Source organism: Nicotiana tabacum, chromosome 1 (assembly GCF_000715075.1).
Source record: "Nicotiana tabacum cultivar K326 chromosome 1, ASM71507v2, whole genome shotgun sequence".
Taxonomy (NCBI): Eukaryota; Viridiplantae; Streptophyta; class Magnoliopsida; order Solanales; family Solanaceae; genus Nicotiana; species Nicotiana tabacum.
In genome coordinates, this window is record NC_134080.1 from 127,977,265 (window position 1) to 128,049,353 (window position 72,089).

The following is a 72,089-nucleotide window of genomic DNA, read 5'->3' on the forward strand; positions in this document are numbered from 1 at the left end:
CTGGTAATAATACCAAGGCTATAAAACGAAATATAGTAATAGTCGTACATTCAGCAAAGTACCAAGCGAAGAGCTTAAGTATACATATATATGCCCAGAGCAACATCTTGTCATAGTTCTATATATGTATTCACAAAGTGAAGCCAAGAGATTGGCAAAAATCTAGAGGAAAAAGGAGAGAAGAGTCGTGCATAAAAGGACATAGTCATATAGGATACATCATAGAAGGTAGTCGAAGTAACGATATTGGAAGAACTCCGACCATAATTCGCGAGGTGAGAATAGGACCAAAGGGGGGAATGCCCTGGTTTTTAAATTTATTCACAGAACAATTGCCTAGATAACAAAGGACAATATTAAAGTATTCATAAGAGCCATATGGCATAAGAATGAGAAGCGCATCAGCCAACATTCGAGGACGAATGTTCCAAAGGAGGGAATAATGTTACAACCCATGTTTTTGTATGTAAAAGTACGTCGTAAGTCCGTTGATGTAAGCTCAGAAATGAGATTTTCTTGGAAAGTATATAAAGTAATTTTATGTCCCATATTTTTTTGCAAGCCTTTGAGAGTTAATATTCAAGGATAAATGTTTATAAGGGTACATGTTGTTATACCCCGTACTTCAGACGTTACTATCATTATAGTATTATCTAATGTAAATTCAAAAAGGATGAAATCCTTCTACAAGGATAAGAAAGGTTTGCCGAAGTGTTAAGTAAGTTAAGATGAATATGAGACTTGTTAACCATGATTTAAATGCATTTAAAGCCATTATATGACTATATATGATGTTTGTATATGAAGTATAAAGTTTGAGAAAAATCGGATCTATGTTGCGGAAAAACCGACTAAGGATTTGCCTTGTAACTGAGTTTTTTGACAAATATATTTCGTGTGCTATATGATATTTTTTGGGACATATTATATACCAAATTAAGTCTTTGAATGTAGTTTCCAAATCTCTTAAAAGTTAATTCATATGACATCCGGATAAAAAGATATACGCATTTGAAAAAAAGCCAATGAGAGAGTGGCACGTGGCACATTTTGGACTTTTAGAAAATGGGATGTTTATCTCTCTGTCTCGTCTCTTACTTTAGTTTTCCATATAGCAAGACCATATAACACCCCTAAACTCACCCTCAAGTCCTCCATAAGTATTTTCAACGATACTATCATCCGGGGCACGAAATCAAGTAGCGATAACATCAAAATGATCCCAGCGACGTAAGTATCGCTATATCACTTTTTTTTCTTTATAGTTTGAGTTTTAGAAGGTATTTTGAAGTTAATAAAAATGCCTAATTTCTGGTTTTAAGATCTTAAATATCAAGGAAGTTTGATTAATTCATTTTATAATAGTTAGAACTCACGGGACGGTGATCGGAAGCCGCAAATTCGAGTTATTTGATTTGTAATGGACTGTTTTGTGGGCTGTTTCATGTAGATTTTGGGATGTATATTTTGCTAATATTTGATAGAGTTTTTGGAGGATAAATGGTGTGGAGAAACACAACATAATAACTAAATGATGGATTAATCATTCTTTGTAATATTTTCGGGGTGTTTGACACTACTATAGTCGTCGTTTTGGGTATGAATCGATTGGGGTGTGTTGGGCTATTGTAAGCTAAATATAACATAGATTTCGACTTGCATCTACTGTAAGAAGTAATTATATTGTGTTCCTATAGGTGCTTAAGGTTATATTGACATCGGTTGAGTTAAATGGATGAACTAGACATGAACTAGTGAATAAAGTTGCTAATTGAGAATAAATGGAGTTGTGGATCGTTTTCTTTGTTATGGATATATGGTATGAGGCTGGAATTATTGATGAATGACTTCATTATCATATTAATGATACTATTAAGTTAAAGTAAAAAGTTTATAAGGGGTGATATGGGATATACAAATTCCAATTGGAGCTTGACACTCGTCGTAAAATAGTTGTGACTTATTGTTGTTTTATGGTGTCTTGTTATTGATAATTATGTATTGCTGGATTTCTCTGGTAATTATTGTTGGTATATGGTATTAGAGTAGGCTTTTGTTACAGGGGAGATGCTGCCCGAATTTATATAAACGAGCTACAAGTTTGTGTTGCAGACTTAGCCTTTATTCAATATTGATTTTGAATCTCCTTATGCAATGGTAAATTGAATTGAGTTGTTTGAAGAGTTTCTTGGGAGGTATTAAGGACTCAACATAGTTAAGGTATGCTAAGGCACTTACTACTTTTTTCTGGCATGATCTAACGTGACATGAACATAAACGTTATGCTAATTCATAACGGATGTACTCCTAGGAACTAAGGTTGTTCATGTTGTTCTTTCCTTATAAAGTTATTCTAAGCAAGTGTGTATGATCCTTGAATCCTACTGAGGTTCATATTGAGGGTATGGATGTCCATAATATTAATCGAATGTGCAACGACGTTAAGTCACTCCGAAAGGTTTAGAACATGATTCCATGAGTCTAGCATACATTATATATAGTATCTATTTTACTCTACTGAGTCACGCTATAGTCGGTCGGGTACGACACCTATTGTGCAACCACTAATCAATTGGATTTACCGAGCTCCATGTGGCCGGATACGATTCTACCGAGCCTTATGATGCCCGGGTACGTTTTTACCTAGTCCTCTTTGAGGCCGGGTACGATATGATGATGATGACGCCCAAAGAGGCGTATGTTTTTAAAAGTTTATGTATATATATGTATTATGCATTTCATGTCAGTATCCGCTAGAGGCACTCAGATGTTACAGGTTGTATTTCGTCTATCTCTCTTTACATTAATGTTCTTGTTTATGTTTTCCTGCCTTACATACTCGGCACTTTATTTGTACTGACGTGCCTTTTGCCTGGGGACACTGCGTTTCATGCCCGTAGGTCCCGATTGATAGGTTGACAGTCTTCCTAGTAGGCTATCAGCTCAACGGAAGTGTTGGTACACTCCACTTGCTCTGGAGTTGCCTATTTGGTCAGTATGCTTTGGATATGTATTGATTGGTATGGCGGGCCCTGTCCCGACCTTTGTGATTATGTACTCTTAAAGGCTTATAGACATATGTCAGGTTTATGGATACTTGTATGGCCTTGTTGGCCTATGTGTTGAGTTTACAAATGGTCATGTCGACCATATCGGCCCGTATGTCACATGTATAAGTTTGTATATCATGTTGGGTCGTCATATGTTGAGTATTCCCTTACGTTTTATTCTTGTTATCTCATGACGAGTTTCTGGCTCATTTTCTCAAGATAGTATAATAAGAAAGATATGCTATGTTGGTACTCAGTTGAGAAAGGCACCGGGTGCCCGTCGCGGCCCTTCGGTTTGGGTCGTGACATAAATTTTAAATCATTATTTTTTTTTGAATCCTAATGTATGTTAGGCTTACCTAGTGCCTTCACGACATCCTAAGGTGGAAAAATTGGATGGTGAAAAATATTTGCCCTTTTCGTCAATGGAATTAGTCGAGAAAAACCTTGCACACATACGATGTATTTAAGCAATTACATAATCTGGCAGATTTATTCCAGATGACAAATGAATAAGGATGTTTCGCAACACATGTTTGATCAAGATTGTCCTTCCTCCGATTGAAAGTAATTTTCCTTTCCATGTTTGCTTCTTATCACTCACCTTCGTGTTTCATCCATCGTAGTATGCTTTCCTTTTTAGACTATAGAAAATAGGGCATCCAAGGTAAGCAAAAGGAAAAGCCTTTCGGCAAATACGTGTAAGAATCTCCACCGTGATAACCATTTCCATAAGAACATATTCATACAAATAAATCAAGCTCTTCTCTTTGCTGATTTTTTGGCCCAACTCCTTCTCATATTCTGCTAATAATCCCATCAGTAGTTGTAAAGTAGCAGCCCATGCTGAACATAATATGATTATGTCATCCGCATATGCTAGATGATTGATCGACAGACTCCATTTTGGCATTCCAAAACCCGCAAAGTATGGATTTCCATGTAAAGAGTTTAATGTTATAGATAATATTTATGCTGCAATGATAAAAAAGAGTAGGAGATAGAGGATCTCCTTGTTTCGCATCCCTTGTGGACCGGAAAAAACCAATCGGCTTGCCATTTATCAGTATGGAATACCAATTGTTGCAAAGAAGCCGAAAAATAATATCAATCACCCTTTCGCCAAAATTCATCTTTTGCAAAACCTTTGTCAAAAATAACCACGAGACCCTATCGTACGCCTTAGCCATATCCAATTTGATTACTAGATTGGCTGGTTTGGCTCTAAATCGTATATCTATAATAATTTCTTGCGCTAGAAACACATTCTTAATGATGCTTCTCCCCTTCACAAACCCCACCTGATTAGTTGATATAATTGTAGGGAGTATATCAACTAACCTTTCATGTAAAATCCTTGGGAATATTTTATTCAAAAAGTACTTAAACTTATTGGTCTCGTATCCGAAAATGAAGTCACAAGTTTCTTCCTGGGCACAAAACCAAGTTTGTATGAGTTACAAACCATGGAAATTCATAATCCGCAGAAGAATGCCTTGACCATATATCCACAATGTCCGAACCTATCACCTCCTAGCTGGCTTGATAAAATGCTCATGTAAAACCATCTAGACCTCCTGCACTCTCTCCTCCTTGGCGGTAGGTACTTTTATGAGAGCTTTATTCTACTGCTCATCTATTATGGAAGGAACATGTTCTAATAATTCAAAATTCTCTGTTGGGCCAAACTCTTTAAAGTGATCATTAAAAATCGAATGGCTTCATTAGTTATATCATCCATAGATTCCAACCAGTTGCCATTACCATCTTGTGTACGGTGAACATGTAATGTCCTTCTTCTTCCTTGCACCTGTGCATGAAAAAATTTAGTGTTTCTATCGCCATCCTGAAACCATTGCATACCTGCTTTTTGTCTCCAAAATTCCTCCTCTAGATGTAAAAATTTAATCAATTCATCTTGCACCTTATGGAGTTTCTCACGATTAGCAAGAGTTGGATGCATCTCAAATTTAATCTCATGAGCTTTGATCACATCTTCCGCTGTAGCAATCTGCTGAAAAATATCCCCATATGTCTCCTTTCTCCATTGAGTCAATGCAACATTCATATTTTTTAACATATGATGAAACATAACAAATGAATTAACCACCACACCTGTGTACCAGTGCTGCCTCACCACATCAATAAAGGTCGGATGCTTAGTCCAAAAATTTAAAAATTTGAATGATTTCTTTATTTGTATCGGGTTCATGTCACATGCAGGAGAAGTGGTGCATGATCCGAACCCATTCGAATCAAATGTTCTATATTCAAGGAAGGTAATAGGTCGTGAAACTTTTGATTCACCAAACACCTATCAATCTCTTAAATATATAATCGTCACCACCCCTTCCATTCCACCATGTAAACTTACTACCTTTGTATCCAACCTCATTCAGCAAGCAGCTTTGGATACAATGTATAAAGTCCTCTATCTCTACCATGTATACTGGTAGGCCTCCATACTTCTCCTCCTCTGATATAATGACATTAAAGTCTCCTCCTACAAGCCAAGGAACCCTCATGCCCGGAGCTAATGCGTTTGAGGAGTCCCACAATTCAATCATTTCACATGTTGTACATTTAGCATATAAAAACATTACAATCAATTCCTTCCCAATATCATGATTGACCAATCTAAGTGTAATTTTGTGTTCCATGTCCTTCGTTTGCTTTGCTCTTCTTCTTCGGACACATTTGGCATGGTGCTAGAACCTTGTTCAGAGATGTTTTTGCTTAGGTTCAAGCAACTTCATACCACTTCGTCCCTTTCACTCTTCAACCTGATCTCTACATTCATAGCTTGAAAAAGCAAAAGAGGGTCACCGTCACCTCTCTTAATGACTATTCTTAAGCTTCCTTTCTTATTCACACACCTCTCCACATCCATCACCAGGATTTCGGAAGTAATGAAACCTGACTATTGGTGTCTCGCACACCAAGGCAAAAAGAGATTCAACAGTCGGCTGGGGAACCGGAATCTAAGCATACCAAGACTCAGGATAAGGATAATATCTCATACTCAAACAACTCGTCAATAAAAACGCAAATCTTACCCGAGACATTCAGTTCTCTCGCATGTATTCCCAGCCTCCTTCGATAGCAGATTCACATTTTGTAATGGTTCCATATATCAATGAATAAGAATTGTTGCTGCCTATGCATCTTAATGAGTCTTTGAACAGCTTGTTATGTATTTACTGATACAATATTCCTTATAAGCGCATTCATCATGGCTAGACATTAGATCGAGACTTCGTATCTCTTCTAGACACTCATATGGAATATTAGATCAGTAAATACACAATAGCTGGTGGAACGCTAGTTTCTCTTGATTGTTTCCTCTTTGTTTTGACTTATCAATCTGCCTTGGTGATAAATCACCCATTTTTGGACACATTTTGAAGGCTTTGGAAGGATGATTCTTGTCAATATTAGGACCTCTTGTCCTAATATTCCACTCTTCGTTCACAGTATCATGAATGTCAATAGGACCATCGTTTGGTTGGTCCTTATCTCCACGATAAATATGCCTCACTTCACTCAGCTCTCGACCTACAGTATTGAGCGGAACCTGCTCCAATTTATCTTGCCCCTCCTCCTTATTCCCCAAATTGTCCTCTTGTTGTTGTTCCATTTGTATTAGTTGTTCACTATCACCACTCGATTCCTTTTTGTCTCTCTTTTCAACATTATCAACTCATTTTTCAATTGTGTCATCCTCCATAACCTTAACCTCATCACTCCAGAGTGCACTTACATTGTCATAGTTTGCAGGTCTCGCCAACATCTGAGATTGTACATATTGGCATGACTTGTTCATCAATTATTGATTCAAAACATTGTCGAATGATTTGTTTACCCAGTCTTTAACATTTTCTTTTTGTCCCTCATCTCTTGTCTGATTCAAATTAAGGTTAGCTTTGTCCTCTACATGCAGTTGTGTTTCTACAATTTCATTTGGATCTGCACTCTTCTCTCCTTCCACAATTGTATCTTCTAGTCCTTTTGGATTATGGGTAAACATCTTTTTTGCCGCATGAGTAATTGTTTCCCCTATACTAGGACTTGGTTTTTCAACCTCCTTGCCCAGCAACCTATTATCAGTTCTTGTTCCTTGCACATCGTTGGAATTTTGCTCTTCGTTGGCCAATGCTTCAAATGTATTACTGGTAGAAATTCCTTTTGCCTTGCCATCTGTAAGGGCAACCTCATTACCACTTCCCAAAGCTGTTACTCTTCCCCTTTTGTCTCTTTGATATTTGTTACGCCTTTGCATCCATTCTTGTCGAACTGGATTAGGTTTCGGATTACCAACAATTTTGTTGCTCATCAATACCCTTATAGATGTTGCAGCAGTCCCAATTACCTCTTTTGCCTTTCCTTCGTCTATGTCATCTTCATGTACAATTGGTACCAACTCAGGGTGTAAAAATTCGACATTACCTTTCAGTATATCCTTGCTTAGCACATGTTTCACAGTACTTAGGAAGGTAATCATACTTAATTCGAATCCAATTCTCCTCATCTTTTCTTGTAACTAGGCCATGTGCCATTTTTAGTGGCCATATCAACGTTGAGGAGTCGACCAACTGCATTGGCTAATGAGTAAACACATTCCTTTCCAAAAAACGTTCGGTGGCAGTACCGGAAAGGATATCCACGCCACTGCTATCGTCATTTCTTTATCTGGTTTTCACCATGTTGACCACTTTAACGTTCGCATTTGCCAATAATCTCCTGCGACCTTTAAGTAGATGGCTGGCCTCGGTAACAAGTGAACATATTCTTCTATCAACGTCAGTTTTATTAGTACATGCTTGTCCTCAATCAACCCTATACTACATTGTCCCTTAATCTCACACTGAATAGGATTTGATTTGCGCAACTCAGTGAGATAAGGTGATGTTTTATACTTCAATACCATACAAGAGGGAGCGGTGATTTGTGTGATTTTCAATTTTTGTATGTACAGATTTTAGAAGGACCAGGTTCTTCTATGTATTCCTTAAACTGCTATTGCGGAAATTATAAATGCGTAAAGTAAAAAACACAAGTATTTTTACGTGAATAATACTCGGCTCAAAAGGTGAAAAACCCACGACCTACTACTCAGTAGGATTTTCCCCAACACTTCACCAAAATCACTTAGCCAAAACAGCATTTGCAAAAACTCTTTATAAACCTAAGGATTATCTCTAATCCCGTTGTAGCAACCAACCTCTAACTATTGCAACAACTTCAAGTTAATTCTAACTTGAATACTCAAAGAACCTAATACAATTGCTTCTAGATAAAGCTGAAAGGTACAATTTAAAAATCACTAGCTATAATGAAACTAGAATAAAAGACAGACACTTGGAACTGGTTCTTCTACCTAGTTCATGTAGCTTCAGGTTCGCACACAAGAATTGCTTGCAAAATGCCTTGCTATTTTACTCTCAACTCACGTTTAACTTCAGCTTTTGGGCATACCTGTAAAGTGAGAACATCCTGTAATTTATAGAGTTAGTAGAATAAGAAATAACTAGAGTCCAATGCTATACTCTTCCTTGATGGAAGAGTTTTAGTTAACTTCAACTTCTAATTCCTTCATTATCTTGGATAGTGTTCTCTTTGAATAAGGAGTCTTTCTCCTTACCAATTATGCAACCTTTTTTATCAGGAGATATCAGATATAACAAGTTAAGTTTATCTCCCTTACGTGCATCCCTTATGCTTCTGTGTACACTGTGGATGGACCTGGTTCATGCTTGAGTTCATTTATCAATCATCAAAACCAACATCACCTCGGCCAACAAATTTTTCCTTTATGATGATGACAAACTCTGTGTTTTTCATAAGTGTAGGCCCTGTTTCAATCAACTCAACATCAACGCAAAGTTAGAACACTTTACCTTTTTGAAGTCACCAATCATCAAGGACCAGGTTCATTTGGTTATAAACATCACAGTCCAAAGTAAAAGCACAACCTAATTCCCCCTTTTTGCATCATCGAAAAGTTGCATAATTATGTTAAATAATTAGATTTTAATAGAAATTACTCATAACCACTAGGGCTACTTCAAATGCAATCATGGAATCAAGTATCATCTATCAATCTAAGGATATTAGCCATCTAGTATAGAAGCAGTGAATTTCATTAATTGATAAGTTCCTACCATAAAGCATAAAAAGAAATAAAACACTAGATCTTGAGCAAAAGAAGCAACAAAAAAATCTCACCTGGGTCACTGGTTGATCTAACTAGGCTAGGAGGCTTAAGGCTAGAAAGGACTAGGTTCTTGGTTTTTGGCTTGAAGCAGTTTCAGCATATCCTGAAGAATGCCATCATTCTTCTCCTTTTCTTTTGCTAGCTCAGCTCTGAGAGCATCTCTCTTAGTCTCCACTTCTGCCAACCTCTTCTTCAGCCTATCAATATCAACATCCTTAGCCCCACTTTCCTGCACCAAAGCTCACATTTTGATGTTCACTAGTACCTTTTTGGATAAACCAGGTTCTTTGGGAGTGGTTTGGACTTCATAGTCGCAAGCAGTTAGAGTGTTTGCCCCAAAATGATTCTTGCTTGTACCAACTTCCCATTTCTTGATGGGTACCTTGAAGTGTGCAAGTACAATAGTGAGAATAAAACCATAGGGTACGGTGTGAGTTTTGGTGCCATTTAGAACCCTGTCAAAAAGCTGGATGATAAATCCAGGCCAATTTATTTGCCTCCCACTGTCCAGACATTCCATAAGGATCAGGTCCATGAATATGGCAATGTGCCTCCTTTCCTACCTAGGCAGCACAACTTTGTTAAAAAATTCGAACAACACTTTGTGAGGCGGCTTCATCTCACTTTTGTAAATAGCCTTGGGCTCAAGCTCCTCTTCATTGTCACCAAACATCCTAGTAATGGCAAGGGCAGTGGGGAGATTCTCTAGACTTGGCCATTTAAGCTTCTTATAATCATTGTACTTTTCAGCCGGTACACCTAAGATCTCTCTCAATTCTTTATCATCAAACCTCACTGCCACCCTCTTAAGCACATTGGTGACCCTACCATCTTTGATCTCACATTCTCCATGAACTCCACAATCTCACTTCTAGCTAGCTTTCCATCCATCTGAAGGACAATGTCCTTCCAACCTTGCAACTGTAACTTTTCCAGCAGCATTAACATCCGTTCCTACTCCAAGTCCATGAGGAGTCTACCTTTCAAGATGGTTCTCTTCCCAAATTTAACCATCTTGTCCTTCTCAGCATCATATTCTTCTTATGCTCCACTCCATTCTTCATTCTCCACTATTTTCACTTGATTTGATTTCAATGCAGACCTGGTTCTTTTAGCAAAAGTAGATGGCTTAGCAGACTTTGTTTTTGATACAAACTTCTTTGTGGAAGTCTTGACTTTCTTAGCCTTTGGAGTCACAACCTTCATGTCTTCTGTCTCTTCTTTATCCCAAAGGACCAGGTCCATCTCATCAATTTCAACTGCCTTAACAGGCTCAACCACCTTCTTCTTTCCCTTAGCAGAAGCTTTCTTCTTACTTTCTTCTAAGGCTTTTTCCAGCTCAGCCTTACTTTGCTTTTTCTGACTCCTTGTAGCTCTTCCTCTTGTAGGAGAAGTCTCTATAGGGATTGATGAAGCAGTCTTTCTTTTCTTATTTGCCCTGGCAGTACCTGGGACTTTCACTCCTAAACTCCTTTTTTCTTTTAGGATTGTAACTGTCAGATACATTTCTCACTAGGTCTGCGAGGGTTTCCCGCTCAAAAGAAATAGGTTCTTGAGCATCCTTCCCTAATTGAACCAACCCCTTAGCAGCTCCTCTAGACCCATTTCCCCCTATTTCTCTCATACCCCGCATCTCCACCATCTTTACCCTTCCTTTCTTAGAGATGGGAGTGGTTGAAGGTGTAGTAGGTAGTGTGGGTGTGATTTTCTTGGGTGGCGATGAGGGATTCTTAGAGTGGTTAGCCATTTCTATGCTTAGGTAGGAGAAAAGATGAGGTTGAGTGTGTTTGCATGATGAGAGAAGATGGAGAGAATTTTGATGGCTTGAAAATTAGAATGAAGAAACACTAAGGCCTTATTAATTTAAGAAGGGGGTGTTTAATTGGGTAACAGCCGCCTTTTCCAGAAGTCTAATCAAACTGAATTTTGTTTGAAAAGACGTTGAAGAGTGTCACTAGAATCTAGGCACTTAATGCAGATTTGGACTACTTTTGAACGAAACCGGTTCATTTCATAATGGATAAGTTCAAAAGGGTTTGGGATTAAATGGGACTCTTCTCTTAATCATGATCCAAATATAATTATTTCAAAATATGTAGGGTGGAGAATACATACCAAGTAATATTGATAAACTAGGTTCTTCACTGAGAAATCTCTTGTGTAAGTCTGAACTTTCCCAGAAAATAGAGATATTATCATTAGAGATTAATGAGTCATTTTAGCACACGGCACAAGAGTATACTGATGAAAGCATGAGACTGAGCAAAATCTACTCTAATTATGTACAAAAATTCCCAATTTTCTAACCAAATATTTGAGTTAGAACTGGTTCCTTTTAGATGATCTTAATCATTCCTAATTCTAACATGTTCCTTTCAAAGTGATCTCTACTTAGAGCTTTTTTGAAGATGTCAGATATTTGCTTGTCCGTAGTACAAAATTCCACAGTGATCAACCCATTCTCATAGTTGTCCCTCAAAAGATGATGCCTAACATCTGTGTGGTAAGTTCTCTTATGATGAACTGGGTTCTTGGTCATACTAATTGCACTAGTATTATCACAAAATATGAGAATACAACCTACATCAATTCCAAAATCCATTAATTGCTGTTTGATCCACAACAATTGAGCATAACATGAGGCAGCAACAACATACTCACCTTCAAAAGTAGATAAGACCACAGAATTTTGATCTTTAGTAGCCGAAGACACAAGACATGAGCCAAGAAATTGTCTCATACCTAAGGTTCTCTTTCTATCCACAAGAAAACCTGAATAATCAGTATCAGCATATCCCACTAAGTTGAAGTTACTACCTTTTTGATATCATAGACAAAGGTCAGTGGTGACCTTTAGGTATCTCAAGATTCTCTTGACAGAATCAAGTGAGACTCATTTGGATTTTCCTGAAATCGAGCACGAAGGCCTACACTAAAAACAATGTTAGGTCTGCTGGCAGTGAGATATAACAAAGAACCAATCATTCCCCTATACAACTTCTGATCAATAGATGAACCGGTTCATCTATATCTAATTTTGTGGTTGTTACTATAGGAGTATCAATTTCATTGGAACTTTCCATTTTAAACCTTTTAAGTCACTCTTTCACATAATTCTGTTGATGGATCATAGTTCCATTTGAGTTTTGTTTAATTTGTAAGCCTAAAAAGAAATTAAACTCACCCATCATACTTATTTCAAATTCACTCCCTATTAGTTTAGCAAATTCTCTACCGAGCTTATCAATATTTGCTCCAAAGATTATATCATCAACATATATCTGAACTACCAAGAGATTTTTACCTTTTTCTTTCAAGAATAAAGTATTGTCAATTTTACCTCTCTTGTAGTCATCCTCAAGCAAGAATTTTGATAGTCTTTTATACTATGCTCTTGGAGCCTGCTTAAGTCCATAAAGTGCCTTGTCAAACTTGTACACATGATCCGGACATTCCTTGCTTTCAAAGACCGAAGGTTGCTTGACAAACACTTCTTCTTTTAAATAGCCATTGAGGAAGGCGCTCTTGACATTCATTTGATGGAGAGTGAATTTCATGTAAGCAGCAAAGGCTATAAGGAGTCTAATTGCTTCCAATCTTGCATTGCATTCACCCATTCTGCATCCTGCAAAGCCTCAGCAATATTTTTAGATTCAATAAGAGATAGAAAAACATCAAAAGCATAGAGATTCTTCAAAGAAGATTTGGTTTTGATTCCAGAGGTTAGATCAGTAATTATGTTCTTAATGGGATGAGAACTTTGGTACTTGTAAGGTTTCATAACCAGCTTCTTTCCCCTAGATGTTCCTTCAGTGTTGTCATACCTTCTTTTTACCCGAGGGGGATAGGGAGTTTTTTCAATTGAAGTGACATAAATCGAAATAGGATTATTTATTTAAATTCAGAGCCACCATTTGGAATAATTTATGGTGTCCCAAGTCAACAGTTTATTTTACATCCTAAATCGAGGAAAATTGACTCTATTTTTGGTCCGCGAACATAGAAGACCGGGTAAGAAATTATGTTAACCCTGGAGAAGGTGCTAGGGATTCTCGGGTTCCGTGGTTTTAGCACGGTCGCTAAACTATTACTAATTGGCCTAATTATCCAATTTATTACATGTTTTAAACCTATTGTGCATTTTTAACTTTTATAACAGCTTTTATTTATTTATGGAGTTATTTTTGGAACAAGTCACAATTATCGTACACTTGTCGTTTTGGTACACATTGCAAACCACGTCACAGGAACCATACCCACGATCTACAACATGTTTATTTTTTATTATTCGATGTTGTGGTCGGGTCACGTAAAATGTGCACATGAATTTGGGAATTATGTATCACGATCATGCCACGGGAACTGTACCCATAGCCGTGATAATTCATTATTAGTTGTGCCTAAAGCAAACTACGCTATTCGAGAGTTGTTCATTTCCTCTGTTTGAGATTGTTGTGAGGCCATTGATCATAGAATTTAACGGGGATAAGGAACAGATTTTACCGAAAGGAACTAAGAGAGTTAGCCAAAGTCTATTGACTCTGAAGTTTTATGAATTGGGCCAAAATATGCAACTGGTTCCATTAAGTTTTCCTAGCTCATTTCGTGTTCAAATTTGTGGTACTGACTCATTATTTTCAAAACACTACAATGTTAAAATCCTAGGCCCTTTTAGTTCAGCAGAATTTTTACAAATTTAAGAATCAAAATAAGACACTATAATGAAGGTATCTTAATTAATAGGAATCAAACCATTTACAGAGTCACTATAGCAATAATTCAAGTGATTGTCACAACTATATTCATATTACAATGACTATTTTCAAACGCCAACTTTCAATATCAAACTATAGCTACAATTTCCAGTAAATTCAAAAATCAACATGTGCTTCCACGGAAACATCATTAAATAATAGAATCACAGAAAAAGAGGAAGAGTTATGTCGATCTGCTACAATTAAACGAAGATTCGACCAATTCTCAACTAAAAAAATGTATTTAAACTTATATGATTGGATAACCCAACGCAACATTATTAACAGGAGAATAGGGACCGAATTAATTCAAAGAGGCCTCATGCTTCACGAAAATAACACAAAAATCAAGCAAATCCTCAAAGCTAGGCATGAACTCAACTGTTTAATCATTTACTAAAGCTTAATAGAGAGGAGTTTCAAACGAACCTGGGCAAACAAAGAAAAACTTGAACAAATAGACTAAAGACCAGAAGCCAACCCAAACGGAACTCAGCAAAAAGTAGAAGCAGCAAATTCAACAACTTTCGGCAGCCTTTAAAACCAAAAAAAAAAATCATTCCCCAAAGCTTGTTTTCATATCTCTTCTTTTTGAGTTTTTAAATTTTTGAATATTTTTTGTTTCTAGCTCTAAGCTTAGTTCTTCTAGTGTGCGAGCCTTCAGATGCGTGTGTATCGACTGATTTTTAGAAGAGAAAGAGTAAGGTCTGTCCGATTTTTGGAGAAGATGAATTAGGCGGCGAAGTTTTTCGTGCGGTAGAATAGTTCGTCTCTGCTTCTGATCTGAGTGACGGAGGGAGAGTCGCTGGTTTCTAAAAATGGGGAAGGGTTCTCTTTTGGAGATGGTGGAAAAATTGTGCTAGGGTTGGGGAAAATTTGATATGTTTTGCTCCTTCCTCCTTTTAGAGTTTTGGAGAGTGAGTCCTTAATGAAAGGGGGGGTCCGGTTGGGTAATGGGCTGGCGGGTCGAGCAGGCAAAATTGGAGCAAAGTGGGCTGCTGGAGCTGGCCCAATTCGGCAGGCCCCTTTTCCTTTCTTTTTTATTAGCACTTTTTGGAAAAATTAGCTACTTTTAGCCTCAAATTTTAATTTAAATCCCATTTTTTGCATAATTAACTTATTCAATCTAATTTACCTAATCCTAAATTATCATTGCAAAATGTCATGAAAGAAATATCTAAAGTATTTTTGGAATTTTATATTTTAGTAATGCAATTAATATGCAACTAGATGCTAACAATGCAATTAAAGTCTAAAATGTAACAGATGAAGAATTAAACATTTTTTATAGTTTAAAACAACTCTAAAAATGTATGAACAATGCAAATAAATGCAAGAAAAATTCCTAAAATTCTATAAAAGCGATTAAAATTATGTTTTGACTTTTTAGGAATAATTTCCTATGTCGGGCAAAAATTAGGTGCTCACAGCTGTCCCTTTGCTCGGAAATATGAAAAGTTTTTGGGCAAAGATAAAGTGAACAAATACAAGCAATTTTTGCCCGTTTAAAGCTCCATGGGAAGCATTTTGAAAAAGTTTGACCGAATCTTGCTTTGGAGGTTGTCTACATATTCTTGGCTATAAAGGAATCACGTCAGTGTAGTTCTGGAAACTTTGGTAGCTGGGACTACCAAATAGCTATGATTTCACTGTTGTTGCTGCTATTTCTGCTTGCTGAGCTCCTTATTACTCTAAAATCAAAATGAAAAAGACTAACTAAGCCTATCAACTACGAGTTACAAGATTCCTATCTATAAATCTTCTAGAGTTTGATCTTGAGTCTTGGCTGGTTCTTTATGTAGACTCTGATCTGAATCTTGATGCTTGTAGCTGCAAGTTCTGGTTCTTTCTTCTTCAGCTTTTCAGATCAAGGCGGGATATGCAAAGCTTGTGACTTCAATCATGTCTTGTCCATATCTTATCTACTTCTGTGTTTTTCTTTTTCTTCTTTTTTTTTAATTATTCTTGATTGAAACTTCTTCTTTTGGTCGTCTCGAACCCTGTGTCTCGAGGTATAACCTGCTCAGACACCAAAATAAACAAATGATCGACATTTTTTTTGCCCCAGTTTTCACTAGGAAAATTTCGTGAGTTATTTGTAACCAAAACTCTATACTACTTCATTATTGAAAGTAATAAAAATTAGGATTGTGTATCCTCAAAAAAGAGATTAGGGGGTGGAGACCCTATATCTAAAATGAAATCAAATAGGGATTAGAGATCCTATTTGTGACGACCCGGTCGGTCGTCTTAATAATTTATGCCCCGATCCCCTATTAACTACTTTCCCCAAGTTTATGTTTGCTATTTTGATTTGCCGGAACATTCGGTTTTAAGTTTCGGAGAGTTTTGGGACACTTAGTCCCTAAATGAGAGTTTAAGCATTGGAAAGTTGGTCATAGTCGGAACAGTGGGAAGATAACCTGGGAATAGAAATCTGATGGTTCCGTTAGCTCCATTGGTTGACTTCAAGGTTAGGAGCGTGTTCAAATTGTGTTTCGGAGGTTTGTAGCTAATTTAGGCTTGAAATGCCGAAAGTTGAATTTTTGAAGTTTCCGGTCCAATAGTGAGATTTTGATCCGAGCGCCGGAATGGAATTCTGGAAGTTGGAGTAGCTCTGTAGTGTTGAATGTGACGTGTGTGCAAAATTTGAGGTCATTCGGACTAGGTTTGATAGACTTTTTGATCAAAAGCGTATTTTTAGTGTTTTTGGAATTTTTAGGCTTGAATCCGATGAAAAATAGGTGTTTTGATGTTGGTTTGAGCGTTCCGAAGGTTGGAACAAGTTTCAATGATGTTTTAGGGTTGGTTGGCAGGTTTGGTTGAGGTCCCGGGAGCCTCGGGTGTGTTTTGGATGCTCAACGGATCATTTTAAATTGTAAAAAAATGCAAATTTTGTTCAGTTATTGCAGAGGAATTTTACTTTTCGCGTTCGTGAAGAGTCAGTTGAGGAAGGTGAAAATAAATCCTTTGCGTTCGCGAGGAAGGCAACGCGTTCATGAAGGGATAAGTGTTTGTACATCGTATTTGCGTGGGTGGTGTCGCGTTCGCATAGAGGAAAATGAGCGGCTGAGTTTTAGTAGATATAATGCATCACGTTTGCGATAGGTGGAACGCGATCGCGAAGGCGTATCTGTGCAAAGCATCATGTTCGCAAGGTATTGGCCGTGATCGTGTAAGAGGAAAAATGGTCAAAGTCATTTTGTTCTTCGCGAACGCGAGGATTTGACCGTGTTCGCGAAGAAGGAATTACCTGGGCAGATATAAGATTTCAAAAATCGAGGGTTTAGCTTTTTTTTTATCAAAACTTAAGCTTGGGAGCTCGGATTTGAGCGAGATTTTGAGGGATTTTCAGAGATATCGATTGGGTAATGATTCTAGACTCATTTTTGCTTGTAACCTATTAATCTAAACATGAATTCATCCTTTAATTTCGAAATTTGTATGAAAATTGGGGAAAAGTTCTTAGACCAAGAAATTGAGCTTTGATTGGGGATTTGACATCGGCTTTGGATAATTTTGGTATGGTTAGACTCGTGAGAGTGTGAGGATTATAAAACTATAAATTTTACCTGATTCCGAGACGTGGGCTCGAGGGGCGTTTTGGTTATTTTATATAATTTCACGTATTAGCTTAGAATTTAATTGTAGAATCAGTTACTTGAAGTGTTATTTACATTATGCAATTGAATTGAATAGATTTGGGCCATTTGGAGTCGAGTACTTGTGGCAAGAGCGTGGATTTGGGTTGATTTTGAGTCGGTTCGAGGTAAGTGGCTTGCCTAACCTTGTGTGGGGGACCTTCCCCTTAGGATATGATATATTTGATAGTTGAAATGCCTTCTACGTGAGGTGACGAGTGCGTACTTGAGCTAATTGTTGAAAATCCGGTTTTTCTTTAAGTGTTTCAATTGAGTTCCTTTTTTTTTCCTATTTTATTCTACTTGGGAATTTAGCCTATTGTTAGTTTAGAAAAGTATGTTTAGTTGACTTAAATGCCTATTTGCTTAAACTACCTTAATTATATTAGGTGAAGCATGTTATGCTAGAATTATCTATTTACTTAGTACGAAATTTAGCATTTATTGAGTATTCTTGTTTGCTGCTGTGTATTTTTTTTATTTGGACTACGTGACAGAATCCTGGGAGATCCCCTGTACGTATTTATAATCTGGACTGAGGTGCGGGATACCAAGAGATCTCTGGCAAGTATATTAAGGATACCAAGAGATCCCTAGCATATATTGAGGATACCAAGAGATCCTCGGGATACCAAGAGATCTCTAGCATATATTGAGGATACCAAGAGATCCCTTTGTATATGTAAAGGATACCAAGAGATCCTCGGGATACCAAGAGATCCCTGGTTATCATCCTTGTTATGAGTAGTACTTCCTTGTGGTTTGCCTTCATCTCTATTTTCATTATTGTACTCTTATTATCCTGTATAGATTCTTAATTGCACTGCTTATCTTATCATGTCATCTTTATATTTATTTAATCTTAGTAGGGCCCTGACCTTCCTCGTCACTACCCAACCGAAGTTAGGCTTGGCACTTACTGAGTACCGTTGTGGTGTACTTATACCCTTTCTGCGCATGTTTTTCATGTGTAGATCCAGGTACCGCTACTCAGGCCTACCATCCTTGAGGAAGGCGACTGCTTTAGAGACTTCGAGGTACATCTGTCGCGTCCACAGACCGAGAAGTCCCTTTATATTCCTGCTTTTTTTAGTAGTTAGCCCTTTTGTATTTTTTGTTCTTGTTAGACATTCCGAAGTTAGAGCTATATAGTACGTCTTAGCTTGTGATTCATGGGTTTCCGGGTCTTGGATTTATGTTTTGGTATTGAGAGTTAAACATGGTGTATGCCGAGCGGCAAATTTAAACATTGTTACTGCTTTATTTCTGTTTTAGATTGTTTTACTTCTGCAAATTTTGGTTTTTCTCGCGCAATTTAGGCTTACCTAGTCGTAGAGACTAGGTGCTGTACCGATGGTTCACGGAGGGCAAACCGGGTTCGTAACAAGTTGGTATCAGAGCTTTAGGTTCATAGGATTCATGGATCACAAGCCGGTTTATTAGAGTCTCACTGATTGGTACGAAGACGTCTGTACTTATCTACGAGAGGCTATGTAACTGTTAGGAAAATTCCTCTTCATTTGATTTCCTTGTCGTGCGATATTTTGACATCACAATTCTAAACTTCTGTCTTCTATTCTCTCACAGATGGTGAGGATACTTGCTATCCGAGATGATCAGGCACTCGCGCCCCCTACTGCAGCCGTCAGAGGCCAGGGTAGAGGCCAAGGACGCGCACGTGGTTCAGCCAGAGCACCTACACGAGCTGCCGCCAAGGTACCACCAGTAGTTCCAGCCGGAGTCCAGGCACATGACATGCCTACTGCTACCACTACTCCAGCCCTTTAGGAGACTTTGGCACAATTCATGAGCATGTACACCACTCTGGCTCAAGTAGGGTTTCTTCCCCTTGCAGCAACCACATCTCAGGCCAGGGGAGGAGCACAGACTCCCGCCGCCCGCACTCCTGAGTAGCGAGTGCATATTGAGCAGGTCCCTGAGATTATTCCTATACTGACTGGAGTGCCAGTTCAGCCCGAGGATAGGGTAGCGGCTTCTAAAAAGGAGCAGTTGAGGCTTGAGAAGTTCAAGAAGTACAAGCCTCCTTTATTCAGCGGTCTAGCATCGGAGGATGCTATGGGATTTCTGGATGAGAGTTACCGCATTCTCCATACCATGGGTATATTAGGATCAAGCGAGGTTTCCTTCACTACCTTCCAGCTTCGAGGAGCCGCCTATGAGTGGTGGCACACCTATGAGTTAGACAGTCCGGATGAGGTTGCTTCACTGACTTGGACTCAGTTTTCAGATCTGTTCTTGAGAGAGTATATTCCTCAGAGCCTTAGGGACGCATGGTGCGCAGAGTTTGAGCATTTGCGTCAGGGTACTATGACTGTCTCAGAGTATGATGTCAGTTACACTAGTTTAGCTAGGCATGCACCAGCCTTGGTTTCTACTATTCGCGAGAGAATTCGTCGGTTTATTGAGGGCCTTATTCCCAGCATCAGGTCTAGCATGGCTCGTGAGTTGGAGATGGATATTTTTTATCAGCAGGTGGTGAGCATTGTAAGGAGGATTGAGGGTATGCATGCTAGGGAGAAAGAGGAGAAGGAGGCCAAGAGATCTCGAGAGTCGGGCCATTATTCTAGTGCACGTACCCCAGCTGCAGCTCGTCATGGCAGGTGTTATATGAGTCACCCCGTTCATTCAGCTCTTACAGCAGCCAATAGTTCTCCAGCTCCTCCTAGGCCTCAGGAGCCTTATTACGCACCTCCAGTTTCTAGCGCGCCTCCTGCGCGGGGTACTTTTAGAGGTCAGTCCAGCAAACCTGGTTTGAGCCAGTCTCAGCCGCCACATCCTCCCAGAGCTTATTTTGAGTGTGGTGACACATGCCACGTGGTGAGGGATTGCCCTAGACTTGGGAGGAGTGCACCTCCAGAGACTTCTCAGCCACAGCATGCCCCGCAGAGTTCTCAGGCTATGATTACAGCTCCAGTTGCTACCCCACATGCTCAACCAACTAGAGGTGGAGGTCGGGGAGGTAGAGGTTGCCCTAGAGGGGGAGGCCATGCCCGATAATATGCCCTTCCTGCCTGTGTCGAGGTTGTTGCCTCCGATTCTGTCATCACAAGTATTATACTGGTTTATCACAGAGATGCATCGGTTCTATTCGATCTAGGCTTCACTTATTCTTATGTGTCCTCTAATTTTGCTCCATATTTAGGAGTATCTCGGGATTCTTTGAGTTCCCATAGTTATGTTTCTACTCCTGTGGGAGATTATCTTGTTGTGGACCGCATCTATCGGTCGTGTTTGGTTGCTCTTAGTGGTTTTGAGATCAGAGCCGATTTATTGTTGCTCAGTATGGTAGATTTTGACATTATCTTGGGCATGGACTGGTTGTTTCCCCATTATGCTATTCTTGATTGTCATGCCAAAACCGTGACGTTGGCTATGCCAGCTGTACCGCATGTTGAGTGGAGGGGTACTTTAGATAACACTCCCAGTACAGTTATTTCTTTTCTTAAAGCTCAGCGTATGATTAAGAAGGGGTGTGACACGTATTTAGCTTATGTGAGAGATGTTAGTATTGATACCCCTTCAGTTGATTCAGTTCCAGTAGTACGGGATTTTCCCGATGTGTTTCCAGCTGACCTTCCGAGCATGCTGCCTAATAGAGATATTGATTTTGGCATTGATCTGTTGCCGGGCACTCAGCCCATTTCTATTCCACCGTATTGTATGGCTCATCCTGAGTTAAAGGAGTTAAAGGATCACTTATAGGAATTGCTTGATAAGGGTTTTATTCAGCCAGTGTATCACCTTGGGGTGCTCCTATCTTGTTTGTGAAGAAAAATGATGGTTCTATGTGTATTGATTATCACCAGTTGAACAAAGTGACAGTTAAGAATCGTTATCCTTTGCCTCGTATTGATGATCTGTTTGACTAGCTTCAGGGCGCACGAGTGTTTTCTAAGATTGATTTGTGCTCAGGTTACCATCAGTTGAAGATTCGGGAGTCAGATATCCTGAAGACTGCTTTCAGGACTTGGTATGGTCATTACGAGTTCCTTGTTATATCATTTGGGCTGACCAATGCCCTAGCAGCCTTTATGCATTTGATACACAGTGTGTTCCGGCTGTATCTTGACTTGTTCATCATTGTCTTTATTGATGATATTCTGGTGTATTCCCAAAGTCAGGAAGATCATGAGCAACACCTGAGGATTGTGCTTCAGACTCTAAGAGAGAAGAAGTTATATGCTAAGTTCTCGAAATGTGAGTTTTTGTTGGATTCAGTGGTATTCTTAGGCCACGTGGTATCGAGTGAGGGCATTCAGGTGGATCTGAAGAAAATAGAGGCCATGCAGAGTTGGCCTAGACCATCCTCAACTATAGAGATCTGCAGTTTCCTTGGCTTGGAGAGTTACTACCATCGTTTTATGGAGGGGTTTTCATCGATTGCAGCCCCTACGACCAGGTTGACCCAGAAGGGTGCTTCGTTCCAGTGGACGGAGGAGTGTGAGGCAAGCTTTCAAAAGCTCAAGACAGCTTTGACCACAACCCCAATTGTGATATTGCCTACAAGTTCGGGGTCTTATACAATCTATTGTGATGCCTCGAGGATCATCCTCAGAGCGGTGATGATGCAGGATGGTAGGGTGATTGCCTACGCGTCCAGACAATTGAAGATACATGAGAAGAATTGCCCTGTTAACGACCTTGAGTTAGCTTCAATTGTTCACGCCCTGAAGATTTGGTGCCATTACTTATACGGTGTGCCTTGTGAGATTTATACTGACCATCGGAGCTTGCAGCACCTGTTCAAGCAAAAGGATCTAAATTTGCGCCAGAGGAGGTGGTCAGAGTTGCTGAAGGACTATGACATCACTATTTTGTATCACCCGGGCAAGGCCAATATGGTCGTTGATGCTTTGAGTCGTCGGGCGAAGAGTTTGGGGAGTTTGGCTTATTTACTAGCATCGGAGAGGCCTATGGCGATGGATATTCAGGCCTTAGCTAGCTAGTTTGTGAGATTGGACCTTTTGGATCCCAGTCGGGTTCTAGCTTGCGTGGTTTCTCGGTCTTCCTTATTTGATCGTATCAGGGAGCGGCAGTCTGATGACCCTCATTTGCTTGTCCTCAAGGACAAGGTTCAGCACGCTGATGCCAGAGATGTGACTATTGGTGATGATGGGGTATTGAGGATGTAGGGTCCGATTTATGTACCCAATGTTGATGGGCTTTGAGAGTTGATTCTAGAGGAGGCCTATAGTTCGCAGTATTCCATCCATCCGGGTGCCGCAAAGATGTATCAGGATTTGAGATAGCACTATTAGTGGAGGCGGATGAAGAAAGATATAGTTGTATTCGTAGCTCGGTGTCTCAACTGTCAGCAGGTGAAGTATGAGCACCAGAGACCAGGTGGGTTGCTTCAGCAGATAGAGATTCCGGAGTGGAAGTGGGAGCGGATCACCATGGACTTTGTAGTTGGGCTCCCACAGACTTTGAGAAATTTCGATGCTATTTGGGTGATTGTGGATCGGCTGACCAAGTCCACTCACTTTATTCCTGTGTGTACTACTTATTCCTCGGAGCGGTTAGCGGAGATTTATCTCCGGGAGATTGTTCGTCTGCATGGTATTCCAGTGTCCATCATTTTAGATAGAGGTACTCAGTTTACATCAAGGTTCTGGAGGGCCGTTCAGCATGAGTTGGGTACTCGGGTGGAGTTGAGTACAGCATTTCACCCTCAGACGGATGGACAGTCCGAGCGTACAATTCAGATTCTTAAGGATATGCTCCGTGCGTGTGTGATCGAGTTTGGAGGGTCTTGGGATCATTTCTTGCCATTAGCGGTGTTTGCTTACAACAACAGCTATCAGTCCAGTATTCAGATGGCACCGTATGAGGCTTTATATGGGAGATGGTGTAGATCCTCAGTGGGCTGGTTTGAGCCGGGTGAGGCTAGATTATTGGGCACAGACTCGATTTAGGATGCTTTGGAGAAGGTTAAGGTGATTTAGGATAGACTCTGTATAGCCCATTCTAGACAGAAGAGTTACGCGGACCGGAAGGTTTGTGATGTTTCCTATATGGTTGGAGAGCGGGTTCGGCTTCGGGTTTCGCCTATGAAGGGCGTTATGAGATTTGGGAAGAAAGGGAAGTTGAGTCCGAGGTTTATTGGCCCCTTTGAGATATTGAGACGTGTTGGGAAGGTTGCTTATGAGCTTGCCTTACCTCCCAGCTTGGCAGGAGTTCATCCGATATTTCATGTTTCGATGCTCCAAAGGTATCACGGTGATCTGTCGCACGTGTTGGATTTCAGTTCAGTCCAGTTGGACAAGGATCTATCCTATACTGAGGAGCCAGTGGCAACATTGGACAGGCAGGTCAGAAAGCTGAGGTCAAAGAACATTGCATCCGTGAAGGTTCAGTGGCGGGGTCAGCTAGTCGAGGAGGCGACCTGGGAGACCGAGAAGGATATGTGCAGCCATTACCCTTATCTTTTCACTACTCCAGGTATGTCTTTATGCTCGTTCGAGGACGAACGGATGTTTAGGTGTAGGAGGATGTGACGACCCGGCCGGTCGTCTTAAGAATTTATGCCTTGATCCCCGATTAACTGCTTTCTCTGAGTTTATTTCTTCTATTTTGATTTGCTGGGATGTTCGGTTTTGAGTTTCGGAGAGTTTTGGGACACTTAGTCCCTAAATGAGAGCTTAAGTGTTGGAAAGTTGCCTGTAGTCGGAACAGTGTGAAGACGGCCTCGGAATGGAAATCCAATGGTTCTGTTAGCTCCGTTGGGTGCTTTCAGGGTTAAGAGCGTGTTCGGATTGTGTTTCGGAGGTCTGTAGCTAATTTAGGCTTGAAATGCCGAAAATTGAATTTTTGAAGTTTCTTGTCCGATAGTGAGATTTTGATCTGAGGCTCGGAATGGAATTCCGAAAGTTGGAGTAGCTCTGTAGTGTTGAATGTGATGTGTGTGACAAATTTCAGGTCATTCAGACGAGGTTTGATAGATTTTTTGATCAAAAGCGTATTTTTAGCGTTTTTGGAATTCTTAGGCTTGAATCCGATGAAAAATAGGTGTTTTGATGTTGTTATGAGCGTTCCGAAGATTGAAACAAGGTTGAATGATGTTTTAGGGTTGGTTGGCAGTTTTGGTTGAGGTCCCGGGGGCTTCGGGTGTGTTTTGGATGCTCCACGGATCATTTTAAGTTGCAAAAAAATTGCAGATTTTGTTCAGCTGTTGCAGAGGAATTTTACTCTTCGCGTTCGTGAGTAGGCCCTCGCGTTCGCGAAGAGACAGTTGAGGAAGGTGAAAATTAAGCCTTCCCATTCGTGAGGAAGGCACTACGTTCGCAAAGGGCTAAGTGTTTGTACATCGCGTGGGTGGTGTCGCATTCGCATAGAAGAAAATGAGCGACTGAGTTCCAGTAGATTTAATGCATCGCGTTCGCGATAGGTGGAACGTGATTGTGAAGGCCTGTCTGTGCAAAGCATCGCGTTCGCGAGGTATTGGTCGCGATCACGTAAGAGGAAAAATGGTCAAAGTCATTTTGTGCTTCGGAACGCGAGGGTTTGACCGCGTTCGCGAAGAAGGAATTACCTGGGCAGATATAAGATATCAAAAATAGAGAGTTTAGCCATTTTTTTTATCAAAACTTAAGCTTGAGAGCTCGGGTTTGAGCGAGATTTTGAGGGATTTTCAGAGATATCGATTGGCTAACGATTTTAGACTCCTTTTTGCTTGTAACCCATTAATCTAAACATGAATTCATCATTTAATTTCGAAATTTGTATAAAAATTGGAGAAAAGTTCTTAGACCAAGAAATTGAGTTTTGATTAGGGATTTGACATCGGATTTGAATAATTTTGGTATGGTTAGACTCTTGAGAGTGTGAGGATTTTGAAACTATAAATTTTACCCGATTCCAAGACGTGGGCCCGAGGGGCATTTTGATCATTTTACATAATTTCGCGTATTAGCTTAGAATTTAATTGTAGAATCAGTTACTTGAAGTGTTATTTACATTATGCAATTGAATTGAATAGATTTGGGCCATTTGGAGTCAAGTACTCGTGGCAAGAGCATGGTTTCAGGTTGATTTTCAGCCGGTTCGAGGTAAGTGACTTGCCTAACCTTGTGTGGGGGACCTTCCCCTTAGGATATGATATAGTTGATAGTTGAAATGCTTTGTACGTGAGGTGACGAGTTCGTACTTGAGCTAATTGTTGAAAAATCTGGTTTTTCTTTAAGTGTTTCAATTGAGTTCCTTTTTTTCCTGTTTTATTCCACTTGCGAATTTAGCCTGTTGTTAGTTTAGAAAAGCATGTTTAGTTGACTTAATTGCATATCTGCTTAAACTGCCTTAATTGCATTACGTGAAGCATGTTAGGCTAGAATTATCTTTTACTTAGTACGAAATTTAGCATTTATTGAGTATTCTTGTATTGCTGCTGTGTGTTTTTTTATTTGGGACTAGGGGACGGCATCCCAGGAGATCCCCTGTGCCTATTTATAATTTGGACTAAGGTGCGGGATACCAAGAGATCCTTGGCACGTATATTTAGGATACCAAGAGATCTTTGGGATACCAAGAGATCCCTAGCATATATTGAGGATACCAAGAGATCCTCGAGATACCAACAGATCCTCGGGATACCAAGAGATCCCCGGTTATCATTCTTGTTATGAGTAGTACTTCCTTGTGGTTTGCCTTCATCTCTGTTTCCGTTATTGTACTCTTATTATCCTGTATAGATTCTTACTGTAGATTCTCAATTGTACTGCTTATCTTATCCAGTCATCTTTATATTTATTTAATCTCAGTATGGCCCTGATCTTCCTCGTCACTACCCAACCGAGGTTAGGTTTGGTACTTACTGAGTACCGTTGTGGTGTACTCATGCCCTTTCTGTGAATGTTTTTCATATGCAGATCCAGGTACCACTACTCAGGCCTACCATCCTTGATGGAGACGAATGCTCTAGAGACTTCGAGGTACATCTGCCACGTCCGCAAACCGAGAAGTCCCTTTCTATTCCTGCTTTTTTTAGTACTTAGCCCTTCTGTATTTTCTATTTTTGTAAGACACTCCGGAGTTAGAGCTATGTAGTACTTCTTAGCTTGTGATTCGTGGGTTGTTGGGTCTTGGATTTATGTTTTGTTATTGAGAGTTAAACATGGTGTATGCCGAGCGACACATTTAAACATTGTTACTGCTTTATTTCTATTTTAGATTGTTTTACTTCCGTAAATTTTGGTTTTTCTTCCGCAATTTAGGCTTACCTAGTCGTAGAGACTAGGTGCCATCATCATGGTTCACGGAGGGCGAACCGGGGTCTTGACACTATTGTTGGAAAATCATCAGCCAGGGAGTGGTGACCCTATGTTGGCATCAGGTTATGCTGGCATCAGGTTATGATGGCATCAACTAGGGAATAAAGACCCTATGTTGGCATCAATTAGGGAGTGGAGACCCTATGTTGGCATCAACTAGGAAGTGATCACCCTATGTTGGCATCAGGTTATGCTGGCATCAACTAGGGAGTGGAGACCCTATGTTGGAATCAACTAGGGAGTGGTGACTCTATGTTGGCATCAGGTTATGCTGGCATCAACTAGGGAGTGGGACCCTATGTTGGAAAGTCATCAGGTTATGGTGGCATCAACTAGGGAGTGGGACCCTATGTTGGAAAGTCATCAGGTTATGCTGGCATCAACTAGGGAGTGAGACCCTATGTTGGAAAAAATCACCAGGTTATGCTGGTATCAACTAGGGAGTGGGACCCTATGTTGGCATCAACTAGGGAGTGGTGACCCTATGTTGGCATCAAGTTATGCTAGCATCAGGTTATGTTGGCATCAACTAGGGATTGGGGACCCTATGTTGGAAAAGACGTAGCTAGGGATTGGAAACCCTATACTACCATGATTTTGAACTTTTATCCTTTTATTTCTTTTCATTTTATTTTTTTAAAAGAATGAGAAAATGCGGGAAAGAACTTGTAGGAAACTTCCCTTTTTTGGGGTTGTTGCTGCAGAGCATTTTAGTCTCCGCGCGGTTTCTTTTTGGTTGCACCTGCTTAGGTTGCTTTGGATTGCACCTGTTTCCTATTTTTCAAATAAAGAACAATTTGCCTGTTTGAAATGGTGGTTGTTTTGTGGCCTTGAGCAATTCAGTCATTTGATCTCGGCCCTTTCAACTGCAATTGGTTGGTTCCTGAATACCAATTGCATTTCTGACCCCGGAGGACCTCTGCCTTTTCCAGACTTTACCATGACGGTTTATCGCGTGGGACTCAACCTTTTTGATTTTATTTTGCCTTTATAGGCCTTTCACTTCTGACTCCTTTTTTTCAATTTTTAACTTCGAAGCATAGGGGAACTTTTGGCTCCTCAAACTTTGCTACAATGGCTTGTCGCGTGGGACTTAACCTTTTCCAACTTTATTTTTCCTTCGTAGGCCTTTCATTTCTTGTTTCTTTCTTCCAACTTCAATTTCAGAGCATTTGGGATACCTTGGCTTTTTCAAATCTTTTACGAGACAGTTATCCACGTGGGACTCAACCTTTTCAACTTTATTTGCCTTTATAGGCACTTCAATTTGATTTTCTCCTTCCAAGAGTTTTTAATTTCAAATCATCAGCCACCATGGCCGGTCGAAGTCGACTTGTTGCCCTTGACGAGGATGGGTGCATTTTTTTAGCTTGTATCAAATGAGAACCCTGTAAATCAGTCTTGTCATCCCTTCTTTGTCTCAGTTTCGGAGTAGAGTTAGACCAAAAAGGATTCAATGGAAAAACAAACAAAGGAATGTACAAATGAATTTAGACTAGAGGTATCCCTTTCGGGGAAAGTAAAGAAGGACTTATCTGGAGTATATGCGGACTTCAATGAACATGACATGCCTTTTGGACTGTATTCTCGATCCGTGCAAACCGTATGACTCTCAGAAATTCATCACAGCTTTTGCCTCAAAACCGAGAAACCTTGCCCAGGACTGCGTCAATGTCAGTGACTGAAGATCCTCTTTTTCGATCAGTGGTGCCCTTTGTGGGTTTTCACGATCTGATCTCTCTTATTTCTCTTCTCACCATCGCCTTGTAGTGCTCTTTGCCAGTTTTTACTAACAAGACTCTCTCATTTTAGTTTCTCTACTTACCATCGTTTTACAGTGGCCGTGAGGGTTTAAACTCATAAGACTCTCATTTTATTTCTCTCATTTTGATTGTATCAAATACAAGCGATTGTATCCTCCAATTCTTTAAACATTCTTGTCGATTGATCGGAAGGACTTGAAAAGGATTTGAGTAAAAAGAATTTGGACTGAATTACAACTTTGGAACCCTTCAGGCGAAACCGTCGTTGAACCATTATAACAGCTGCCCCAGTTTCACTTTTGGGGAATTTGAATTTTTATTTTGGTGAGACTGAATCCCAGTGAGAGGCTGACTACGTATCCTTTCGGAATCAAGTCAAACGTAGTTCAGGCACTTTGTTTTTATTTTTTTTTGTTTTTCTGTTTTGTTTTGTTTTCTCTTTCTTTTTCCTTTCCTTTTCCTCTCTTTTTTTTCATTTTTCATTTCATTTTCTTTGTCTTTTCTTCCCCTTTTTTGTATCTTTCTTTGCTTTTCTTTTTTCTTTTTTCTTTTCTTTTCATTTTTTATTTGATTTTTTCAATTTTTTTATTTTCAATAACATTTTCAGGTTCCAAAGAGGGTAATCAAAGAAGAGTAACCGGCTCAAATGGTTTACAAAAGGGTAAACGGTGTTTGAATAGTGAGAAAGAAAGCCTTCATTCCAATCGAAGTATTAATGTTGTATAGAGGATCAAACACAGTACCTTTTGACTGCACCTATATTGATAGTTTTTTATGGGACACTTCCTTCGACGTTTCCCAGGTACAACACTCTCTTTTGGTAGCACTCTCGTTGCAATGTATGGACCTATCAGATCTGGAACCAATTTTCCTTCAGCTGTTCCAACTCTTTGTTTTATTTCCTTAAACTTATCTTCATTGCGATCTAATTCTTGATTCATTATTTTGAGGTCTAATAGTGTTTTAGGATCTGGGCTTGAAGTCCGCAAGCATGTCATGTTATTGAAATCTGCATTTAACATAACTGAAAAGAGAATAAGAAAAGTGACAAGATTAAGAAAAGAGAAATTCCTGGACGATGAAATATTAATTTCATTTGATTTTTTTTCAATTTTGATGATTTTTTTTAATTATAAAAATAGAAGGGTTTATATTGAAAAGTAAGACAATAAAGTAAAACATCTGGATCACATCCTGAAATAATCCGAACACAGAAAGGATAGCAAGACTGGCTATCGAGACTCATGTCTGATTGGGAACTTTCAGGCTTGGAGACCGTTTTTGGCTTTTCTTCTATCTCGGTAATGGCTTCAATGGCCTTCAGTACTGGATTGAATTCCTCATTGTAAGCAGGCAACGGATTGTTCGTCACATCAGGAACCTCTTCGTCCCGAAGAACGATTCTTTCAGCTTCGATCAAATCTTCAGTTGTCCTTTTGAGGGTCCAACAGTCCTTTGTACTGTGTCCCACTGCTCCAGAGTGTTATTCACATCTAGCATCAACTCGGTGCGAGGGGGATTCAGGGTTTGTCTGGTTTGGGGCCACTGGCTGCAGCAAACCTCGTCTGACTAGCTTTTGGAAGCCCGAGTATGATTCACCAATAGGGGTGAACTGATTCCTTTTGAAAGGCTCTCTTGAGCAAGAATTGTACTGGGGAACATTTGATTGGGGATTATATGGATCTTGGTAAGGATGGTAATTTCTGGGATTTGGAGCTTGGTTTTATGTATAATGTTGTGGACGCATGCAAGGTTGCACGTTCATCACCGCATACCAACAAAGCCAACCACCTGAACAGAACCTGACTAATTTGCTCACATAACAACCTTGTTAGTTTTGAGACATTTAACATATAGGAAATCGCACGCTTGGATGCAATACATCTAACAGTTAAACGCTTCTACCATGTGTTGAACAGTTGCATGTTTCATCTCGGTGTTAACTAACCTTTTCAGTATGTACCTCTTTTCTTTTATTTCTGCCTCTCTTTAATCACTCTTGATTTTTTTTCATTTCGTTTCTGTCTTTCTTTTATTTTTTGGCACACTCTTTTCTTCTTCTTTTTTTTTTTTGTTTTTGTCGCTCTTTTATTTTTTGTCACTCTTTTTTTTTCTTTTTCTATTTCTTTTTTTCTCTTTTTTCACTCTTTTCTTTTCTTTTTCACTCACTTTTTCTTTTTCTTTTTTCAGTTTATTTTTCACTCAATTAATTTTATGGCTATGATCGAATCCAATGGGGATTGCTTATGTATCATGACGCCGCATGAATAAGATCTTGCGTAGTTCGAAAAGATCGAGAACGGAGTAAATAAGCTAACTCTTTTTTTTACTATTTATAAAACTCAGACCATGAAAGCTTTAAGGCAAAAGAAAAATATTTTTTTGAGTTTTGATTTTTTTTTTTTTTTTGTATTTGTTTTGGAATTTTTGTAAAAATGCTTTAAAAGAAGAAAGGAAATATTTTTTTGGATTTTGATTTTAATTTTTTGAATTTTTGGTTTTTTTTTTAAAAAATTTTTGAAAGAAAGACTTCTAAAGAAGAAGAAAAATTACTTCTAAAAGAAAGAAAATATTTTTGGATTTTGGATGTTGCCTCTTAATTTTCGAAAGAGGGACTTGAAAAAAAATATTTCGGATTTCTGATTTATTTATTTTTGAATTTTCTAAGGAAATGCTTCTAAAGAAGGAATTTAAGGAAAATATTTTTGGATTTTTAAAAATTGGGGCCGGAACCGATGAGGATTGCCTACGTAACTCACATCCGATGAGAATCAGACTCGCGTAGTTTGGTCAGTTTTGACGCAACAGGAAAGCATGACTTTTTGAAACTATTAACTTATTTTCCTTTTTTCAAAATTTCGACAGAGTTTCAAAATTTTTCTAATACCTACCTATCGCTCTTGTTTTTTTTATTTTCTCATCTTCTTTTTTTTTAATTTTCTTTTCCTATTTTAGAAGCCGGTCAACATGCAAGCCGAGACAAACAGATGCACAGGTAGCACGTAAAATGCATCAGGATGCACTTTTTATTTCGGGGACACCTGTCTTAGACGGACCCAATCCCTGTGTTGCGTCCCCAAAGTCAAATGCACGTGATACAAACAAACGTTCCTACTAGGGATCCGGCATGAGGCTGTGTTATTCTATGTTTAAAACCTGGGTATATTGTTCTAGACCTGGCTTACCCGAGCGGACAACTGAGCCGAAGGGGGCAGCATACCGGTAACCAAAGGATCATCTAGCTTTGCAACTTGTCCGAACCTCGTTCTAAATTAAGGATATGACACTAATAGAAAAGAAGTCATGCCAGCATGCACTTCGTAGAAGATTTAGAAGACTCAGAGAAAAGAAGGGTTTTGTAACAGTTTATATATAGATCAAACAATATCAAAGCGGTAAAAAGCGACATTTAGCATATTAGGCCCAAACAAGTAAAAATCAGATAATAAACGAAAGCCAAGTATAACAGTTTATTGTAAGCTCGAATTCTTGAATCTTGAACTAGAGATTCTGGGTTCGATCTCCAGCAAAGTTGCCAGAGCTGTCAGACCTCCTTTTTACCCGAGGGGGATAGGGATTTTTTCCAATTGAAGTGACATAAATCGAAATGGGATTATTTATTTAAATTCAGAGTCGCCACTTGGAATAATTTATGGTGTCCCAAGTCACCGGTTTATTTTAAATCCCAAATCGAAGAAAATTGACTCTATTTTTTGTCCGCGAACACAGAAGACCGGGTATGGAATTTTGTTAACCCGGAATAAGGTGTTAGGCATTCCCGGGTTCTGTGGTTTTAGCATGGTCGCTCAACTATTACTAATTGGCCTAATTATCTGATTTATTACATGTTTTAAACCTATTGTGCATTTTTAACTTTTATAATCACTTTTATTTATTTATGGAGTTATTTCTGGAATAAGTCACGATTGTCGTACACTTGTCGTTTTGGTACACATTGCAAACCACGTCATGGGAACCGTACCCACGATCTACAACATGTTTATTTTTTAATATTCGATGTTGTGGTCGGGTCACATGAAATGTGCACTCAAAATTGGAAATTATGTATCACGACCATGCGACGAGAACCGTACCCATAGCCGTGATGATTCATTATTAATCGTGCCTAAAGAAAACTACGATATTCGAGAATTGTTTATTTCCTCTGTTTGAGATTGTTGTGAGGCCATTGATCATGGAATTTAACAGGGATAAGGAAAGGATTTTACCGAAAGGAACTAAGGTAGTTAGCCAAAGTCTATTGACTATGAAGTTATATGAATTGGGCCGAAATATGCAAGTGGTTCCATTAAGTTTTCCTAGCTCATTTCATGTTCAAATTTGTGGTACTAACTTGTTGTTCTCAAACGACAACAATGTTAAAATCCTAGGACCTTTTAGTTCACTAGAATGTTTACAAATTTAAGAATCAAAATAAGACACTATAATGAACGGAGCTTAATTAATAGGAATCAAACCATTTAAAGAGTCACTATGGTAATAATTCAAGTGATTATCACAACTATATTCATATTACAATGACTATTTTCAAACCCCAACTTTCAATATCAAACTATAGCTACAATTTCTAGTAAATTTGAAAATTAAAATATGCTTCCACGGAAACTTCATTAAATAACAGAATCACAGAAAAAGAGGGAGAGTTATGCCAATCTGCTACAATTAAATGAAGATTCGACCAATTCTCAACTAAAAAAAATATAATTAAACTTATATGATTGGATAACCCAATGCAACATTCTTAGCAGGAGAATAGGGACCAAATTAATTCAAAGAGGCATCATGCTTCATGAAAATAACACAGAAAACAGAAATCAAAAAATCCTCAAAACTAGGCATGAACTCAACTGTTTAATCATTTACTAAAGCATAATATAGAGGAGTTTCAAACTAACCTGGGCAAATAAAGAAAAACTTGAACAAACCAACTAAAGAGCAGAAGCCAACCCAAATGGAACTCAGCAAAACGTAGAAGCAACAAATTCAACAACCTTCGGCAACCTTTAAAACCAAAAAAAAAAAATCGTTCCCCAAAGCTTGTTTTCAGATCTTTTTTTTTTTGAGTTTTTGAATTTTTGAAAGTTTTTTGTTTCTAGCTCTAAGCTGAGTGCTTCTCGTGTGCGAGCCTTTAGCTGCGTGTGTATCGACTGATTTTTAGAAGAGAAAGAGTAAGGTTTGTCCGATTTTTGGAGAAGATGAATTGGGTGGCAAAGTTTTTCGTACGGGAGAAGAGTTTTTCTCTGTTTTTTATCTGAGTGACGGAGGGAGAGTCGCTGGTTTCTAAAAATGGGGAAGGGTTCTCTTTTGGAGATGGTGGAAAAACGCCTCTAGGGTTGGGGAAAATCTGATATGTTCTGTTCCTTCCTCCTATAGGATTTTGGAGAGTGAGTCTTTAAGGAAAGGGGGTCTGGTTGGTAATGGGCTGGTGGGTCGGGCAGGCGAAATTGGAGCAAAAGTTGGGCTGCTGGAGATGGCCCAATTCGGCATGATCCTTTTCCTTTCTTTCTTTATTTGCTCTTTTTTTGCAAAATTAGCCATTTTTAGGCTCAAAATTTAATTTAAATCCCATTTTTTGCATAATTAACTTATTCAATCTAATTTACCTAATCCTAAATTATCATTGCAAAATGTTATGCAAGAAATATCTAAAGTATTTTTGGAAGTTTATATTTTAGTAATGCAATTAATATGCAACTAGATGCTAACAATGCAATTAAAGTCTAAAATGTAACAGATGAAGAATTAAATATTTTATGATTTTCTATAGTTTATAACAACTCTGAATATGCATGAACAATGCAAATAAATGCAAGAAAAAGTCCTAAAATTCTATAAAAGTGATTAAAATTATTTTTTGACTTTTTAGGAGTAATTTCCTATGTCGGGCAAAAATTAGGTGCTCACAAGTGTTTTGTTACTGAGGAACAGGTTCATGGACATGTTCCCTCAAGGTTTGAGGATCAGTTCTTCTTTGTTCAGTTCCCCCTGTCAAGTTGCCCTAGGTAGAAGAACAACCTGTTCCATCACTTGTTCCTTCCTCTGGTGCAGCTTCAGTTTGGGCTATGGTTTCATTTGAGTTTCTTACCAGACCGCTTGGTTCATCTTCATGTTCCTGCCTCTCGGAAAGAATGTTAATTTTATCAAGAACCATGTGTACACTTTCTTTTATACACATAGTTCTTTTGTTATAGCTCTTATAAGCGTTACTATGTGAAGAATATCCCAAGAATACTCCCTCATTACTTCTGGGATCAAACTTGCCCAGCGAGTCTTTATCATTATTGTGCACACAGCACTTGCATCCAAATGCCCTAATATGGAATATATTTGGCTTTCTCTCTTTAAGTAATTCATAGGGAGTATTCTTGGCAAGAGGTCTGGTCATGCACCTATTTCTGATGTAACATGCAGTGTTCATAGCTTATGCCCAGAAACTATGGGACAGTGTACTAGAAAGAAGCATAGTCTTAGCCATTTCTTCGAATGTCCTATTCTTTATTTCAACTACTCCATTTTGTTGTGGAGTCCTAGGAGCAGAAAAATTGTGATCTATGCCATGCTCATCACAAAATTCAGCAAATTTAGAATTTTCAAATTCAGTACCATGATCAAACCTAATTGATGCAAGTTGATTACCTAGTTGTTTTTGAGTTTTTATAACAAAAGAAGTGAACATGTCAAATGTTTCATCTTTAGATGTTAGAAACAATGTCCAGGTAAACCTAGAGTAATCATCAACAAGCACCATAACATATCTCTTACCACTTCTGCTCAATGTTCTCATTGGTCTACAAAGATCCATATGGACCAATTCTATTGTTTTGGCGGTACTTACCATTTTCTTACTTTTGAAAGAGGATCTTACCTGCTTCTCCTTTGTACAAGACTCACAAACTTTATCTTCCTTGAACTTAATGTTAGGCAGTCCTATCACCAAGTCCTTGGAGACTATTTTATTGAGTTGGCTTAGACTGGCATATCCAAGTCTTTTGTGCCAAAGGAGGAGATCATTATCCAATACACTTAAACAAGTGATTTCATTTTTTGAGAGTGTTGACAGATCCACAATATATATGTTGTTCACTCTTTTTCCCTTCAAAACTATCTTGTCAGTGATAAGATTAATCACAAAGCATTTTTTAGAGGTGAATGCAACCATGTTACCTCTATCATACAATTTTGATACACTTATTAGATTGTAATTCAGTCCATCAATCAGGTAGACATTTTCAATAGAGTGAGAGTCGGTCTTACCTACCTTGCCAATCTCAATGATCTCACCTTTCTTCCCATTTCCGAAGGGGGCATTACTTCCCTTAATGTCCTCAATTGAAAGGAACTGGTTCTTGCTTCCTGTTATATGATTTGAGCATCCGTTATCCATGTACCATATTTGGCTGCTTCCCTTCACTTTCCTACAAAAGGAAATCAAGGGTTAGCCTTAGAACCAAAACTAGTTTGGATCCCTTTCTATAGGCAAAAGGATGAATTAATTTTGTTTTAGCCTAGTGTGGTAGCCTATTTTTTCCTTGAACAAATTCTTTGTTCTTTTGACTAGCCTTTTTTTTTTGCAGTGCATTCACTTTTATAGTGATCAATTTTACCACAGTGTGTTCAAATTTTATTCTCAGGAAGTGTAACATACTTGCTTTTGGGATCCCACTTAGGTGAAGGGTTCCCAAAGCTAAGTCCTCTCTTGTTGCTATTATGGTGTTCATGTAGCCATAAAAGTGCATTGGATGACCTGTTTCATTTAAAAGTTCTGTCTAGCCCATGCTTGGCCTTTCTTAGATCCTCTTTTAGTATTCTTATCTGCTCATCCTCTTTTATACAACTCATCTTTCATTTTTCCTATACTTTCTTCTAAAGTGAGTTGTGTGCGATCAACTATCTTTTTACCTGTTCCTAATTTCAATTTTAGATTTTCAGATCTAAGTTCTAGGACAGTTGTGTCAAGTTCATGAACCTGGTTCTTCAACACAGCATTTTCACTTCCAGTTAATTCACTAGCCCTATGTTCCAGGTTTTGCACTTAGCTTTTAAAACTATACACTCTTTTGATAGTTGTTCTTTTTTATTGTTTACATCCTCAGATTCATCAATTAGCTCTAGGAGCAACTCAGATAACCTTTCCTTAGACAAAATTTAATCTTGTCTTTGAGATGAGAAACATTTAACTCAGCTTCTTCATCATATTCTCCAATAGCTATAAGTGCTCATTCATCATCATCGTCATCATCTGAGCTTTCATCTAAGCTATCTCCCCAAGCAGCGACCATAGTCTTTGTTGATCCTTTGTTGTTGCTTTTCTTGGGTTGAACCTGTTCCTTCTTCCTGTTCCTTTGTTCAGCTCTTTCCTTCTTACACTCAATTTCCCACAAAGAACAGTTCTTGATGTGATGATCAGTCTTTCCACACTTGTAGCAACCATCATTGCTTTATTTCTCAGGAGCTTTTGATTTATTGTAGCTACTACTTCTTGAAGAACCCTTTCCCCTCCTTAGGTACTTCTTGAAGTCTATGGTGCTCATGGCCATTTCATCATCTTCTAGATCAGAACCTTCAGTGATTCTGAGAGCCAAACTCCTTTCCTTCTTAGGTATATCCATCTTCATGGTCTGTCTCCTAATTTCATAGGCAGTAAGATTTCCAGTCAATTCATCCAGTGGGAGAGTGGCAATATTCTTTGATTTCTTGATGACAATGATTATGCTCTCCCAAGTGATGGGCAAAACTCTAGTCAATATCTTTTCGACCCTTTCTTCTTCAGGAATAATCCTTCCAAGAGATTTCAGCTCATTTATCAGTGTAGTGAACCTAATGTACATTTCTTGAATGATTTCTCTTTCATTCATAGCAAAGCTCTCATATTGAGAGTATAGTAGAGTTCATCTGGATCTCCTCACCTGAGGTGTTCCTTTATGAGCCACTTGCAGTGTGTCCCATATTTTCTTTACAGTGGTATAGCCTTGGATTCTGCTGTACCCATATGGACCAAGTCCATAAATAAGCCATTTCTTGGCTTTAGCATTCTTCTCCCACTTCTTCAAGTCCTCAACAGTGCAATAAGCTCTTGTTTCTGTCATATCTACTCCTTCAGCATTTTTCTTCAAGGTAGCCAATGGTCCATCGGTGACAATATCCCATAGCTCATAATCCTCTCCTATAATGCGATCTCTTATCCTATTGTTCCACCAAGAGTAGTACTAGCCATTAAAGAGTGGTGGACTAGTAGTGAATTGCCTTTCCCAGTTTTCAAGTGGTGTACTCATGTTGATCTTTTCCTAATGTGTAATCCTCTTCAAGGATAACCCGCTCTAATATCAATTGATATTTTATACTTAAATGCCACACAAGAGGGGGAGGGGGTGATTTGAGTGGTATATAATTTTCACGTGCACAGATTGTAGAAGGACTCGGTTCTTCCATGTGCTCCTTAAACTACTATTGCGGAAATAATAAATGCGGAAAGTAAAGAACACAAGTATTTTTACATGGAAAATACCCAGATCAAAAGGTTAAAAAACCACGACCTTCTACTCAGTAGGATTTTTCCCAACATTTCACTAAATTACGGAGCCAAAATAGCATGTACAAAAACTCTTTGTAAACCTAAGGATTACCTCTAATCCCGTTGTAGCAACCAGTCTCTAACTGTTGCGATAACTTCAAGTTAACTCTAACTTGAATATTCAGAGTACCTAATACAATTGCTTCTAGATAAAGCTGAAAGGTACAATTTGAAAACCACCTACTACAATGAAACTAGAATAAAAGACACACACTTGGAACTTATTCTTCTATTTGGTTCGTGTAGCTTCAGGTTCGCACACTTGAATCACACAATAATTGCTTGCAAAATGCCTTGCTATTTTGCTCTCAACTCACGTTTAATTTCAGATTTTATACGTACCAGTAAAGTGAGAACATCCTGCAATTTATAGAGTTAGTAGAATATGAAATAACTAGAGTTCCAATGCTATACTCTTCCTTGGTAGAAGAGTTCTAGTTAACTTCTACTTCTAACTCCTTCCTTATCTTGGATAGTGTTCTCTTTGAGTAAGGAGTCTTTCTCCTTATCAATTATACAACTTTTTTGATCAGGAGATATCAGATATAACAACTTAAGCTTTTCTTCCTAACGCGCATCCCTTATGTTTGAATCTACCTGTGTCTGTGTACACTGTGGATGGACTTGGTTCATGCTTAAGTTCCTTTGTCAATAATCAAAACAAACTTCACTTGGGCCAACATAAGGTTTACCATAAAAAAACTTGCCAAGAACCGCGTATTGTAGGTTTTGGCTGATGATAGACTGTTGCACCTCATGTTTCTTGCACTATACAATGGGATCGCCTTGAGGATATTCGATAGGTCGTATAAGGATCGTGGGTAAGATTTGTATGGGATCAGTGACTGATTTTAGTAAAAGACATAATTTTGGTTAGTATTTGGATTGGAGATAAGGTTAAGTGGGGTGTATGGATGGTAACAGGGGGTCCAGCCATGGAAAACGGCTGGCCGCTGGCTATATTGGCCATGCCTGATGTACTCTCTCGTTTGCCCTACGAGTCGCCAAAAAATTGCCTTAGAAGCTTTTTCTCAATGTATGTGACAATATTTGATTGGACAGAAAATTTAAGAAAGAAAGGAAATTTTTAAAAATTATGGTCTAAAGTAAACCGTAGATATTGTGTGGCACATAAATTGGGACGGAGGAAGTATGTGAGTTCAAATCTCACTGTCTCGTTTTCCTACCATCTCCAATATACTCCATACTTATTATACCTTCTTATCGTATACTTCCACTATACTAAATTATAAACCCCACCCTAATTGCATATTTAAAAATATACTCCGTCCGTCTCAAATATTTTGTCGTAATTTCTAAAATAATTGTCTCAAATTATTTGTTATTTTAGAAGTTCATAGACAAAATTAATTAATTTTTTTCATTTACCCTTGATAGTAAGTGTTATTGAAGATGGAGATAGCACATGTATAGAGTAAATACTCATCTACGAGAGATTATATATTAAGACAAATAAGGGTAAAATAACTAAAACTCTTTCAAATTAATATTTTCTTAAAAGACATATTATAAAGAAATATGACAGATAAAGTAAGACGGACGGAGCCTATATTTTCATCATTGTTGAGGTGCTATTCAGAGCAAAAAGTAAGAAAAGGTTGATTTTGCGGTATAAAATCCCCATATTAATTGTTTGGAAGTTTGGTATTTTCACTTTCTTTAAGAGTAAAGAGAGCATTTTGATTCCTTAATAGTAGAAGTCATGAAGCAGAAGTTTAGTGGAGGTAGCTTTATCCCTAGGAAAGGAAGATACTTAAACCTTACCCAACAATTAAAGCCAAGTACCTCAAAACAAGAACCTAGCTACCACCTCCTCCTCATACCTTCTAAAAAACCTCCTCCATCTGGAAAAAAACAAAAACCCCTTTGAACTCCTCCGGATGTTGTCACTCTCTGGCTACCTATCACCTCTATCAATCAGCGCCCTACTTGTCGAGCAGGAACCGGCCTTAGTGATTTGACGGTGCTAAGTGAAAGGACTGTCGTTCAACTAATAAAAGTTACCATTTCCAATGCCAAAGCCAGTTCTAGGACCAGAACGACGCACCAATCCGTTAATTTGGTGTGCAGCCATAATCTGCACCATCTTAACCGTAGCCGTTATCATCACTGGCATGGTCGTCTTCATTGGCTACATGGTCATTCGACCAAAAGTCCCTCAAATGAGCGTAGCAAGTGCCAATTTAGATAGATTTTCCTATGACATGGCCAGTGTTCTCACTCTCAGAGTCTCAATTATTATCAAAGCTGAGAATGACAATTCAAGAGCCCATGCAAGTTTCTATGAGACGAGTTACACACTTAGCTTCCATGGTGTTAAAGTGGCTTATTTAAATGCTGACCCTTTTGATGTCCCTGCAAACAGCTCCAAGTATATGTATTATCCTGTTGAATCATCGTCGATTCCATTGACGCCGGAAGAAGGAGAGGTTGCTGAGCTTTTCTTAAGGCGGAATCAAGTGGTTTTTGATATAAGAGGGAATACAAGAACAAGGTGGAGAGTAGGGTTGCTTGGTTCTGTGAAGTTCTGGCTGCATCTTAATTGTCAGCTCAAGTTTCCGTTAAATGGAACGACAATATACCCGAGATGCAGCACGAAATCCAAATGATTCACTGGAATTCAACTAGGTATTTTGTCTAATTATTCACTTAGATTCAATTTTATGGAAAAATAAGCTAAGGCTTGTCCTTCTCCTCGATCTTGATTTGCATACCTTTTTTTGTACTCACAAGATATCCTTTTTTCTGGATACAATTAGATTCTTGGAAGAAGTAATCATCAATATTCTGCCTCGACCTCGAGAAAACAATACAATATGCTCTATCCAACTGTCTACAACTTACTTTTTATATTCACTACTTGTTTCTTCTTTAGAAAGGATTAACAACGTAACAGATGTTTAACTATGTCTTTTAAATTTTTTTACACATTATTTAATTAAGAAATATATTAATACTCTAAATCATATAAGTATTTGTTTAGATTATGTCTGTTTTCTACTTTGAACATGTCATACAGTTGACACATTATTGGAGCAGTAAGAGCAAAGTTAAAAGACAAAAATAAATGACTTCAGATTTTTTTTAAAAAAATATAAAATATTTTCATACAAATAATAGAACTACTGTAGTATTTAGACCAACAAGTAGTACCTAGATTATATCTTCAATAATCAAATTGAAAATCTACTTTTATATTCCAATGATAAAAAAAAAAGTGAAAAAAGGAAGATCTCACCTTAATCAAGAAGTAAGAAAATATTTTGAAGTTTGCTACGTAATAGACACCTTTTTGGTATGTATAATAGAAAAAAAAAAAGTGACACTACGGAGAAAGAAGCAGTAGAAAGCCACAGCAAAGCATTGTGCGGAAGCTTTCTGCCTACGTTGTCCGGAAGCAACTAAAAGCGAAAACATCAGTGGCCCATGTTGGTCTCGCCTTAACCGTTAAGTAATTTGGATTCATGCTATATATATATATATATATATATATGATGCAATAAGTGGAAAGGGTTCGCTATCAATGCCTACCATGGGTTTCTCCATTCCAAAGCTCCAAGAGGCAATGACGGAGTCAGAAACGTAAGGAGATTAAAAAAATTAAATTGATATACCTATGATTTAAAGTTATGGCCTGAAATTTAATGAACCCGATTATTACTATGCGAAAAGCTTCTCTTATGTCAAAGAGATTCAGTAGTTTACATATAATTAATATTCCCCCTATTACCACAATTTAATTTAGGATTTAATTGAACTTCCTTAATTCTATATAGATTAAATTAGCTTTAGGAGTGTTAAAATTTGACTGCCTTGGTGCCAGATTCAATTTGATTAAATTTGCCTTAGGAGTTGTCATTTAATTCATCTAAAATACTTTGCCAGATAAATTGAGTTGTATAAATTGAGGAGCCCTTGTTTTGTCCAAAGACAAATTTCGTTAATCAAACCTGGAACACTGCAGTATTTCGTCGCTCTACCATCCGAGTTGGGCTAATTCGACCAAAAAAATTGTCGTTGAAAACTCGTTGAGATTTGGTGTAAGCATATAAGAGATTTGGTGCAGATTATATTAATCGTATCTGATAAATAATCCACCCAACAAGATTTTCTTTCTTAAAAATTAATCTCAAACTATTAAAGTTGAATACTAATATTCTACATTCAGTATTATCATCTATTTATCAGTTGTTGTTTCTTGTGCTATTTTGACAACATTCTCTTATATAGATTGATTGGGAGAATGATACATTCAGGTGGCATTTTTTCATTAACCCCTTCAAAGTTTGGAGAATGACACATGCAGAGAGCAACTTTTTCCTTTTTGAAGTTTCTAATAAATTTAACTTTTCAAATCGAACGAACTCAATATTCCCAGATTTGAAGCCGATACATTGTATACACTTCATTATTGTTAGAAAAGGTAACTAATATTACTGTAATGGTACTTTTTTATGTACTTTTAAAATACGTAATCTGATTTTGAAAGAGTGAAGCCAGATGTCAGAAATCAAATTGAAGTTTATTTGACAGTGGAAGTATTTGGCCAATTCTAATATTCATTATTTGTTTTGGGACAGAGGAAAGAAAAAAAGAGAAATGCAAGTCAGTTTCCAGCAAAAAGAAAAAGGGGGGAAAAGAGGAGAGAAAATGATTTTCTTTTAGACAAGTTTATTTTTCGACTTTTTCTTTTATTTCGTGTCCATTTTTCGACCTTAAGAAGAGAAAGTTCTGTTAGTTTTCCTGCTTTACTTTTCCAAATAAAGCAGTGCGCCTGCCTAATTATACCTACTTTTAATTTTCTTGTCTTACTATACATACTTTACCATTTAAATTTGCACGAAATTCTTTTACACATATTTTCTTTACAAGTATTCTTTTACGTATTTATCTATCATTTTTTTAACAAAAACCTCCGCAAAAGGCCACGTAGTGCATCTATTGTTAGTAAACTGTATTTGTAAAATAATTCTGAAAATATAAATGAACATAAACAGAAATGAACATAAATAGAAGTGAACAACGAAATAACGGAAAACCAATTCGAGCATATTAAATTCACATTGTTTCATTAAGGAATTTAATCCCCTTCTAGTACCCAAGGTTATGGATTATTTCCTTCCAGGATAGAACGAATTACACACTGGTGTAGTGGTACTTCAAACCCCAGTGTTTCAGCGAACACAAAGTTCGGTAGCAAATCACACTTACTGTTGCTTTGTTTGATATTTAAACTATGCAGAAGAAGGAGGAGGAGAAACTCAGAAAATCGTAGTGAAATTCCGAGCAGAATAGTGTTGTATTTATAGCCAAAGTTGGGCTGAAATCTAAAGAGGTGCAACTCTTCAGAATTGTTATTTCTGCAAAACGGCCACAGCATAAATGTCATTACATAAATGACTATTTACTCAACAATAAAGAGGAAAAATTGAAGAGGGTAGTTAATTTTCTGTTACCAAGACAGAAAAACGGATTGGATTTAATATTAATATTCTGTTATTAAAATAAATATTTAATAATATTTCTGTTAATATTTTACTATTAACAAATAAATTTGGTCCAAAAAGTTAATCAATCAATCGATCATTTGACCGAATCCGAATCCGAGGCTGAAACCGAAGCCGAGTCGAGCGAACAACGACGGCGGTGCGAGGCTTGCCTTCTTCTCAACTCTTTAAGAGCTAAAAGAAGAGCAATTGCTTATATACCCATAAAAAAACCTATTCCTCTTCCAATATGGGACAATGTCCATTTACCAAGGGGAAAATTTAAAATTTCACTCAAAATTTTTATTTCCCTCCATTTCCCATTCACCCTTTTTTAAGTATTTAATATATTAATTAAATACATAAAAAACACAACAATCCCCCACGTGAATGAGGAATGGTTATATCACGGAAGTATTCATGAAAAACTGTGTGATTCGCAAGTAAGGATTAATTGCATCTAGATAAGTAGGTTTCCCTTTGAACTTTTCGTAGTGAACTTATGTCGGATATACTCGATCAATCGGTAGATTTGATATCTTTGAACCGTCGAACTTTGGTGTATACCTAGACAACTACAAGTCACACAACCAACCCTTAACCGTCTTTGGTTCTCATTGTTGTGTTCGTTTCAGCCATGAACACCGCCCGATTTCATAAGTCCATAGAGAATTGACCTTACAAAGTTCTCCTTGAAGTGGCTAACACTTCATATTTACATAGGTGATTCCTAAACGTGTCATCCCCTAGATACACTATTTGATATACCCCGTATCAAAACTAGAAATCATTAAAAAGCCTTAATGTTTTATCCTTGGTACTAAACATTGTCTCATCACAAGAATGGACCAAAAGTTTAGTTGACAATGTTGAACCGTCATTAATGACTTTGTTTGATCTGCTTGAACCTAGATCTTGGGATCTCCAGTCTTCTAGGTAGAGTTACCGCCACTATGACTTGTTCTCGGCCATAGTCTCATTCCCCTTGATCAACTACCTCTCTAGTTAGGCCTTTTGTAAGTGGATCCGACACATTATCACTTGACTTTACATAGTCAATCGTGATAATTCCTCTAGAGAGTAATTGTCTAACGGTTTTATGTCTTCGTCGTATATGACGAGATTTAATATTATACATAACGCTCCCAGCCCTTCCAATTACCAGCTTGACTATCGCAATGTATGCATATTGGTGCCAACGGTTTGGGCCAAAATGGAATATCTTCCAAGAAATTCCGGAGCCATTCAGCTTCTTCACCGGCTTTATCCAAGGCTATGAACTCAGCCTCCATTGTAGAGCAGGCAATACAAGTTTGTTTGGATGACTTCCAAGATACCGCTCCTCTACCAATAAAGAATACATATCCACTTGTGGACTTAAAATTAGTTGAACCGGTGATCCAATTTGCATCACAGTATCTCTCTATCACTGCAGGATATTTACTGTAGTGCAAAGCAAAGCCCTGGGTATGTTCTAAATATCCCAAAACTCGTTTCATTGTCATCCAATAAGATTGGCCTGGATTGCTCGTATATCGACTCAATTTACTTATAGCACAAGCTATTTCTAGTTGTGTACAATTCATGATCTACATTAAGCAACCTAACACACGAGCATAATCCAATTGTGATATACTTTGTCCTTTGTTCTTTGATAATACAAGATTCACATCAATTGGAGTCTTTGCAACTTTAAAGCCCAAGTGCTTGAATTTTTCAAGTATTGTCTTAATATAATGAGATTGTGACATTGCCAGACTTTGAGAAGTCTTATTGATATTAATTCCCAGAATTAAATCAGCAACTCCCAAGTCTTTCATATCAAACTTGCTAGTTAGCATACGCTTAGTAGCATTTATATTAGCAGTGACATTACTCATTATGAGCATATCATCCACATATAAGCAAACAATGACTATGTTATTTGGAACATTTTTAATGTACACACATTTATCACATTCATTTATCTTAAATCCATTTGATAACATTGTTTGGTCAAATTTTGCATGCCATTGTTTGGGTTCTTGTTTTAATCTATAAAGGGACTTAACAAGTCTATAAACCTTCTCTTCTTTACCTGGAACCACAAACCCTTTAGGTTGTTCCATGTAGATTTCTTCCTCCAACTCTCCATTTAAGAAGGCCGTATTTACATCCATTTGATGAATTTCAAGACCATAAACTGCAGCTAACGCTACTAACGTTCGTATAGACATAATTCTTGTAACTGGAGAGCATGTATCAAAGTAGTCAAGACTTTCTCATTGTCTATACCTTTTGACCACAAGTATAGCCTTATATTTGTCAATAGTGCCACCATCTTTCATTTTCCTCTTAAAGATCTATTTAGAACCCAACAGTTTATTTCCAGGAGGAAGATCAACCAATTCCCATGTATGGTTGATTAATATGGATTCTATTTTACTATTGACTACCTCTTTCAATAACAATGATTCCGAAGAAGACATAGATTCTTTAAATGTTTGAGGCTCATTTTCCAATAAGAAAGTCACAAAATCTGGTTCAAATGAAGTAGACATTCTTTGACGTTTACTACGTCTTGGATCCTCCTGGTTAAGTGTACATTCTTTTGTTTCTTCCCAAGGTCATTTAGATCCTGCACCAATCGACTCACATTCCTTTTTATTTGGATATATATTTTCAAAGAACTCAACATTATCTGATTCTATAACCGTATTATTATGAATATCGGGATTTTCTGATTTATGAACCAGAAATCGACATGCTTTACTATTAGTCGCATATCCTATGAAAACATAATCAACGGTTTTCGGTCCTATTTTTACCCTTTTGGGTTTAGGAACTTTCACTTTTGCCAAACGCCCCCACACTTTAAAATAATTCAAGTTGGGCTTCCTTCCTTTCCTTTTTTCATATGGAATGGATTGTGTTTTGCTATGGGGTACTCGATTTAGTATTTGGCTAGCCGTAATAACGGCTTCCCCCCATAAGTTCTACGGCAAACCAAAACTTATCAATAATGCGTTCATCATCTCCTTTAATGAACGATTATTTCTTTCTGCAATCCCATTGGATTGGGACGTGTAAGGGGCTGTTGTTTGATGAATAATTCCATATTCTAAACATATTTGTTCAAAAGGAGATTCATATTCACCACCCCTATCACTTCTTATCATTTTGATTTTCTTGTTAAGTTGCGTTTCAACTTCATTTTTGTATTGCTTGAATGTGTCTATTGCTTCATCTTTACTATTAAGTAAGTAAACATAGCAATATCGAGTACTATCGTCAATAAAAGTTATGAAATACTTCTTTTCACCACGAGATGGTATTGACTTCATGTCATAAATATCTGTGTGAATTAAGTCTAAAGGATTTGAATTCCTTTCAAACTGACTTATAAGGATGCTTAACATACTTAGATTCCACACATACTTGACATTTTGATTTGTCACATTCAAACTTAGTCAATACTTCCAAATTAATCATTTTCTGCAAGGTTTTATGATTAACATGACCCAAATGTTTATGTCATAATTCATTTGACTCAAGTAAGTAAGACGAAGCTGAAATTTTATTATTATTTTCAACAACCATTACATTCAGCTTGAAAAGGCCCTCAGTGAGGTAACATTTTCCTACAAACATTTCATTCTTACTTATTACAACCTTATCGGAAACACAAACATATTTAAAACCATTCTTAACAAGAAGTCCAATAGAGACTATAAATTCTTCCTAATCTCAGGAACATGAAGGACGTCGTTCAAAGTCACCACTTTGCCGGAAGTCATTTTGAGAAATATCTTCCCACATCCTTCAATCTTGGCCTTTGCAGCATTTCCCATAGAAATCGTCTCATCGGGTCCAACAGGAGCATAAGTAGCAAAAGCTTCTTTAACAGCACAAACATGGCGAGTGGCTCCAGAATCAATCTACCACTCTTTAGGATTGCCCAACAAGTTGCATTCGGAAAGCATGACACATAAGTCATCAACATCATCATGCTTTTCAACCATGTTTGCTTGACCCTTCTTCTTGTCTTTTTTTGGAGCACGACACTCCGTAGATTTGTGTCCGATTTTTCCACAGTTGTAGCAGTTTCCACTGAATCGCTTCTTTCTTGGGTTGTATTTTGGTCCAGAAGCCTTCTTCCTCTTTTTGTTCTCTTCAACAATATTTGCTCCCATTATTGTTAAGTTTCCACGGCCTCTCTTTTTAGCAGCTTTGTTGTCCTCTTCGATTCTTAACTGAACAATGAGATCTTCAAGGGACATCTCCTTGCGTTTGTGTTTCAAGTGGTTTTTGAAGTCCTTCCATAAAGGAGGCAACTTCTCAATCATCGCTGCTACTTGGAATGCTTCATTGATGACAAGATCTTCAATGAAATTTCTGTTAGTAAAAATACTAAGGTTACTACTTTCAACATCAATATTAATTTGATTTATACCTTCAGCAAGGAGATAACAGATTTGCTATCTACCATTTTGTAGTCCAAAAACTTAGCAACAATAAACTTTTTCAACCCGGCAACTTCGGTTTTGTATTTCTTTTCAAGCACAGTCCACAGTTCCTTTGACGTTTCCACGCCACTGTAGACGTTATACAAAGCATCCTCCAGTCCGCTTAGAATATAATTCTTGCACAAAAAATCTGAATGCTTCCACGCCTCAATCATGAGAAAGCGTTCAGTTTCCGGAGTTTAATCGGACAGCACAGGAACATCTTCCTTGATGAACTTCTGGAGTCTTAGAGTAGTTAAATAGAAGAACACCTTTTGCTGCCAGCACTTGAAATCAATCCCGAAAAATTTTTCGGGTTTCTCCGTCGGTGCCAACGCTGCCGGTGTTGTTTGGCTCGTTGAGGCATTTAAGTCACCATAGGAATAGCTTGGTTTTTGTTATCATTAGTCATTTCTGTAAAAGAATGACACAAACGTTAAAATTACGTAGATTTTAATATCCAATAGAGTACAAAACCACAAAGGTTTTACTCTCCAGAAATAGTGAGTACAAATACAGAAAACAGTTAAATTCCTTAAGCTTGTTAGTAAACTGTATTTGTAAAATAATTCTGGAAATATAAATGAACATAAACATAATTGAACACAAACAGAAGTGAACAACGAAATAACAGAAAATCAATTCGAGCCTACTAAATTTACAGTGTTTCCTTAAGGAATTTAATCCCCTCCTAGTACACAAGGTTATGGATTATTTCCTCCCAGGATAGAACGAATTACACACTAGTGTAGTAGTACTTCAAACCCTAGTGTTTTAGCGAACACAAAGTTCGGTAGCAAATCACACTTACTTTTGCTTTGTTTGATGTTTAAACTATGCAGAAGAAGGAGCAGAAACTCAGAAAATCATAGTGAAATTTTGCGCAGAATAGTGTTGTATTTATAGCCAAAGTTGGGCTGAAATCTGAAGAGGTGCAACTCTTCAGAATGGTTGTTTCTGCAAAACGGCCACAGCATAAATGTCATTACATAAATGGCTATTTACTCAACAATAAAGAGGAAAAATTGAAGATGGTAGTTAATTTTTTTTTATCAAAACAGAAAAATGGATTGGATTTAATATTAATATTCTGTTATTAAAACAAATATTTAATAACATTTCTATTAATATTTGTAACGACCCGGCCTGTCATTTTTAGTATTAATGCCTTGATCCCCTATTAACTGCTTCCCCCATGTTTATTTCTGCTATTTTGGGTTTGACAGGACGTTCGGTTTTGAGTTTCCGAGAGTTTTGGGACACTTAGTCCCTAAATGAGAGCTTAAGTGTTGGAAAGTTGACCGTAGTCAGAACAGTATGAAAACGACCTCGAAATGGAAATATGATTGTTCTGTTAGCTCCGTTAGGTGATTTCAGGGTTAGGAGTGTGAGCACGTGATTTTTGCCCTACAAGAACTACTCCAAAAAATTCAAAATAAAATAGTTTTGTGTTGCTTGTTATTTATTTGTACTTGTCTGTGCATGTTTATTTTTTACTTTAATTAAGAAAGATACAAAAATATGTGTTGCATGTACATTTAGGATTTAATTTTATGATTAGGAATTAATTAAACAATATTTGGATTTGCGAGAATGAAAATCACAAAAATATGTACTTTGCATTTAATCTCCAATTGTGTGATTTTATTTTAGTTGGTATTGTGTGTGATAATTGTTATTAGGAATTAATTAGTATTTTTAATTTGGTTTATAATTCAATTTAGAATTTTGGTTTTATTAATTAGGAAATAAAAGAAAAAGAAGAAAAAGAAACAAAATGGGAACCGGACCGGGCCAAATTGGCCACAGCCCAGTTCTTACCCAAAAAATCAGCCCAATACCCGCCCCAATCCAGTCCGTCTCTAGATATATCCAAACGACATCGTATCTGGCCAATAAATCCAAGCCATTGATTTGTTTTGATCGAACGGTCTAGATCACCCCTCCCATAACCCGTTTTTGACCCATTCCCTGTACCCGGTCTAACCCGATCCCCTCACAAAACCAAGCGACATCGTTTCTCATTAGTGAAGTAATCCAGGCCATTGATCGTGAATGATCCAATGGCCAAGATCAAATCCCCACCCCACTATATATTCCTAAAACCTCACCCCACGCCCCCTAAGCCATACCCCCCCTTCGCCTTCCTCTCTAACTAGAGAGAGGCCCAACACCCTCCCCCTTCAACCACCGCCCTCTGCCCACCGGAAATCGCCTCACGGTGGTTCCGGTGGTCCAAATAGCCCCAAAATTACACCACAACCTCCCCACGACGTCCTCTTTCCAAATCCCGAATCAGTTTTCTTCGAATCAGTACCATACGCTTCGAATCTTCAATCGAAGATCAGTCCCAAAACCCTAGTTCGTCCGTTTAACCCCAAAGTTACACCACTGAACCACCAAGCTACCCTCGTCCCAAATCCCACCCCAGTTCTGCCCGAATTTTGTTAGAGCCTTTCGAATTTCAAATCGAAGGCAAACCCTAAAGGAACCAAACTTCAGACTGTGTACGAAGTTAAAAATTTGAGGTTTTAACTGACTTTAGTCGAGTGTTCTCAGTCGAGAACACTCGATTAAGGTCCGTTTTGGCTTCAAAATTTCAAGACGAAGTGTCGATTAAAACGGATTGAGTTTGGTCTAAAATTTCAAGTTATTTCTTTTGTTTTCCTTTTTGTTTTGTTGTTGTTTCGACTGATTAATTCGTCATTTTTGTCAAGTAGTTATTCCTCCTCTTTCGGACCTTTTTCTTGGTCCATTTTTCTTCTGTTGATTAACATATGTTATAAATAGTTTCGTCGATTAAACCGTTCATGTTTGTAGTTTAGTAGTTCTCGTCAAGTTGTTTGGTGTCGATTGTTTTGTTCTCAGCCTCAGGGCTCCATTCAGTATATCCTCAGGGTTCCTACATTTTGTGTTTAAGGCTAATTTAGAATTATGAGTGTTTGCTGTTATTATTAGTTCGAATTGCTTCATTTTGTGTGATGTTTGGTTCCCTTTTCTTTGTTGTTCATCATTTTTTGCATATGAGTTCAGTTTGTTGGTCGATTCAGTGCGTTTATAGTGATCAGTCATTTTGCCCAAGTTTAATTTAGAATTGTGAATGTAATTAGTCATTCTCATGTATCTGTGTCAATTATGGTTTGAAATTTGACCTTGGTAGTTCAATATGATTTTGTTCGAATTCATTGGTCTTTATTTTTATGCTATTTGATCTGATCTGAGTTCTAGCTTGAACTACTGATTGAATTTGATGAGTTGAATTGGTTATAGATGTTGGGGTTGGGACCGATTGAAGGTGGAATTGGGATAGGACAGTAATTCCAGGGATATCAGGAGGGTAATGTGGGGGGTTAAAAGTTTGGCAAATGGTCTTGCTAGTGGGCTGTCAGTAAAGTACTTAATTAACCATTAATCTAATGTGTTAGTGGGGAACAAAACATAATAGTATGGGGAGGTTTAAAAGGCATTGATTAAAATATGTTGCCCATACCTGCTTGAACTTTAAATAAATAAAAGACAAGGGTTAATGGGGAACAAAACATACTTTAGTGGAGTTCTAAAGGTAACATGGGCAGAATTAGTTTCTTAATTCTGCCTAGTGTTCTTACGAGCTGGCAGGGTCAGTGTTTGGGTATAAATGGAGGGACTTAGGACAGAGTTAATGGTCTTTTTTGGGGGTTCAAACCTTAAGGAAGAGAGTTGAGAGAGCTTTTACTGTTTCATTACCTTAATTAACTTGTCAAAATCTTAGCCAGTAGCCCAGCTCCCTGATAATCATAAACTTCAAGTTTTCAGAGATCACTTTTGAGTCTTTAATCAGTTAGAGAGGGTCTTGAAAATCAGTTTCTAAAGCTAAAAGACTGGAGAGCTTGGCCAGTCTTTGAACAATATTCTGGGGAGTAAGGAAGTTTTGGAGAGTTTTTTTAAGGCAGTCTTAGACAGCATTTTAAAAGTGAAGGCATTCAGCTTTTTAGAGTTCAGGAGAGTTTAAGAACAGAAAACCAAAAATATATTGTTTCATTGCATTCATAGGTGTAATTCGAATTCTGGACAGAGTTAAAGGGGGTTGGCTTTTGAAATTAGACTCAAAGGTGACACAAAGAATAGCAAGAAATATAGAAAGAAAAAGCAATTAGTCCTCTTAGGTTCTGCATTTGATCCTTCTTTAAGCAGTAGAAAATAGCATTGCAAGCTTGAAGTAAAGTGCCTGATTTTCAATTGTTGGGGTGTAGTTTCCAGTTTCAAGTCTGTTTACTGGAGTGTTTGAGGTTCACTGGTTGGTTTTCTTGTTGAGTTTGAGGTCCAATTAGTTGCCCGAAGTTATTTGTTGTTGTTGTTTGGTTTCACAACTGGTTATGAGTTGTGGTCAAGTGTTTTCCTGATTTGAAACTGGGTTTGGAGCTGTTTCTGAATTCCAATTTGCTGTCTGCTAGTGTTATTTGCTGCTGTTGTTGTTTGCCGTGTTGTACTGCTGCTGACTTCCTCTTTATTCTTCTGTTCACTCCAATCCAGGTACACAACTAAGCTCAATTTGATGTAACCTTGAGATGTAAACATGAAATGGAAGTGCTCGGGCCCTTAATTATTTGATGTTGTATCTGTAGCTCAATAGATATAGATGATAAGTAATTGTATAGTCCAATTTGATCCATAACTCAATGAAATGTAGACTGTGAAGTTTGTACCTGATTAGGACGGTTTAAACTGTTAATTCGTGTTCATTAGTTGTAGACTTAGTATAGTTTAGTACTGACTTCAGTTAACATTGAGTTAAAAATCGGATATCAATATTGTTTGGACCTACAATTAATTCAGAAGTCAACATGTGGTGCTTATTCCGATTTCAGGTTAAACGCGCTTTTAAAACAGCCCAACATGCTAGTTATTGATGTCTTCTCCTTTGTTCGTTAAGCTCACTATTTCGACTTAGGAACAAGTAATTGCATGTTAATGGTTAATATCAATTGTCTACTTGAATTTGAATCAGTTAACTTATTCATGAATGTTAGCAAAATCAAATAACCGAGTCGTGTAGTTCAAAACTCGATCCAGCATATGGATTAGGTTCTTTGGACCTAAAGTTGGAATGGCATTTGGTCTACTAATTTTCAATTGATAGACTATAGGATTTTCTAACATTAACTAATTGGGGCCCCCTTTTACTTATTTCTTTAGAGACAAATAAATAGAAGAAGAATAGTCATTTTAGGATTAGCCTTTAAATATAAATGAGACGAGCCTCGCCAAATAAAACGCATAAATTGCGGGACCCTCAGTAAATATTGCGTTAAAATACTTTAGATTTCGGGGCGGACCATCTAATGAATTTCACGGCTTTTCCTCAAAATAATAACGCGCTAGTCATTTTAGACGCGCTTTTAATAATTTACTTTCTTAAACTTGGGTGCACATTTATGTGACCCAAATCCAAATCTCAACGGAGTCGAAATGTGTCAATAATCACGGGTGCATTGATGTGACGTGGTTCGAGATGTGTTTTCACGACGTTGCAATTCTCGTTAAAAATAATAATAATACAAGCGGTAAAAAGTTAAAATTTGCACATAGGTTCAACATGTATTAAAATCAGATAAATAAGCCGAATATGACATTTGAGCGACCGTGCTAGAACCACAGAACTCGGGAATGCCTAACACCTTCTCCCGGGTTAACAGAATTCGTTATCCGAATTTCTGGTTCGCGGACTGTAATACAGAGTCAATCTTTTCCTCGATTCGGGATTCAACCAGTGACTTGGGACACCATAAATATCCCCAGTGGCGACTCTGAATTAACTAACAAATCCCGTTTCGATTGTCCTTAAATTGGAAAAACTCCCCCGCCCCTGTGGGCGCAGGTAAAAAGGAGGTGTGACAGCTCTGGCGACTCTGCTGGGGACGGAACCCAGAATCTCTGGTTCAGGGTTCAAGAATTCGAGCTTAGAATAATTGTTATATTTGGATTTATTTATTGTCTGGTTTTATTTATATGGTTGGGCCTAATGTGCTAAATGCTGCTTTTACCGCTTTGATATTTGGTTGGACTGTATATAAATTGTTACGAAACCCTCCTCTCTCTGAGTCTTCTAAATCATCTGGGAAGTGTGCACTTCGTGTGACTTCTTTTCTATTAGAGTCATATCCCAAATTTAGAACGAGGTTCGGACAAGTTGCAAAGCCGGCGAAGCTTCTGTATTCCCGGTACGCTGCACCCCCTCGGCTCGAGCTGTCCGCTTGGGTAAGCCAGGTCTAGAACAAACACCCAGGTTCTGAACCTAGAATAACTCAACTTCATGCCGGATCCCTAGTAGGAACGCTTATTTGCATCATGTGCACTTGACTTAGGGGAGTCAACACAGGGGTTGGGTTCGTCTAGGACAAGCAACCTGAAATGAAAGAGACCATCCTGATGCATCCAACTTATATTTTATGCATTTATTTGTTCGGACTTGCATGCTGACCGACTTATGAATCTCGAGAATATCAGAAATTTGAAAAAAAAATATTACCTATTTTTAGAATAAAACCCAATGCCCAAATACTGTTGAAACTCTGCCAGAATTTTGAGAAAATAAAAAGAAAATATTTTATGTTTTTAAAATTGTTTGTTTTACTTAAAAAACAAAAATGCGTGAAAAAGAGTCCTTTATTTTAGTTTGTTTTGTTTTCAAAAAACGGAGAAGAAAAATAGTGTGTTTGTTTGTTTGTTATAAAAGGAATAAAGGAAAAAGAATCTTGTTTTCCAAAATAGCTAGTTTCTCTGCCCGAACTACGCAGGTTTGATCCTCACCGGATGTGAGATACGTAGGTAACCCTCAGCGGGTCCAACCTCCCCTTTTGCAAAAATAGCAAAAAATGGCAAATTTTAATTTTCGTCATAAATAAGTCGGGTGATGCCGTTTTTGTCAAAAATAGCCGAATGTCCCCAAAAGGGACGCCAGAAGGCCGATTTTGCATAAATAGCCACCTTTGGTCATTTTTAAGATTTCGATCGGTTAATCCACACATCCTTAAAATCTTCGGCTCCGAAGCGTTGAAAGGCCGTGTTTGAAAAATCGGGTCTTTTATTTTAAACAAACAAAAATAGTAGTTTTGTTTTGAATCAAATAAATTTACCATTTTCTTAATCACCTTAATAAATGTGCAGGATGAGTACAAACGCAAATGAATCTTTCACCATACTTAATGAGATCCCCCTCCAGCTCCACATGTGGTGGAATGATCTGGGAGAAGGCAACAAAGAAATAGTGGCTAGAGCCCTGGGAGGTCTTGTCGGTCTACTGAATGTCAAGCCAAAGTCGGATGTCATCGAGGCCTTAATATCATTTTGGGACCCGACCCGTAATGTATTTCGCTTTGGGGATTTTGGGCTTACGCCCACGCTGGAGGAAGTCGCGGGTTATGCGGGTCTGAATGGAAATCTGAGGTGTCAATATTTGCTGTCACCAAGACCGGTATCTCCGCACAAATTTTTGGATTTGCTAAACATCAACCGGAATGTTCAGAATGATGATTTGTCGGGAGGGTGTTGCAGTCTTCAGTTCCTGTATCAGCGTTATGGTAATCCTCGGGGTTTCGAAGAGCCAAATCTGGGACTAACCCATGCTGGGAACAGAAGTAAATGGGAAGCAAGACGAACCTTGGCGTTCATAACGGCATTCTTGGGAATCGTGATTTGTCCACGAGAAGATAAGAAAATAGAGACAGGTCTTGGGGAGATGGTTGATGTTGCAATTAAAAGGGCAGATAGCACTATAGTTTCCCTGATTTTGTCAGAAATTTACCGAGCATTGACTGTTTGCAGGAAAGGAGGACATTTTTTCTAAGGTTGCAATTTATTACTTCAGTTGTAGATGCAAGAACATCTGTGCCACCGGGCGGGGTACATGAACTATGGGCTGACTGGGTTAAGCTGTATCGAAGAATTTGAAAAGCGGGTAAGGGGTATTGCATTTCCTGAGGGTACCGAAGCTTGGCTCATACGACTGAGGTCATTGACTGCTGATCAAATTGAATGGGCGTTTGGGTGGTTGCCCGTTACGGAGGTGCTATATATGTTAGCAGGGGAATGTCATATCCTTTTAATGGGTGTTCGGAGTATCCAACTGTATGCTCCCCATCGGGTACTATGCCAGCTGGGAAGGTTTCAAGTCATCCCCAAATATGAAGACTTGAGCAAGCACGTCATTGAGTTAAGTCCAGGAGCCGCATTCCCGGAAGATAAAATTCGCAAATTGTGGAACGAATGCCGGTTTCTCGGGCCTACGACTATGGTCCGAGATTTGGCTAAAGGTGAGGTGGTCCAGAATTATAATGCGTGGTTTGGGAAAAGGTTCCAGATTCTCCAAAGGCCCGCCAAAAGAGCCCATGTCCAACAATTTACTAACGATTCACAAGAGCAATGGGGTTGGTTAGCAAAAGAAGAGAGTTACATGGCAGAAATAGGCAAGCTGAAGCAACAGATTAGAGACCTGGAATTTGAAAATAGTCTGCAAATTGACGCCGATCAAGGAGAAAAGAACAAATTGGCCCAAGAAAATGAAGCGCTGAAAGCCCAAATCCGGCAAATGAGGATAGATGCTGACAACCAACAAAGAAGTCGATCGGATGAGCGGTTAATAAAAGGGTTGAAAAAAGAAATCAGTGAGTGCCAGAATGATTTGAAGAAATCTGAGGGTACCATAGCACAACTCCAGGCACAATGGGCAAAAAGAACAAAAGAGCGTGCACAGTACTTACAGCAGGCAAGGAAGGATCATGAAAAGACCATTGCCAGTCTAAAAAGGAAGGTGACCACCCTAGAGAATGAGGCAGCTAAACGAGCCAAGGCGTTTGAAACTGAAAGTGAACACTGCTATGATCTAATGGCCTTGATGGATGAGGAAATACAACAGTTACAGAAACAATGTCTGCAAGACTCTCGGGTTTTGAAGGCTAAAAGTGATCAGATAGAACACCTACTCCTAGAGAAAGACCAAACCAGGGACAAAATTTTTACTATTGCTCATGCTAATACCAGGAAATGCCGGGTGTGTGAAAACATGACCCGCACTACTTTCTTCTCGGCAGTGATGATATTTGTGAAGCAAATCATGTGTGAATTGGAACAGCTGGAAAGAGGTCTTACACCTAAGCCCGCGGTGAGGCCGAATGACGCCCCACAGGCACCCAAATTAAAAACTTTAATGTATTCGTAGAGTCTGTTGTCTGTTAGAGTCTATTTTTCCTTTCACATCAGGGTCTGTAAGGAGTTCTTAAGTTTGTACTTGGTTTGATATCGAGTCTGTTATTTTCTTTCCGAAAACGTCTAGTCTGTAATAGAATGTTTATTACTGAAAAATTGAAAATTTCCAAAAATTATCTCTTTGTTTTTTGCACTTATTTTGACAGAATTGCGCACGGTCTGATTTATGCGGGGACATGATACGTAGGCAATCTCTATAGGATTCGACCACCACTAAAGGGGAAAAGGAAAAATAAAGAAGGATAAAATAAAGAAAGTTTAAAAGAAGAGGCACAATTGTGAGAGGCCGGAATGACGCACGCAACCGAAGCAAATGCATGATAGAAATGGTTAATTTCCTAGGTGCATTGCATCCCAACGTGTAATTGCATATGTGTTAAACTCTAAAAAACTAACAAGTTTGTTGATTTCCAGAGAATTCAAGCAGTTAGTTTATTTAGAGGATACTGGCACATTATCATTACCAAACCAAATCAAAGGGACCAATACCGGAAATCATGTCTATCCCAGATGTCGACACTAGTGTTGAGGTAGAGGAGTTGGACGTTAATAAAATGAAAGAGGAGATGTTCAAGCTTAAGCAACATATGGCCGAAATGTACCAGGCCTGGTCCAAAGGGCAATCACCGCCAGCTTACCCTGGCTTTTACCCCACCATTAGCTCAGTCTCAGGAACATCCTGCCACCGATCCAGGTTTTCCCATTTATCAACACTAGCATGGCACTACCTCTCATACGCCACAAGCTCCACCACTAAAATCAATTTCATACCCTCCTCCGCCAATCACCCCTATCTTTGTGGCATCTCCACCAGCTGCACTCCATAAATTCCCGAGTGAACCTGTGTTCCAAGCGCAGGACAACCAGTATTATCCCCCGGAGCTTACCTTCAAAGCGCCTGAAGCCTATCCACATGATCCACATTCTGACCTACCGGGGAAAGCAGAAAAACCGGCCAGAAATCCTGAACAGGAAGAGATGTTCAGAAAAATGAAAAGCATAGAACAATCCTTCAGGGATATGAGAAGGTTAGGAGGTTAGGTGAGTGTAGCTTACAAAGACCTGTGTTAGTTCCCAAATGTACAACTACCGGCAGGGTTCAAAATGCCCAAATTCGACTTGTACAACGGAGACGGTGATCCGGTGGCTCATCTGAGAGGTTTTTGTAGCAAGATGAGGGGAGCAGGTGGAAGAGATGAATTAGTGATGGCGTATTTTAGCCAAAGTTTAAGTGGATCGGCGTTAGAATGGTACACCAGACAAGATCATAGCAAGTGGTACACATGGGACGATTTGGCCCAAGCATTCGCTTGTCACTTTCAATATAATCTTGAGATCATTCCGGACCGACTGTCCCTAACCAAACTGGAAAAGAAGTACAGTGAAAGCTTTAGAGAATATGGTTTCCGGTGGAGGGAGCAAGCAGCAAGGGTAGATCTCCCAATGAAAGAGAGCGAGATAGTTGATTACTTTTTGCAGGCTTTGGAGCCAACCTACTTTGGTCATCTGGTGTCTGCAATTGGCAAATCTTTTAATGAGGTTGTAAAAATGGGAGGCATGGTCGAGGAGGGCTTAAGTCCAACAAGATCATGAGTTATTCAGCAATCAAGGCAACCACCCAGGCCATTCAAAGCGGCAGTGGGGGTATGCTTGGGAAAAAGAAGAAAGAAAATATCACAACTGTTGAGTCCGGAGCCTGGTTCGGATCTAGAGGCCCGTCACCCTACTATATCCAATCATGACCCTACCACCAAAATTACCCCCTCACTTCATATAGCCCTCCACAGCACTACTACCCACCGCCAGATCCCCATTTTTCTGTCCATCATGCACAAGCCTATACCCAAACCCCGGCACACGCACAATGGTGTGCGTCGGCTCCACAAAATCCATACCCAGCTCCACAAAACACATATCCACCCCCAAGGGCCTACAGAAATCCCCCCCCCGGGACAGGTTTCCGACTAAACCAAGCCCTCAAGAATGAGAGGGCACAGAAGCAAAAGATTCTCACTCCACTGGGGGAATCATATACCAGTCTTTTCCACAGGTTGAGGCAGTTGGGCATGTTGAATCCAATTGAGCCTAAAATGCCAAATCCTCCCCCTAGAAATCTTGACCACTCGGTGAGTTGTGAGTACTGTTCAGGGGCCCCTGGGCATGATACAGAGAAGTGTTGGAAACTAAAAATAGCTGTGCAAGAGCTTATTGATACTCATCGGATCGAGGTTCAAGCCCCAGAAGCACCAAATATCAATCAGAATCCACTGCCAGCTCACCATGAGACACACATGATTGAGTTGATACACAAAGAGGGGGATCCCAGGAAGCCCTCACAGACGGTAATGATAATCCGTTCCAGCGAAACCAGCTCAAAGGAAAAAGTAACCAGTGGGAAATCAGTGGTCCAGTTGAGAGGGGTAGATGATAAGCCAGCTGTGGTAGCCGAGAGAGGGTCGTCAAGCATTGTTGCAGTGAAACTAGAGAAAGTTAAAGTGGTAATACCAGGGGTCGCAAGTAAACCTATTGTGGTCGTGAAGGGTGCTCGCACAGAGCCTGTTATTATAAAACCAGTAACTCAGCTTCCAGTAATCAACAGCAAGGTTGTTCCTTGGAATTATGAACGAGTGACGGTGATTTACAAGGGGAAAGAAGTCAAAGAAGAAGTTTGTGAAGCGCAAGGTTTGACTCGCTCAAGAAGGTGTTTTACTCCCGAGGAGTTAAGAAGAGCTAAAGATAATTCAACACCGGTAAAGAAAGCTGTAAATAAAGAAGAGGCAGAGGAATTTTTGAAGAAAATGAATGTGCATGACTATTCTGTTGTAGAGCAGTTGAGGAAAACGCCCACTCAGATCTCATTACTCTCGTTGCTAATCCATTCAGATGAGCACCGCCAATCCCTGATGAAAATCTTGAATGAGGCCCATGTTCCCGACAAGATCTTTGTAAACCATTAGGAAAAGATAGCCAACAAGATTTTTGAAGTAAACAGAGTCACTTTTTCGATGATGAATTGCCGGTAGAGGGTACTGAGCATAACAAAGCCCTTTACCTGACAGTGAAATGCGAGGATGCCGTGGTTACTCGGGTATTGGTTGACAATGGTTCAAGTGCGAATATATGTCCTCTCTCCACTCTAATCAAGCTGAAAGTAGAAGATGAGAGGATCCATAAGAACAATATCTGTATGCAGGGATTTGACGGCGAAGGTAAAAATTCAGTCGGGGACATAATATTGGAGCTGACCATAGGTCCAATAGAATTCACAATGGAATTCCAAGTGTTGGATATAGCTGTTTCCTACAATTTGCTATTAGGGCGACCGTGGATTCACGCCGCTAAAGAAGTGCCATCAACACTCCATCAGATGGTCAAGTTTGAATGGGACAGACAGGAAATAGTGGTTCACGGCGGAGATAATTTGTGCGCTCACAACAGCACCATTGTGACATTCATTGAAGTGGAAGATGACAAGGGACCATGGGTCTGCCAAGTTTCTGACGCAATGTCAGTCGAGAAAGTTCCAGAGGGGAAATGTATCCCGAATCCAAAGATAAACGCTGCCTCAGTCATGGTAGCGTATGAAATGTTGAAAAATGATTTTATACCAGGAAAGGGTTTGGGATTAGCGTTGCAAGGCATCATACAGCCCGTGTCTCTTCCTGAAAACTTGGGAACATTTGGTCTAGGATTCAAGCCCACAGCCGCAGATATAAAAAGTGCCAGGAAATTGAAACAGAGGGCATGGGTCCTTCCAAAGCCGGTCCCACGTCTTTCCAGATCATTTGTCAAGTCCGGTACGAGGAGCCGCCCAGTGAAAGCAATTCCTAGTTTTATGATTAATCCTGACAAGGAGTTGATTGAAAGATTTGAGAAGTTGTTCGATAGTGTGAACATGGTCGAAATTGGAGAGGGTTCTAGCAACACAGAAGTGCAATTCGTCGGGCCAAAAACAAAGCTTAATAATTGGAAGGCTACTCCTCTGCCTACTCGGAAGGAGTCTTGGTAGTTCGCTTTGATTTTCCTTTTTTTTTCAGTCTGTTTGAGTGTGCAAACCTTGTTATCTTTTATCATTCAACAAAATACAATTTCCCTTTCTTCATCATTCCTGATGATTTTCCTTTTTGTTTTCTTTTCTTTTTTATACAGTTCTTTTTACACTGGTTCTAATGACATGTCATGCATGAGGAATCCTCAACCCAGTCTTAAAAATCAATCTGATTCCGAAATATTAGTTCAAAAAGTAGATTGTGATTACGAATCAAAATACGATGATGAGGATGAAGCCTTCAAAGAGATTAGTAAGGAGTTAATTCACTTCGAAGAAAAACCCAAACCCAACCTGAATGATACAGAAGTCGTCAATTTAGGGGACACAGACAATGTCCGAGAGACTAAAATAAGTGTCCACCTCGAGCCAGAAATCTGGGAAGAGTTAATCAAAGCACTCATCGAGTACAAAGATGTTTTTGCATGGTCATATGACGACATGCCGGGTTTGAGCACTGATTTAGTGGTCCACAAATTGCCTACTGATCCAGCATTCCCTCCCGTCAAGCAAAAGTTGAGGAAATTCAAAACTGATATGAGTGTGAAGATTAAAGAAGAAATTACCAAGCAGTTGGATGCAAAGGTTATTCGGGTCACTCGATATCCTGTTTGGTTGGCTAATGTCGTGCCTGTACCGAAAAAGGATGGCAAGATCAAAGTATGCGTCGATTACCGCAATCTCAACAAAGCAAGTCCGAAGGATAACTTCCCACTACCTAATATCCACATTCTGATTGACAATTGTGCCAAGCGCGAGATTGGATCTTTTGTGGATTGCTATGCCGGGTATCATCAGATTTTAATGGACGAAGAAGATGCAGAAAAGACAACCTTCATAATGCCATGGGGAACTTATTGCTACCGAGTAATGCCATTTGGGTTGAAGAATGCTGGGGCAACTTATATGAGGGCGATGACTACTGTATTTCATGATATGATACATAAGGAGATTAAGGTATACGTAGATGATGTGATCATAAAATCAAAGCATCAGGCCGACCACGTCGAGGATTTGAGGAAATTCTTCCAGAGGCTTCGCAGGTACAACCTCAAGCTTAACCCCGCCAAGTGTGCATTTGGTGTTCCATCCGGAAAGCTGTTAGGATTCATAGTCAGTCGGCGAGGCATCGAGTTGGACCCATCAAAGATCAAAGCCATACAAGAATTGCCCCGTCCGAGGAACAAGACTGAAGTGATGAGTCTGTTAGGAAGGCTGAACTACATCAGCAGGTTTATTGCTCAGCTCACGACAACCTGTGAGCCTATTTTCAAGTTGTTGAGGAAGGACACTGCGATCAAGTAGACTGATGAGTGTCAAGAAGCGTTTGACAAGATAAAAGGTTACTTGACAAACCCACCTGTGTTGGTTCCGCCAGAACTAGGGAGACCTTTGATTCTTTACTTGACAGTCTTGGAAAATTCATTTGGTTGTGTACTGGGGCAGCATGACGTCACCGGCAGGAAAGAACAAGCCATCTATTATCTTAGCAAAAAGTTCACAGCTTATGAGCTTAAGTACACTTACCTGGAAAGGACATGTTGCGCCCTAACTTGGGTGGCATAGAAATTGAAACATTATTTTTCATCCTACACTACCTACCTCATTTTGCGTTTGGATCCGTTGAAGTATATCTTTCAAAAGCCTATGCCGACAGGAAGACTTGCAAAATGGCAGATTTTGCTCACAGAGTTTGACATAATCTATGTGACTCGAACTGCGATGAAAGCCCAAGCATTGGCCGATCATTTGGCCGAGAACCCGGTTGATGAAGAATATGAGCCACTGAGGACTTGTTTTCCTGATGAAGCGGTAATGCGTATTGATGAACTAGAACAGGCCGAAAAACCAGGTTGGAAACTTTACTTTGATGGGGCTGCTAACATGAAAGGAGTCGGAATAGGAGTTGTGCTTATTTCTGAAACAAGGCATCACTATCCTGTTACGGCTCAGCTTCGGTTTTATTGCACCAACAATATGGCTGAATACGAGGCGTGCATTTTGGGTTTAAGGCTAGCTGCAGACATGAATGTCCGGGAAGTTCTGGTCTTGGGAGACTCGGATCTTCTGGTGCACCAAATTCAAGGAGAATGGGAAATGTGAGATCTGAAGCTCATACCATAGCGATAATGCTTGCATGATCTTTGTCAACGGTTTAGATCAATGGAGTTTAGGCATATTCCAAGGGTCCATAATGAGGTCGTCGATGCTTTGGCTACCTTAGCGTCAATGTTGCACCATCCGAACAAAGCCTTTGTCGATCCTTTGCACATTCAAGTACGAGTTCAGCATGCTTACTGCAACATTATTGAAGAAGAATTGGATGGTGAACTATGGTTCCATGATATCAAGGAATACATCAGAATGGGAATATACCCAGTGCAAGCCACGGGGGATCAAAAGAGAACAATTCGACGGTTGGTAAGCGGATTTTTCTTGAGTGGAGGAGTTTTGTACAAAAGAACACCAGACCTGGGGTTGTTAAGATACATAGATGCTAGACAAGCTACGTCTGTCATGTTCGAAGTACAATCAGGAGTTTGCGGACCACATATGAGCGGATATGTGTTGGCAAAGAAAATTCTCCGAGCAGGTTATTATTGGCTCACCATGGAGCGAGATTGTATTAGTTTTGTGCGCAAATGTCATCAGTGCTAGATACACGGAGATTTGATTCATTCTTCGCCATCGGAATTACACACAATGTCAGTGCCATGGCCCTTCGTCGCTTGGGGCATGGATATCATTGGACCAATTAAGCCAGAAGCATCCAACGGACATAGGTTCATTCTGCTAGCCATTGATTATTTCACCAAATGGGTTGAGACCAAAACATTCAAGTCTGTTACCAAGAAAGCAGTGGTCAATTTTGTTCACTCACATATCATCTGTCGATTTGGAATCCCGAAGGTGATCATCACAGATAACGGTGCTAATCTTAACAGCAATTTGATGAAAGAGGTATGTCAACAGTTTAAGATTACACACCGCCATTCTACCCCATATCGTCCCAAGGCGAATGGAGCAGTTGAGGCAGCCAACAAAAACATAAAGAAAATACTTCGGAAAATGGTGGAAGGTTCTAGGAAATGGCACGAAAAATTACCATTTGCGTTGCTGGGTTATCGCACTACTGTCCCTACTTCAGTAGGTGCAACTCCTTATTTGTTGGTATATGGAACTGAAACAGTAATACCGGCGGAAGTTGAAATCCCGTCCCTTCGGATTGTCGCTAAGGCTGAGATTGATGACGATGAGTGGGTCAAAACCCATTTGGAGCAGTTGAACTTGATTGATGAAAAGAGATTGGCAGCTGTGTGCCATGGCCAGTTATATCAAAAGAGAATGGCAAGAGCATACAACAAAAATGTGTGTCCCCGAAATTTGAAGTGGGTCAGCAAGTGCTGAAACGCATCCTTCCACATCAGGTTGAAGCAAAAGGCAAGTTCACCCCGAATTGGCAAGGGCCATTCATTGTAACCAGAGTGTTGTCCAATAGTGCTTTATGTTTAACAGATATCGAAGGAAAATGCATAGACATGGCTATCAATTCTGATGCAGTAAAAAGATATTATTTATGATTTCTTTGGTATAATTGTTGATTGTTTGTATTTGGCATTATTTCGAAGATTAAAATGACGAAGGCAAATTGTTCTACTATCTAAACACTTTACCCTTTGTTCCCCTTTTTTGAGCCTTACTTATTTCTTTCATACCCCTCTTTTGGAATCAATAACAAAAAAGAGAGAAAAAGAAAGAAAAGAAAAAGAGAAAAAAAAAGGAGCAAACGAGATAAGCTTGATGGAAAGGATCCATCGAGACGTCAAGCAGAATTAAGATGTTATTTCGGAAAAAGAAGATGGGTTGCGGGACCTTTTGAATGTAAGGAAGGGACATCAGAAAGATTGATTGGTGTAAATAGACTGGGTTTATTAGTCCAAAAATGCACGACATGACCATTGGGATCGGTTATACCATTTAGATAAGTGATTTTCTCTTCAAACAATTGCTCAGAAAGATTTTTCTTGTTCTGTCTTTCGAAGTCATCATTTTCCATTTCTTTTTGGTCAGTAGTAGTTTGTTTTTAAGAAGGATTTTCAGAGCTAACTACCAGTTTCCAACACGGTGCAAGGTAAATAGGGATAAGACATGCGAGGATAATGTAATGGGACGAGAAAGACGTCGTTGTAAGACCAGATGATGGATTGGTCTATGATTTCGGGACAGTGTGGAGCAAAGGTGGAAAACAACGGTTGAGAGGTTGGTGAATACAGAATCATAAAGAAGGTCGGAAGTTATCAGCCAAGTTTCAAGATGGTCGAACAACGCAGAGCATGGAAAAGAGCGAAAGGGAAAACCGTCCCCAGCAAGAGCATCCTCACGTTTTAAACTAACTAATTCTCTTTGATTTTAAGCAGGGACAGGAAATGTTATCGATGACAGAAAGACATGCCACAAGAAAGATTGTCAAACTGGGGCAGAAATTTTATTTTATTTTTTTCATTTTTAAAATTTTCTGGAAGTCAGGTACCCACTTGGGGAAGAAGAAAGATAACACAAGTTCGGTGAAAAGTGGTATTCCCAGCAGTTTTCGGAAGAAGGCAAAACAAGTTTTAAAGAAAGCAATTTTGGAAGGAAGATAACACAAGTCTTAAGGGAAGTAGTTCCAGAGAAAGGAAAACACCAGCTTTAAGGGAAGTAGTCTTTGAAGGAGGAAAATAACATATTTTTGAATGAAACACCGGTGTTATCCCCAGCAGTTTTCAGAGGAATGAAACACCAGTTTTGAGGGAAGCAGTTCTGAAAAAAGATAATTCAAGTTAGAAGGAAAATGGTTCAGGAGGCAGGAAGGAACAATGGCAATAGAACGCATTTTAAGAAGTTGTTGAAGTCAGGAGCCCGCCTGGAGAATGGAGGTGTTATATTTTAAGAAGTAGTTGAAGTCAGGAGCCCTCCTGGAGAATGGAGGTTGTTATATTTTCAAGTTATAGTCGAAGTCAGGATCCCGCTTGGAGAATGGAGGTATTATCTTTTTAAGTCGCAGTAGAAGTCAGGAGCCCGTCTGGAGAATGGAGATGTTATATTTTAAGAAGTAGTCGAAGTCAGGAGCCCACCTGGAGAATGGAGGTGTTATATTTTAAGAAGTAGTCGAAGTTAGGAGCCCGCCTGGAGAATGGAGGTGTTATATTTTAAGAAGTAGTCGAAGTCAGGAGCCCGCCTAGAGAATGGAGGTGTTATATTTTTAAAAGTAGTTGAAGTCAAGAGCCCGCCTGGAGAATGGAGGTTGTTATATTTTCAAGTTATAGTCGAAGTCAGGAGCCCGCCTGGAGAATGGGGGTGTTACATTTTTAAGTTGCAGTTGAAGTCAGGAGCCCGCCTGGAGAATGGAGGTGTTATATTTTAAGAAGTAGTTGAAGTCAGGAGCCCGCCTGGAGAATGGAGGTTGTTATATTTTTCAAGTTGTAGTCGAAGTTAGGAGCCCGCCTAGAGAATGAAGGTTCTATATTTTAAGAAGTAGTTGAAGTCAGGATCCCGCCTGGAGAATGGAGGTGTTATATTTTTAAAAGTAGTTGAAGTTAGGAGCCCGCCTGGAGAATGGAGGTGTTATATTTTAAGAAGTAGTCGAAGTCAGGAGCCCTCCTGGAGAATGGAGGTGTTATATTTTAAGAAGTAGTTGAAGTCAGGAGCCCGCTTGGAGAATGGAGGTTGTTATATTTTTCAAGTTGTAGTCGAAGTCAGGAGCCCTTCTGGCGAATGGAGGTTGTTGTCATTTCAAGTTGTAGTCGAAGTCAGGAGCCCGCTTGGAGACTGGAGGTATTTTCTTTAAGTTGTTTATTGAAGTCAGGAGCCCGTATGGAGAATGGAGGTATTATATTTTTAAGTCGCAGTAGAAGTCAGGAGCCCGCCCGGAGAGCGGAGGGTTACAACAAAACCCCCCAGCATAAACTCAAGTGCAGAAGTCAAAAGAGAGGCAACGATGGTCCAAGGAAGATAATTCGCGTGTCGGAGGAGAAACAATTCGAATTTCACAAGAAATAAAGAAACATCAGATGAAACACAAACTAACAAGAAAGAAAGGCAACAAGAGCAAGTTTGAAGACCTAGATAAGATTTTGTAATTCCTAGTTTAGTCTAGCTTCTTGTTTTCTTTTACCATGGTGTAATAAGGAGGTCAGTAAGCGGTAGCAGCAGCAGCAACAGCAGTAACAGTAAAACCACAGCTCTGTGGTAGTCCCAGCTACCAAAACTTCCCGAACTACATTGACCTGATTCCCTTTTGGCCAGGGATATGTAGGAAACCTTTGAAGCAGTGGTTCGGTCAAATCTTTCAAAAATGCTTCACACGGAGTAGCCAAACGGGCAAAAATCGCTCGTATCCGCTCACTTTATCTTTGTACGAAAACTCTTCATGTTTCTGGACAAAGAGGGGCAGCTGTGAGCATGTGATTTTTGCCCTACAAGAACTACTCCCAAAAATTCAAAATAAAATAGTTTTGTGTTGCTTGTGATTTATTTGTACTTGTCTGTGCATGTTTATTTTTTACTTTAATTAAGAAAGATACAAAAATATGTGTTGCATGTACATTTAGGATTTTATTTTACAATTAGGAATTAATTAAACAATATTTGGATTTGCGAGAATGAAAATCACAAAAATATGTACTTTGCATTTAATGTTCAATTGTGTGATTTTATTTTAGTTGGTATTGTGTGTGATAATTGTTATTAGGAATTAATTAGTATTTTTAATTTGGTTTATAATTCAATTTAGAATTTTGGTTTTATTAATTAGGAAATAAAAGAAAAAGAAGAAAAAGAAACAAAATGGGAACCGGACCGGGCCAAATTGGCCACAACCCAGTTCATACCCAAAAAATCAGCCCAATACCCGCCTCAATCCAGTCCGTCTCCAGATATATCCAAACGACGTCGTATCTGGCCAATAAATCTAAGCCATTGATTTATTTTGATCGAACGGTCCAGATCACCCCTCCCATAACCCGTTTTTTACCCATTCCCTGTACCCGGTCTAACCCGATCCCCTCACAAAACCAAGCGACATCGTTTCTCATTAGTGAAGTAATCCAGGCCGTTGATCGTGAATGATCCAACGACCAAGATCAAATCCCCACCCCACTATATATTCCTAAAACCTCACCCCACGGCCCCTAAGCCATACCCCCCCCTTCGCCTTCGTCTCTAACCTAGAGACAGGCCCAACACCCTCCGCCTTCAACCACCGCCCTCCGCCCACCGGAAATCACCTCACGGCGGTTCCGGTGATCCAAACAGCCCCAAAATTACACCATAGCCTCCCCTCGACGTCCTCTTTCCAAATCCCGAATCAGTTTTCTTCGAGTCAGTATCATACGCTTCGAATCTTCAATCGAAGATCAGCCCCAAAACCCTAGTTCGCCCGTTTGACCCCAAAGTTACACCACTAAACCACCGAGCTACCCTCGTCCCAAATCCCACCCCAGTTCTGTCCGAATTTTGTTAGAGCCTTTCGAATTTCAAATCGAAGGCAAACCCTAAAGGAACCAAACTTCAGACTGTGTACGAAGTTAAAAATTTGAGGTTTTAACCGACTTTAGTCGAGTGTTCTCAGTCGAGAACACTCGATTAAAGTCCGTTTTGGCTTCAAAATTTCAAGACGGAGTGTCGACTGAAACGGATTGAGTTTATCTGAAATTTCAAGGTATTTCTTTTGTTTTCCTTTTTCTTTTGTTGTTGTTTCGACTGATTAATTCGTCATTTTTGTCAAGTAGTTCTTCCTCCTCTTTCGGACCTTTTTCTTGGTCCAGTTTTCTTCTGTTGATTAACATATGTTATAAATAGTTTCGTCGATTAAACCGTTCATGTTTGTAGTTTAGTAGTTTTCGTCAAGTTGTTTGGTGTCGATTGTTTTGTTCTCAGCCTTAGGGCTCCATTCAGTATATCCTCAGTGTTCCTACATTTTGTATTTAAAGCTAATTTAGAATTATGAGTGTTTGCTGTTATTATTAGTTCGAATTCTTCATTTTGTGTGATGTTTGGTTCCCTTTTCTTTGTTGTTCATCATTTTCTGCATATGAGTTCAGTTTGTTGGTCGATTCAGTGCGTTTACAGTGATCAGTCATTTTGCCCACGTTTAATTTAGAATTGTGAATGTAATTAGTCATTCCCATGTATCTGTGTCAATCATGGTCTGAAATTTGACCTTGGTAGTTCAATATGATTTTGTTCGGATTCATTGGTCTTTATTTTTTATTCTATTTGATCTGATCTGAGTTCTAGCTTGAACTACTGATTGAATTTGATGAGTTGAATTGGTTATAGCTGTTGGGGTTGGTACCTATTGAAGGTGGAATTGGGATATGACAGTAATTTCAGGGATATCAGGAGGGTAATGTGGGGGGTTAAAAGTTTGGCAAATGGTCTTGCTAGTGGGCTGTTAGTAAAGTACTTAATTAACCATTAATCTAATGTGTTAGTGGGGAAAAAAACATAATGGTATGGGGAGGTTTAAACGGCATTGATTAAAATATGTTGCCCATACCTTCTTGAACTTTAAATAAATAAAAGACAAGGGTTAATGGGGAACAAAACATACTCTAGTGGAGTTCTAAAAGTAACATGGGCAGAATTAGTTTCTTAATTCTGCCTAGTGTTCTTACGAGCTGGCAGGGTCAGTGTTTGGGTATAAATGGAGGGACTTAGGACAGAGTTAGGGGTCTTTTTTTGGGGTTCAGACCTTAAGGAAGAGAGTTGAGAGAGCTTTTACTGTTTCATTACCTTAATTAACTTGTCAAAATCTCAGCCAGTAGCTCAGCTCCCTGAAAAAGAGAATCATTAACAGTTTTAAAATTCTCTGCTTCAAGTTTTCAGAGATCACTTTTGAGTCTTTAATCAGTTAGAGAGGGTCTTGAAAATCAGTTTCTAAAGCTTAAAGACTGGAGAGCTTGGTCAGTCTTTGAACAATATTCTGGGAAGTAAGGAAGTTTTGGAGAGTTTTTTTAAGGCAGTCTTAGACAGCATTTTAAAAGTGAAGGCATTCAACTTTTTAGAGTACAGAAGAGTTTAAGAACAGAAAACCAAAAATATATTGTTTCATTGCATTCATAGGTGTAATTCGAATTCTGGACAGAGTTAAAGGGGGTTGGCTTTTGAAATTAGACTCAAAGGTGACACAAAAAGAATAGCAAGAAATATAGAAAGAAAAAGCAATTAGTCCTCTTAGGTTATGCATTTGATCCTTCTTTAAGCAGTAAAAAATAGCATTGCAAGCTTAAAGTAAAGTGCCTGATTTTCAATTGTTGGGGTGTAGTTTCCAGTTTCAAGTCTGTTTATTGGAGTGTTTGAGGTTCACTGGTTGGTTTTCTTGTTGAGTTTGAGGTCCAATTAGTTGCCCGAAGTTATTTGTTGTTGCTGTTTGGTTTCACAACTGGTTATGAGCTGTGGTCAAGTGTTTTCCTGATTTGAAACTGGGTTTGGAGCTGGTTTTGAATTCCAATTTGCTGTCTGCTGGTGTTATTTGCTGCTGTTGTTGTTTGTCGTGCTGTACTGCTGCTGACTTCCTTTTTATTCTTCTGTTCACTCCAATCCAGGTACACAACTAAGCTCAATTTGATGTAACCTTGAGATGTAAACATGAAATGGAAGTGCTCGGGCCCTTAATTATTTGATGTTGTATCTGTAGCTCAGTAGATATAGATGATAAGTAGTTGTATAGTCCAATTTGATCCATAACTCAATGAAATGTAGACTGTGAAGTTTGTACCTAATTAGGACTGTTTAAACTGTTAATTCGTGTTCATTAGTTGTAGACTTAGTATAGTTTAGTACTGACTTCAGTTAACATTGAGTTAAAAATCGGATATTAGTATTGTTTGGACCTACAATTAAATCAGAAGTCAACATGTGGTGCTTATTCCGATTTCAGGTTAAACACGCTTTTAAAACAGCCCAACATACTAGTTATTGATGTCCTCTCCTTTGTTCGTTAAGCTCACTATTTTGACGTAGGAACAAGTAATTGCATGTTAATAGTTAATATCAATAGTCTACTTGAATTTGAGTCAGTTAACTTATCCATGAATGTTAGCAGAATCAAATAACTGAGTCGTGTAGTTCAAAACTCGATCCAGCATATGGATTGGGTTCTTTGGACCTAAAGTTGAAATGGCATTTGGTCTACTAATTTTCAATTGATAGACTATAGGATTTTCTAATATTAACTAATTGGGGCCCCCTTTTACTTATTTCTTTAGAGACAAATAAATAGAAGAATAATAGTCATTTTAGGATTAGCCTTTAAATAATAAATGAGACGAGCCTCGCCAAATAAAACGCATAAGTTGCGGGACCCTCAGTAAATGTTGCGTTAAAATACTTTAGATTTCGGGGCGGACCGTCTAATGAATTTCACGGTTTTTCCTCAAAATAATAACGTGCTAGTCATTTTAGACGCGCTTTTAATAATTTACTTTCTTAAACTCGGGTGCACATTTATGTGACCCAAATCCA

The 72,089-nt window shown here is 38.8% G+C and overlaps 2 protein-coding genes across 8 annotated transcripts; one reads left to right on the plus strand and one right to left on the minus strand.

Moving 5' to 3' along the window:
- Positions 1–2,944: 2,944 nt before the first annotated feature.
- On the minus strand, positions 2,945–34,088 carry LOC107828241 (uncharacterized). 7 transcript variants are annotated; one of them, XM_075253402.1, is made up of 3 exons: positions 14,448–15,234; positions 12,605–12,889; positions 2,945–12,191 (listed from the first exon to the last, which is right to left on the minus strand). In XM_075253402.1, the coding sequence occupies exon 3, from the start codon at positions 7,576–7,578 to the stop codon at positions 6,877–6,879; it is 702 nt and encodes a 233-aa protein (XP_075109503.1). In that variant the 5' UTR covers positions 7,579–12,191; positions 12,605–12,889; positions 14,448–15,234; the 3' UTR covers positions 2,945–6,876. The 7 variants fall into 7 exon arrangements, with proteins under 7 accessions (XP_075109503.1, XP_075109497.1, XP_075109513.1 ...); XM_075253396.1 differs by having other exon boundaries at positions 2,945–11,844; positions 11,926–12,889; positions 14,448–15,231; XM_075253412.1 differs by having other exon boundaries at positions 2,945–8,543; positions 14,448–15,230.
- Positions 34,089–39,969: 5,881 nt separating this feature from the next.
- LOC107828242 (NDR1/HIN1-like protein 12) lies at positions 39,970–41,105 on the plus strand. The gene has a single exon (XM_075256005.1). The coding sequence runs from the start codon at positions 40,335–40,337 to the stop codon at positions 40,929–40,931; it is 597 nt and encodes a 198-aa protein (XP_075112106.1). The 5' UTR covers positions 39,970–40,334; the 3' UTR covers positions 40,932–41,105.
- The last annotated feature ends 30,984 nt before the right edge of the window (positions 41,106–72,089 follow it).

Coding starts and splice junctions, on each gene's coding strand:
- LOC107828241 (XM_075253405.1), bottom strand. CDS start 7,578: ATGAGGAGAATTGGATTCGAATTAAGTATGATTACCTTCCTAAGTACT.
- LOC107828242 (XM_075256005.1), top strand. CDS start 40,335: ATGCCAAAGCCAGTTCTAGGACCAGAACGACGCACCAATCCGTTAATT.